Below are 70,783 nucleotides of genomic sequence, written 5' to 3' on the forward strand. Positions count from 1 at the left end.
TGTCAGGTCCTGGACCCTGGGGTGGGAATACTGAAATTGGTGACACACCGGTGTGAAAACCAGAAAGTTCAGGGCAGTTTGCAGGGCACCCAGAGTACTCCTATCCAGGGTGAGATGCAGCACTGTGGGGAGAAGAAGTTCTGAGGGATGTCGCCCTGGTCTGCATGGGAATCAGCACCAAGTAGGACGGAGGCCTGGGAGCAAGATGCGTGTTGGAGTGCAGTGCCAGGAAGCTCCATGCTGCATTTGAGTCTCAGCACCTGGCTTACTCAGTCTGGTCCCCAGAACCTGCCAGGGTCCAGCAGGGCTGAGTCAGCTACCCCAAGCTGCAGCAGGCTTCCTGAGGTGCAGGGATGCCCTCACTTGCCTGGCACTGAGGTACTCTGCAATCAGGGTGTGGCAGCTGGGCCCTGCAGCCTTGGCTTAGTCCTTCTGCTTTGTTAAATTCCATAGAAGGTTAGATGGGAATTTCCAGGCCTAGGATTCTAGGTAGTTCCCAATCTTTCTTCTTCTGGGCTACCAGCTGCTACTGTCAATGTGTGCCTGCCTGGAAGAGGTGTCGGTTGCATTTCTGTTGGTGGTCATGGGCTCCTTGTTCAGCCAAATAGGCTGAACTCCTCGCTAAGCAGGTGCCTAGCACTGGACATGCCTACTGGGTTGTAACTCACACATGCTCCCAGCACAGACCTCTCAATGGGTTTGCAGCAATCTGCTGCTGAGATTCTTGAAGAACAGAAATGTTTTGTTGCAGCCCCACTGCATTCCAAGGGCAGGATCCAAATCCTGGTATGGCCTCTTCCCAAGGCTATGATTCAGTTCTGCCTGCCTCCAGACCAGCTAGGGACTGTGGAGAAAGGATCCCCTTTCTCTCAGACCTTACAACACTCAGGAAGGGAGTCATTTTTGGCTTCCCAGCTTATAAAAGTAGATCATGGGCTTTCCAGCAGCAGCAGCAGAGTCCTCCTCGGCAGTGAGTAACAGGAGATGCTGCACCATTTGCCCTTGACACTTGCCCCTGCAATCAGTGCCTGTATGGAGTGGCAAGGGATGTGGTCAGGGGAACTGATGGCTGCTCCAGCAGACTATAGCCTCTGCCTGTGGCTCATGCATTTGGCTGCCATCTTTTTTTTAAATGCTTTGTCACACTTGCAAAAGGATTCTAAGCAAGGTCAAACTAGCTCTGAGAAACAAGGGTTCCAGCTGTGGAACACTGAAGCTGGAACTGGGCACACACCTGGGAGAAAAACACATTTCCTTTGAACTGAGAGCAGGTCCCAGAGTGAGCCAGCAGAACCTTCCAGGCCAGGAGGGTGTGACAAGGCTACCGTGACAGGACCCCTGGGTGGACAGCACTACCCAGAGGAAAGTGCAGGGGCTTGACCACCTTTTCTTTCTTTTAAAAAATGTGCTTATTTGAAAGCTAGAGTGCTAGGCAGATGCAGAAACGAAGGAAAGGTCTACCTGCCATTGCATTCCCCAAATACTCATGATATGCAGGGAGTGTCCACACTGGGGCCAGGAGGCCAGAACCCCATCTGGATCTTTCTTTCACGTGGGTAGCAAGGACCCAAGCACTAGGGCCATCTTCTGCCATTTTTCTGGGCACAGTAGCAGAGCTCTGGCTTGGAAGTAGAACAGCCAGGACTTGAACTGATGCTATGGAAGTGAGATACTGGTACAGCAGGAGGTGGCATAAGGCACTGTGGAACAACTTCTGGCTTACATTCTACTTTCTACCTGGACCCAGGACAGCTAAATCATTCCCTGTCCCCTTCCAATCCTCAATTTCTTCAGCTGTAAAACAAAGACAAAGCTTTGGGGTTACAGATGTTTAGTGATTAAATGAACTAACAATGTGAAATCGTTTGGGAAGCCACAGAGCACCACTGTAATACCAAAAGTTATTAGCACTAGAGAAAATGTGAATCGGTCTCTTTATGTTAACCTATCTGTATCCCAGGATGTGAGAGTGCTGAGTGCCAAGGGAGCAGGAAATAATCTCTTATGTGAACAGGGAGCCAATCATGGCATTCTGCAGCAAGGCACAGAGCAGGAGCCAAGACTAATATATGCACATGCATCCATGTGCCCATGAGCACATGCACTGGTTCAGATGGGGGGCAGCTGTGAGCACACACGTGAGAACACATGTGTCAAGAAGTGAGCCAGCTGCCTCATGAATTCACACAAAGGGATTTCAGTGCTTTGCCAAGACAGCCTCAATGAGTTGACAAAATAGAAGACTCAAGCCCAGCCATTTTTCTCATTTGAATAACAAATATCACATACAGAGGGACAGGGTAGCAGGTACCTGAATTGCCTTTGCCAGTCACCAGCTTCAAGAGGCTGGTGGGCCTGAGGGAGGCACGCAATGGCTACACTGACACTGAGGCTTTCAGTGGACAAGAACATGTCTAGCCGTTTGGCTAAGAACACTCACACCGTCTGGGTGGCTTCCTTCTGCCTTCCAGCAGCTTGGTATTTGGCTAAACGGTTAGAAGGAAGCTAGGCCAAGTATCTCTTTCCAGACCCACAAGGTGATGGTCATACTAGCTTCAGTTTATTGGTACATAATGTGTCAGATGTTATATATGGATTTTAAAAAAATCATTATTACTCTAATAGCCTAGTGGGAGAAACAATATGTTTATTTCCATTTTAGAGGTGGAAGACCAAGACCCAAACAGGGTCCCTTGGCAACATCACACAGCAGGGAAGGGAGACACAGATAGGAGGCAGGGCCCTGGTACTCCCTGTTGTTAGGCTATCCCTCCATGGACAGGAAAGAGAGGAGGAAAGTCTGAGGCTGGGGCAGCAGAATCTGTAGAGGGTTGAGGAGCCAAGGGCGACTGTGGGTGCTCTGCCTGGCTATGATCCCCACATGTGCCTCTGCATAATCCTGTTCCGTGGGTGTGATCGCACCAATGACCGATCATCAAGAAGAGCTGTCACTCCAGGATTACACCGTGCCATCCAGGAATCGTGCTTGTCACACCATCTCTCCTTGCTGAGTTGATGAAGACATCACATGGACAAGAATATTACATGTGTTGAGGTCCCCTAAAAGCTGGGTAATGACCCCACCATACAGCCAGCAAGTGACAGTGACATTAGCCCTAGCCCCGCTGGGCAGTGGATTCTGCTAATGGCTTCACTGACCTTGGGCAGTTTTTTCCTCAGTCATCCAACCACATAGAAATACAGTCCTGGGGCCAGTGTTGTAGCTTAGTAGGTAAAACTGCTGCCTTTGATGCCAACACTCAATAAGGTTGCCAATTTTTGTCCTAGATGCTCCATTTCTGACCCAGCTCGCTGCTAATGGCCTGGGAAAAGCAGTGGAAGATGGCCCAAGTGTTTGTGAGAGACCCAGATGTGGCTCTTGGCTTTGTCTTGGTCAACCCTTAGTGTTGAGGCCATCAGGGAGTTAGGCCAGCAGGTGGACAATTCTCTCTCTCTCTGTCTGTCTGCCTGTGTGTGTGTGTGGATCCCTGTGTGTGTAACTCTGACTTTCAAATTTAAAACATAAATACAAGAACATACACATCTTTTAAGAATAAATAATACAAGTTTCTGGGCACAGATTTAGGTCCTTGATCCATTTAGAGCTGATTTTTGTGTAAGCTGACAAGTGGGGAGTCTGGTTTCTTACTTCAACAGGCTGCTGTCCGCTTGTGCCAACGGCATTTGTTGAAGAGACCAGAATTTTCCCTTGTATTATTTTCAGTTCTCTTGTTGAAGATTAATTGACTGTACATGTGTGGACTCTCTTCTGAGGTTTCTATTCTGTTCCATCGATCATCTTCTCTGTTTCTGTACCAGTTCTAGACTGTTAGATGACCACGGCTATGTAGCATATCTAGAGGTCTGGAATTGTGATTCCTTCTGCTTGATTTTTATTCTTCAGGATAGGTTTGGCTATTCATGGTCTCTTCTGCTTCCAGATGAACTTTTGTATCACCTTTTCTAAGAAGAATGTCATTGGGATTTTGATTGGGATTGCATTGAATGTGTATATTACTTTTGGTAATATGGACATTTTGATGATGTTGCTCCTGCTAATTCAGTAAATATGATAGGTTTCTCCATCTTTTAGTGTCTTCTATTTCCTTTTTTTTTTTTTTTAGTGTTTCGTAATTTTCATTTTAGAGATCTAATGTCTTTGGTTAGGTTTATTCTGAGGTATTTGACATTCCGCTCCACCATTTTAAAGGGGACAGTACTTACAATTTCTTTCTCAGCCATGGAGTTATTTGTGTATACTAGTGCCATCAATTAATGTTCATTAATTTTATTACCCTGCCAAATTCTCTTATGAGTTTCAGTAGTCTCTTGATTTAATCTTTTAGTTCTCCTATATAGAGAATCATGTCATCTACAGAGATAATTTTAATTCTTCAGTTGCAATTTGAATTCTTTAATTTGTTTTTCTTGTCTAATAGCTCTGGCCAGGGCTTCTACTACTATATTGAATAGCAGTGGTCAAAGTGGATACCCTTGTCTAGTTCCAGATCTTGGTGGACAAGCTTATAATCTTTCCCCATTTAGTATGATGCTGGCATTGGGTGTTTCGTATATTGTTTTGAGTGTTATAGAATGTTCCTTCTATGCCTATCTTGCTTAAGGTTTTAGCATGACTTGGTGTTGGATTGTGTCAAATGCCTTCTCAGCATCTACTGAGATGATGATCATATGGTTTTTATTTTTTAATTTATTGATGTGGTGAATCACATTTATTGATTTTTGAATGTTAAACCATGCCTGCATGCCAGGGATAAATCCCACCTGGTCCAGGTGAATGATCTGTCTGGTGTACCATGGGATCCTGTTGACGAGTATTTTGTTGAGCATCTCTGCGTCCATGTTCATCAGGGATATTGGTCCATAGTTTTCTCTTTCTGTTGTTTCTCTATCTGGCTTTGGTATTATGATGATACAGACTTCATAGATAGAGTTTGAAAGAATTGTCTCCCTTTCTATGAATAGCTTGTGGAAGATTGAGGTAAGTTCTTCTTGAAACATTTGGTAGAATTCTGCAGTGAAGCCATCTGGTCCAGAGCTTTTGTTGGTTGGGAGGGATTTAGTTACTGATTCAATCTCAGTCCTTATTATAGGTATATTTAGATTATTAATTGCCTCATGATTCATTTTTGGTAGGTTGTATATGTCCAAAATTATATCCATTTCTTCTAGGTTTTCTGACTTATTGGTATATATTTCTTGTAATTCTATGTATCTATTTTTATATTTCCTTTTTTGTTTCTGATGCTGTTGATTCACATCTATTTTCCTAGGCAACCAAGTCTTGAACCCATGCAGATATGGGAATCTGGCTCGCAGGCACTGGTTTTTTTTTTGCTCAATGCGATGCAGGGCCAGCTCCAGTACCTGGCTTTCTAAAACAACATGGGCTGAAGCATGGTCTCCTCAGAGTTCTGTTTCAATCCCCTGTGAATTGCCACAGCAGGCAGCCTGCAGAACACAGCTGTACCTGGGTGCTTCTGGGGTTCTGCGGTTGGTGCATGGGAAGAGGCTGCTGCCAACGAGCCGCCCTGCCAGCCGTGGCCATGTGGTGCTGTAGGACTGCTGCTGCATAAATGAAGTGTGGATGGATTGGGCTGGGCGTTGATTAGCTCTGGCATTGGACTGTTCCTGAGCAGTGCTGCAGAATCAATAATAATCCTTTGATCCTGTTAGGACATCTGCAGATTCCTGGGACAACCTCTCTGTGTCCCTCACTTTGAGGGAGAAACTGGAACCTCGGTCAGCTGTTTACGCTGCCTCCCCCTTTCCTTGCTCACAGGGCTGTGGTGCCTTTCTCCCTCCAACTTCGCTCCTACTACAGGTTATTCAGTGAGGCTGCTCCGGGCCTCTCAGCCCTTACGAAGCTCTAAACTCTGGATGGCAGAGGGCAGACATGGAGAGCAGGGGCTTTCTTAACCAGCCTCTACTGGGTTGACTGAGCACATCAACAGATGTTCTGCACTTCACCACAAGCAGCTTGACCAGTGTCCATGCTGGTTTGATGCTGGGACTTCTGTCTGCTTGCCAGGGTCCGTGATGCTTACTGGAGTCAACAGAGGTGTTATGCAGCTCTCTGCTGTGGTGGATCATGCAGACCTCGGAAAGTGTGCCGAGACAAGTGTTGTTTCTTCTCAGGGACCCCCAGCAATGTGAATCTAGAAACAAATTCTCCAAACTGGTGGCAACCATCTGCAGTGTTCAGTGGGGCTCACCCTTAGTTTCCTCGGGTGGTCTTTGTTTTCCAGTCCTGAGAAGTTGGTGGTGTCACGCATAGGCTGTGGTGAGGTCAGTGGCAGCTGGCTGTGCAGCCACTTGCGGAAAGTCAGGAAGCAATGGGAGTGTGCATTTGAAAAAAATGTGGCCACATATTTATCTGCAGTGCAAGCCAGTATTGAGCAGTTGGCTCTGTAAATGTTGTTTAAGATGGAATGTACATGGCACAAGTGTCATTGTGAAAGATTCCTTGCATCTGTAAAGAGTAGGCTTTTCTGATTCACCACCTGACATGTTTCTGGGTCAAAAATCTTGTGTTTCCCTCCAGACAGGAAAGGCATGGATGGGTTCTGAGCTTGTCTATTACAGATATGAGCATACGCAAGCATGGTCACTGAATGCTCTGTGTTCTGCACACACTGCCGGCCTGAGAGTCAACTGTGTAGCCTGAAAGGAAGCCTTGTGTCGTCTCCTGAGTCGCTGTGTTGCCCATAGATCTAACCTAGCGCTGTCCTCAATGAATACTTACTGAGTGGATGAAGTCAGCCCGTCTCTTTAAGTTCTAGAGACACTGATGAGACCTCCATATTCTGAACACTTGCAGGCTCAGGAAAAAAAAAAACTTTCAATAAAAATTTGTCAGTCTTGAATCAATCCACACTTTGCTCTGGCTTCCTTATGCCCAACCACTCTGGGCAGACCAACTGTGTCCCAGCCTTGGGAAATCAGAGCCTTCCCACATGAGTCCCAGACACCTTACGACTTTCAGGCAAATCCCTGTGTATGTGGCCAGCCTCCACGGGCTCACTGGCCCCATCATTGTGAGCTAGTTCCATGGGCGCTGATGTGTGTCACCCTCTTCTTGCCCTGCCTCTGACTTGATGCTCCCCTTAAAATTCATCTGTAATCTCTCAACCAGGCTTTCATGCTTTAAACTGGGGATACAGTATAAAGGGGCAAGCAGCTGGCTACGGAGTTCCTTGCTGGTCTTGCTCCTCCTCCTGTGGTCACTCATACTCAGCCCCCAACACAGTCTTAGTCTCTGACTGCTGGGAGCCCTGACAATGCCCAGAGAAGCCTTCAAATGCTTAGACATGCTGACTATGTTCTCCAACAGTGACCAGTTGGTTGGCCACAGATACTAGAACATGTCTTAGGGTCGACAGTCGTAAGCAAAGCAAAGCATCACATCTGTACACACCGTATCCTGTCTCAGACGCATTCACCCCTTTCCAAGCCCGCTCCACCTCATTCTCTCTGCCTCCTGAATGTGGTCAGGGCCTCTCTCCATGTCTGTGTTGATTCCTCTGCCTGTCCCTCCCAGGGGACTGGAGCCATCTGGAGTCCCTGGTGGTATAGCCTTCTACCCCGACATTTCTGCCCAGCCCTGGACAGAAACTGCAGCAACTAGCATGGGTCACCTTTCACTTCCGTCTCAGCCCCGGACCAGGAGCCCCACAAGGAGGCACTATTTCCCAGGAGCCCACCCTCTGCTGGCCAGGTGATTTTCTCCAAGGCTGTGTGTTCTCTTGCGTTCCACTTAATAACTGCCTGATAATTAACTCCATAACTCTGCTACTATGCTTATAATAGCCTCCATTAAAGTTATGGAGTTTTCAAATTGTAATGGTTTCGAGAGTAATTAATGCACAACTAGGTCTAGTGCTAAGTTTATTTGTAAAACTTTTGTCCTTCATGCCCCCTCCCTCTCCAGAAAGACAGGAGGGGATCAGAACGCCCTCTTGGCCTGCTTGCCCTGAGCCTCCCCCGTTCCCCCTTCTCCCTCCCCAGCCCCTGTTCCTTCTCCAGACCCTGTCCAAGCACTGCAGTGTCACTGCGGAGGCAGCTGTGGTGGAGGAAAGAGACCCACAACCTGCGCTAATCCAAGCCAGAGAAAGCATGAGGGCTGTGTGTCGCCTGCCCCCCTGGGCTTGACCCTGGTTCTGAGGGGCTCCAGTGTCTGGGAGTCTCAGCTTGTGCTCCTGATGACAAGACAGAGTCTGATCGCCTTGATTTCATGCTGGCTCCATAGTCTCTAGTCACCGCCAGCAGGCAGGTTCCCATCTCCTTCAAACAAGGCTCACAACAGCACCTGCTTGCAGCATGGGTGATAATGCTGCCCAGAGCACGTGTACCAGAAATGTCAAGCCTTGTCTTTGGACTTCATTAGAGAGATAGGAAAGCTTATTGTTAACTATGACTCACACAGACATTGGGAAACTGAGCGAGAAGGAAGGAAAGAACCACAACATAAACTGACTGCTTGCAGGGGCAGTCCCCACTGGGCTCAGCTTGCATGGACCAGCTTGATGCCTTCTTTGCTTGGTTGTCTGCACCCTGAAAGTAGAACCTTCGTGCAAACTGAGGGCATTCAGGAAATAGACTTTGAGAATCTCTGATGACAGAAGAGATCTTCCCAAAGGTTGTAGGAGCCCCCGAAAGGTCCGCATGCCCCTTCTCCCCCTCAGAGTCCTTACCATACATGATCCGGCATGGCTTATAAACCAAAGAGGCTCCTGGTTCTGATGAAGCCTGGCAATATGACATGGGCAAGGGCCTCCTGTTACTTCACCTTCTGATGGGAAGTGGAAGAGTAAACTGGTATGTGAGGGATCGCAAGAGACAGCTTGGCTTGGCCATACCGACTCACCAGCTCCTGCAAAAAGGCATTCAAGCATTCAACTTCTGAACAGCTCAGGTGCCTCAGGCATCCCTCTTCCTGTGCTGAACAGTTGCAGTTAAGCCACAATCATGTTGCGGAGGAAGGAGGCAGACCACAGTCAGTCAGCAGCACTCCTCATTCTTCCCCCGCCCAATCGTGGCTGGATACGTCGCCTTGTGCAGCTCTGTCACAAGCCTGAGTGTTGGGGACATGGCTCAGATGGGGCAATGTTGCACCAGGTTGTTCCAGCTGCCACAGAAGACCCAAAGGGCCCCCTGGAGTGGGAGATTTTCTCTATTACTTGTGGGGCCAGTGCAATGGATCTATAGGGAACACAGATCAGAGGTAGTGCCTCTTAGGTGTCCCATTCATGGACCCTGCCTTTGGAATTTAAAAAATTTAATTGACGTATTTGAGAGTCAGAAAAACAGGGGTTGACATTTGCTGTTTCCCAAACCTCTATTGCCATAGGAGGAGAGCTCATGCCAGCTGGGTCATGGTGGCACCATGGCCGCTGAAGAGATGTCACTGCATAGGGCTGGGGACTGGGGGTACTGGGTGCATCAGCATGGCCAGGGCCCCCTTGGCCTAACCCCACACATTCCACAGAATTCAAAAGAAAGCAGGAGAGAGATTGTGACCATTTTCAAGGTGGATGTAAGCTCTCTTACAACCTTGTCACAAGCAGAACAAGTGCCCAGAGGCAAATCCTCATGGAAATGGGAACTCAGAGGAAACCTGAGCAGGGCCATCTGCTCCCAGGGGTACCTTCCCTGGCCCTGCCTCAGCCACACACGGCAGTGCTCACTCCGCCATGACCACCTTCTCCCACTGTGGTGCCCAGGCCAGCGCCTGCTGCTGCTCGTGCACAGGGCAAGCATGTGCCCCAGGAGAGCTTCCCATGGACACCGACAATGGCAGACAGCATTTTAGGCCAGGGTCTCTGTTCTCAAGAGATCTCCTTTCTTTTTTTTCACTCTTATATCCAGGCAGACCCAAACCTTTGGGTGTCATAGTATCTAACATTTACTGTGCAGTTATATATGTCAAAGGCTATGTGGGCATTGCCTCAGTTCTGACGGTTGTAAAGTAGGGGCTGGTCATTCCTGTCTTATATACAAGAAACTTGCAACACAATCACATAGCTTGTGAGTAACAAGGTTTCCAAGAGAGTTGACTCTGAAGCCTAACTCTCCTGGCCCCTTGAGAAGTTCCTAGGCAGGCAGAAGAGGTCCCTGTGGGGGTGGGCACTCCATGCTGTGTGTCCTAGGGCAGGGGTTGGGCCCCCGCTGGCACCCTTCCCTTTGCCTTGATCTCTGGCCATCCTCCTCTGCTCTTTCTTCCAGGTGTCCGTCTCCCAGGGCTCCTGACCCTGCCCCTGGAAAGCCAGCGCTTCTCAGACTCCAGCTGTGCCAGAGTCTGCAAACCTGCTTCCGCAATGGGTGGGTTGTGAGTGCTGGTAAGACCTGCTAGCCAGCCTTCAGCTTCTCTCTTCTCTGTGTGTCTGGCTGGCCAGCCCATGCCTGTTCTTTTCTCCCTTGTTCTGCTGCCGTTGTCCTGTGGCTGGCTCCTCCTGATCTTACCACCACTCAGGTAATGAGGAGCTTTGGGTGCAGCCAGCCTTGGAGATGCCGAAAAGACGGGACATCCTGGCGATCGTCCTCATCGTGCTGCCGTGGACACTGCTCATCACCGTCTGGCACCAGAGCACCCTCGCACCCCTGCTCGCCGCGCACAAGGGTGAGCCTGCCAGCCCGCGGCCTGGCTTCCCAAAACAAGCATAGCCACAGCAAACATGAGTGGGTCCAGCTGGGAGGAGCTGTGGGGACCATCTGGGTGATTTTTGAATCCTTGGTTCTGTGTGGGAATCCAATGAGGGCTATGTTGTTTCAGGATGTACCTATCAGGGCCTGACTCAGCAGGGGTGGCAGAGAGCAGCCACTCAGACAACTGCCTGCAAGGGCTGGCTTGCTACTCCTGCCTCCCAACAAAAGACAATATACCTAACCAGGCCAGCCCGCAAGAGAGGCACTGAGGTGAATCTGGAGGCAGGAATGAGGGGGAAGAGCAGGCAAAGTGGTTTTGGCAGGAAGGGAAGAGAGGCAAAGTAGCAGCACGGTGGGCTTTGAATCAGAGTTGGAGTAATGCCTGACACCTGGCCCAGGGGCCCCTTAGGGCAGGAGAAGGGGATGAGCAGCTTGGATGTGACAGTTCAGCAATGGAGGTGTTGCACTGTGCTCTGTAGATTGATCGGTGGGCACAGTTTCTTAGGAGCTAATGCAGGCTCGATACAGACCCTACCTGGGCCCACAAAGCCCCAAGAGGTAAAAGCATAATAAAATATAAAGCATTTCTAAAAAGAGAACACATTATCAGTTCATGTAATGACACCCATGAGTAATGTTACATCTGATCTCAAGACACCCAAGGAATGGATCCAACATAGAGAAGAAAGGCTTCTAAACTGTATGGTGGGGCCCAGTGCAGTAGCCTAGTGGCTAATGTCCTCCCCCTGCACGCGCTGGGATCCCATATGGGCGCTGGTTCTAATCCTGGCAGCCTTGCTTCCTATCCAGCTCCCTGCTTGTGGCCTGGGAAAGTAGTCAAGGACGGCCCAATGCCTTGGGACCCTGCATAGGAGATCCTGAAGTGGCTCAGGGCTCTTGGCTTCGGATTGGCGCAGCTCCAGCCATTGCGGTCACATGAGGAGTGAATCAATGGACAGAAAATCTTCCTTTCTGTCTCTCCTCCTCTATGTGTATCTGACTTACCAATAAAAATGGAATCTTTTTTTTTTTTAAGATTTTATTATTATTGGAAAGCCGGATATACAGAGAGGAGGAGAGACAGAGAGGAAGATCTTCCATCCAATGATTCACTCCCCAAGTGAGCTGCAACAGCCAGTGCATGCCGATCCGAAGCCAGGAACCAGGAACCTCTTCCAGGTCTCCCATGTGGGTGCAGGGTCCCAAAGCTTTGGGCCCTCCTCGACTGCTTTCCCAGGCCACAAGCAGGGAGCTGGGTGGGAAGTGGAGCTGCCGGGATTAGAACCGGCGCCCATATGGGCTTTTGTAACACTTTTGTAACACTCTTCTGATTGCAGTGTGTACCATCTTATCTGGGGAATGAATTAAAATACAAAGGATCGTCCCATTGAGAGATGAATGAGGGGGGCTGGGGCAAGGCCCTGAGGCCCGACAGCCACTCATGACTTGGCCACAGGCTGCAGCCCACAGCTGGAGACTGCTGCTCCTCCCCCGCCCCACAGTTAGATAACCAGGTCTCCAAGCCCCAACACAAGGAAGGTCGTAGCTCAAGACTGCAGCCTCCCTGCTGCCCAATGCTGGGCTCTTCCTTCCTTTTTTGTTTTTTTTTGTTGTTGTTGTTAAAGATTTATTTTTATTACAAAGTCAGATATACAGAGAGGAGGAGAGACAGAGAGAAAGATCTTCCATCCAATGTTTCACTCCCCAAGTGAGCCGCAATGGGCCGGTGCGCGCCGATCCGAAGCCGGGAACCAGGAACCTTTTCCAGGTCTCCCACGTGGGCGCAGTGTCCCAATGCATTGGGCCGTCCTTGACTGCTTTCCCAGGCCACAAGCAGGGAGCTGGATGGGAAGTGGAGCTGCCGGGATTAGAACCGGCGCCCATATGGGCTCCCGGGGCGTTCAAGGCGAGGACTTTAGCCTCAAGGCCACGCTGCCGGGCCCTGGGCTCTTCCTTCCTAACTAACATGGTTCTCTCTTCTAGTCTCCATCACCCTTTGTGGAGGCTTGTCAGTTTATAATCAGTTACCCTGAACATACACCATTCTGGAAGGGTTAAAACTATTGCAGAAAGCACAGCTGATCACCTTCTAGGGCAGAGGGTTATCAGGCTGCCTGGCTCAGCACTGACATTACTGCTGGAGGACAGGAATGCGGTATCTGTCTTTGGAGCAGGTCGAGAAGGACAGGAAGCAGTTGGATGCAGTGAGGGTGCCAGGAAGCCTTCACCACTCAGGGCTGCAGAAGCTGAGACATCAGTGGACAGAGCGAGTTTAATCCAGTCCGAACACACAGGGCACTTCCCCTGAAACGCAAATGCCGTGCCTGTGTGGGATGATTTTGGTAGCAGAGAGCGTAGGGCAACACCCTCTCTGATCACAGCAAAATGCTATTATCCAGCACATGAGCTAGAAATGGGAGCAGTATGTAGTAGTGCTCTGAGTTGCTGACATGTATTGAATCACTGATCCACACAATAACAGATGCTACGGTTAGCTCCAGTCTACAGTTGTGAAGTCAAGAGACCAGAGGCTACTGATTTCCTCGCGGGCGTGTAGTTAGTAATTACATAAGAGCAAAGTTAGAGCCAAGACACTGAAATTATTCGGTCTTTTCTCCAGTCACTTACAACTGCACGGAGATACTAGAACAGCAAGAGCCACTCCACTGGGGGTTATTGCATAGGCCTGCCGAAGAGGAAATGGCCCACTGAACACAGAGATCACTCTGGGATAGGACTGTGAGGCTACCCGGTAAAGACAGTGCAGCCGGTCAGGAACTTGTCAGTCATCTGGAGCAGGTGGCTTCAGGAAGTCCTGGACCCCTCCCCACAACCTGAGTACCTGGCTGGAAGCCAGGCCTCTCCAGGTGTCAATCAGGGCCTCCAAGTAAAGGCAACTGGCTGCCAGGACAGGCAGAGACAGTGGTGCTGTGAATATCATAAAGGGTCCAAGAGCATCCAGAAAGCACCGAGGAATACGTGAGCATCAAGCCAGTGGAAGAGCTTGCACAGGTTTCTACCCTTTTTGCATATGGCAAAATAGAGGCTTATTCAACATCTGCAGTGGCAGGTTCAGGATTCAAAATTATCTAGATGGGGATGGGCAGAACCCACTGTAATAAAACGCAGTGTTTAAAATGTAAGTTCTGCACCTAGATTCAAAGAGGCTGGCAAAGAAGGGCCCCGTTTGACCAGGGTTGAGGAAGTCAGACTCCGGCTCCTCTCCAGGGCAGCAATGTGGTGCAGCCACCAGGAAGAACCCCCAAGGGATTCCCGGGTTCTGTGGCCTCAGTGTACCGAGCAGGGCGGTGCATATGCGCAATGCTGCGATCAGCTCTGGGCGGATAAGCAGGGTGTAACATCCAGCACATTAGGAAGGGAGGATGCTGTTCAAAGTGAGGAGGAAGAAACTTTTTCTGTCCTCCCTGGAGCCAGAACAATAAAATCCCTTCTGAGTTCCCCAAGGATGGAGGCCTTAACACAGTGCTAACTCCAGGAGGCAGGAACTCAAAGCAGCCTAGTGGAGGGGCGGGGTGGTGGTGGAGGGACTGTGTCCAGTATTTCCTGCCCACATGCCCTGTCTCCGGACTCTGCAGATGAGGGCAGTGACCCCCGGCACGACACAGCCCCGGGCACAGACCCCAGGGAGTACTGCATGTCCGACCGCGACATTGTGGAGGTGGTGCGCACCGAGTATGTTTACACGCGACCCCCGCCGTGGTCCGACACGCTGCCTACCATCCATGTGGTGACACCCACCTACAGCCGCCCGGTGCAGAAGGCTGAGCTGACGCGCATGGCCAACACCTTGCTGCACGTGCCCAACCTGCACTGGCTAGTGGTGGAAGACGCGCCGCGCCGCACTCTGCTAACAGCGCGCCTGCTGCGGGACACTGGTCTCAACTACACGCACCTGCACGTGGAGACGCCCCGCAACTATAAACTCCGGGGTGACGCCCGCGACCCGCGCATCCCGCGGGGCACCATGCAGCGTAACCTGGCCCTGCGCTGGCTGCGCGAGACTTTCCCGCGCAACTCCAGCCAACCAGGTGTGGTGTACTTCGCGGATGATGACAACACCTACAGCCTGGAGCTCTTTGAGGAGGTGCGGGTTCTGGGTACAGGGGCTGGAGTCTGTCGGTGGATGCAGGGTGGGTGCCCCAGGGCTGTGGTATGCAGAAAGCAAGTCCAGGAATGGGTGAAGAGGCAGAAAGCAGAGAAGCAGGGAGAGGCGCGGGAACCCTCATTCAGGTGAAAGCCCCCCTCCACTCCCCATTAAAGAAAGACGGGTAGTGGGTGTCCTATAGGTGCTGTCTTAACTGAAATCACTGGGTGTAGCTCCCACAAACTTCTTTGGTGGCACAGATCGGGTGTATGGGCCATGTGAGTAGAGTCAAGGAATTGATTTAGAATCCCCAGTGGGAAGATGGAGAGGTTTTCTGCAAGGGGAAAATGGGCAAGGGCAGGTCCTGCTACAGCAGGTGGGCATCATGAGGGATGGTGTCTGCAGGCAGGGCCAGACCCCTTGTGGCTGCCAACCGCCCCAGTGCAGGGCTCACTGAGTGAAAGGGGTGTCACTCCTGATTCTGGATCCCCCTTGTAGATGCGCAGCACCAGGAGGGTGTCCGTGTGGCCTGTTGCCTTCGTTGGTGGCCTTCGGTATGAAGCTCCACGGGTGAACGGAGCAGGGAAGGTGGTTGGCTGGAAGACCGTGTTTGACCCCCATCGACCATTTGCAATAGACATGGCTGGATTTGCAGTCAACCTGCGGCTCATTCTTCAGCGGAGCCAGGCCTACTTCAAGCTGCGTGGAGTTAAAGGAGGCTACCAAGAAAGCAGCCTCCTCCGAGAGCTTGTCACCCTCAACGATCTGGAGCCCAAAGCAGCCAACTGCACTAAGGTATGCCCTCAGCTGAACTGACAGCTCTAAGGCAAGTGTTCGCAAGCCTGTCCCCTCCTCCTTATAGATCAGAGGCCTCAAACATCACCTGGCCTTTGGAGACTCCTCCCGGGAAGGGAGTTCACCACCTCTAAGGTGGTCAGAATGAAGGCAAGTAGGGAACTGGGGATAAGAGGTCATCAAGGAACCACCACAAGGGGCTACTGCGCACGCGTACACAAATGCCTTTCTACATGTATACACAAACATGTATACATGCACAGGCACCTGACAAATCCCAAGACTCGGACTCAGCTGGATTGCCTGTTTCCAAAAGGTTTTTGAATATTTCTTTGTCTGAAAGATAGACACAAAGAGACAAAGAAAGGTGTCCCATCCACTGGCTCACTCCCCAAATGCCTGTAACAGAGAGGACATGAGACAGCACCTGCCTTCTCCCACAGTGCACATCAGCAGGAAGCTGGGTACAGCTGGGGCTCCAACCCAGGCACTCTGCTCGGGAATTTATAGGTGCCACTGTACCCAGTGCCCACCTGACAATATTTTGGATACACCACAGGTGCCAACAGCAAGCTTGAGGGGTGGGTAGACATAAAGAACAACTTGCAAAGTCATCATGGCAAGAGGGTAGAACTGAAGGGGGAAGAAGACATATCTGTAGGGTATGGGAGGGAGCAGGTAGCCTAGTGGTTGACAACTTGCCCATTGTTAATTTTGTGCCTCTGGACACACAGATCCTGGTCTGGCACACACGGACAGAGAAGCCTGTCTTGGTGAACGAGGGGAAGAAGGGCTTCACTGACCCCTCGGTGGAGATCTGAGCCTCACACACAGGTAGGAGGGCGGACCTGTGCTGGTGAGGAGCAGGGCAGGGAGGGTGAGCACCAATCCCCTTGAGGGCTTTTCCTCTGGAAGTGGAAATGGGGACAAGAATGGAGGAGGCCTGGCCATTACAAAGTTGACAGGTGCCCATTTCCATCCAGACAGCTGGCTCCCTCTGCCACCCAACACTTCTGAACACCTTCTCCCCACCACCCCCTTCCTTGGCTTCTCATGGTCACTGCTGAGCTGGAAACCCAGGCCACCGCAGCTGAGGCTCTTGCCCATAAGTCTGTCCAGTGCCCTCTGCGCTGCACAGCCCTGGCTATCACAGGGACCACACTCGTTTCTCCCACATCATCATGTGACTCAGTGGCAGCAAAACAGGGAAGCATGGACACCAGGCTGCATCGACTTCCAGACCCATGACATTTCTATGGTGGGCTTGACTTCTCTGTCTCGGTTTCTTCATTGGTAAAAAGGGTCATCAAGTAGTCAGTGGCACAAAGGTCGTATAAATGTGTTGCCATACTTCTTTGCATCAGGAGAGCCCTCCGTGGAGGCCTATCAGACAAGGTGCCCACATTTTAGGGTTTCTAAGATATTCAAAAAAAGCTAAATGACTTTTCCCCAGTGATGCATTGATATGATTGTGTGGGTGACTGGTCAGGTTAGGCCTTTCCAGGGGCCTTCTGTGATGTGGTCCTGCCCACTGACACCAATTCTTAGTCTGGACTCCTTATGCTAGGTCATACCATTGGGAAATGGGCGCTCAGACAGTGGGATGAGTATCTGCCCTTTGGCCAGGAGCCAAGTAGCAGCTTTTGGGTCATCTGGGGCCACCCTGCCCACTGACTTATTTTGCCCTCTGGCTGCCAGTGCCCACTGGTGCCTCCTACCCCAGTACAGAGCCTCATCCCTTCATCCCTGCCCCTCCCTCTTGGTGTCACCCGGGGACCTTCATGACTTTCCCTTCAACAGTCTCTACAGAGGGAGCGGGGGCCATGGAAGGCTCAAGCCAGACTGGCCCTGCCCTCACTCCTTCTTCCTCTCCACTCCACAGGAGCCTCCTTCTCCCCGTTCTTGGCCTTCCACCTGCTCTCCATGGCTGGCAGTCCCCCCATGGCAGACTCCTAAGGAATCATTCTCCTCCTCTTTTCTATTCTGGGGGTTACGGCGCACAGCCTGATGCCAGGACAGAGAATTCAAGCACAGAAATCCCACACCTGCTGTCCTCTCCAGCTACCTGGACCAGCAGCCCCAGAGACAAGGGCCGAGGGTCCAGCAGCCAGCAGGGCTGGCACAAAGCTTGCCAGAAGCTTCCTGCACAGATACTCCAGAGCGATGCAGGTTTGGGAGGGTGGTAAAAGGCCCCCATGGTCTGGGGCCCAGCATGACCATCCAGGACTCCCAGCCAGGGAATTCCGGAGACCAGAGAGCAACCAGTGGGGGCCACCCACATCCCACTCCCTTCCTCCAATCCTCAGAGCTGCTCCCCAGTCACACATACACCTCTGGATCTCCTTTGGTTCATGTTTACAGGCATAGGTTTTCTTGATCCCAACAGATGCCCAGCCCTGCATGGGGGCACCGTGGCCTGCTGGTGAGCTCCTCCTATACCTCAGGCTGTGGTGAGAATGTAGTCCCCTCCTTTGTTGTCCTCCCCTCACTCCTTCTCCTCCAGCAGTAGCAGGGAGTTGGGCCCAGAGCCAGCACAGGTCCACTGATCTGGACTAAGAGCCACATGACCCCACTGTCCACACACTGCCTCTTCCACTGGCCCTGGGGTTCAGCGCTGTTTGACTGAGCTGGGCCCAGGAGGGGATACCATCTTTCTGGAGCTCATGAGAACCACATACCCCAGGGCTGAGGAAGTGTTGGTGAAGTAAAAGTCTCTTCTGGCCTGTGGAGGTGGGACTGGCAATTCTCCACCCCCTTCCTGCACCCAGATTGGAGGGAGGGGGGGCTCTGGGAAAGTAGAGGGATTTAGGGCAAAGGGGCAGGGATTAGCTGGATGTGGAGGAGGAGACCTGGGCATATGCTGCCTTGGGAACCATGTTATGTACACACAGACTGAGAAAGGCACTCTCACTGCTCTGAGCTGGGAGCAGGCAGAGGTGTCTCCTGTCCTGTTGCTGGCCTCTGGAGAAGCTCCTCTGCTCTCCCGGGCAGACAGCAAGGCTTTGGATCCCTGACCCAGCCAGGCCTTTTGGTGAGGTGCTTGCTCATGTCCTGAAGTTGGAAGCACAATTTTCCTTGGAATGGAGGAAAAGGAAAGGGCCTGAGCCTACTAAAGAGTTGTGTATTTATTAACTGCTAACAGCCTCATGCACTCCATTCAAACTCATGTGAAGGCCAAGTGTGAGGTCCACCCAGATGCCCTCCTGAGTAAGAGGCAGTCAAATCCTTAACATTGAGAATGTAGCAAGGCTGCCTCTTTGGAAATGGATTTAACTTCCCACAGTGTTCATGAACCCACCTGAGTCACCTTTAGGACGTGCTTTCTTACACTCTGGGTGTTGCATGGGAATTTGATCCCTTGAAATCAAGGAGGGGGGCAGAGGCGAGAGGCCAAAGCAGGCACCACCAGGCTGGGGGATCCATGTGGACACTCCATTGCTTCCCTCCTAGACACCAGTCCTGAATGTCTAGGTTACGGTGGCTGGTCTGGGGCCACTTAGCCAAATACCCAGGGCTCATTTTCAGGAAGTTGATCATGAACAACAAAATGAGGACTTTTTTTTTTTTCTTTCTGGGGGCAGATGCTAGCTGTGGTTTTTTTCACCTAACACTCTCTTAGCTGCATGTATATTTATTTATAATTATAACCCAGGTAGTCTACAGCCTTCACCTGTGGTGGGAACATCTTTGTGAGGAACCAAGAGTGGGTATTCCCCAATTTGGTTTCCAAACCCAGTCTCCATGGCTGAGGAGCCCTCCAGAGAAGTCAGGCCAGGGGTGGGAGTAAGTTTCAAGAATGGGAACTGGGGCGAGGCTGGAGACCAGTGAGCTGTGCCATCTGGCCCGTTTTAATTTAACTGCATTGGTTTTCGAAATTAAAAGTCAAATATGGTTTTTAACAGTCTTCATCTCTATCCCTGATTCATTTGATTCTCATTTATTCATTCACTCACCATGCAAATGTCTATCAGTACAGGCATGGCCCTAGGGGCTATGACGTAGCAGGGAATAGGTGATACTCTGGCCTCCCTGGAGCTCATTCTCCACCTAGAGAACAGTAAGGAAGTGTTTGCTATTGCGGATGAGATGTTAGAAGGCAACCGTGTGGGGAGACAGTGTGGCTGTGAAGAGGGATTGGTATTGAGAGCGTAAACATCTGAGCAGGGCTGCCATTGGCACAAGGCCCCCAGGGCCATCCTGGGAAGAGAGAACTTTCGCCAGCACATTCAGTGTGTTTATAGACCATTGAGAACCGTGGCTGTGACTGGCAGTGCATGGGGACAAGATGAAGCAAAGCGGCCGATGAGGCTGGCAGCGGAGGAGGAACCTCCAGATGACACTGCTCCCTGAAAAGCTGTTGGCTTCTACTCGGTGACATGGGAAGACTCTGTGGGACTCAGTGCTAAGGACCCACAGGACCAACAGAACTGCCCTGAAAGAGGCAGGCCAGGAAGTGGCTCTCCTGCCTGTTCAAGTATGGGATGATGGTGTGTAGGACATGGTGCAAGCTCTGGGGCAGGGAGAGGTGACAGAATTCTGAATGTACTAAAAGGTAAGTTCAGGAGGAATTACCTCTGATGTGGGATTGAGAGGATCAAAGGTCATGCAAGATCCAGCAGAATGAAAATGTCATTTCTGATATGGGATGAAGTAGTAGGAAGTAGGGGAGGTATGGGAGCCAGAAATCCATTTCAGACAGCTGCAGGAGAGACAGGGCGGAGCTGCCTGGGAACGTGGAACCGGATGGAGATACACATTGGAGGGCATTATTAATGCCAAGGCCTGTCTTGCAAAAGAGGCTTGTGCACAGAGTCAAGAGGAGGCCCAGGGAGCAGGCCCAGACTCTCCCAGCATTCAAGGGTGCTCTGTCCAGAGTGGCTTTGCTAGGGGAGCTGAAGGGTTAACTCAAAGAAGGCTACAGATAAGAAGCCAGAGCAGGAAGACCTTGCTTGAAACAACTAATGCACCACTGCTCAGGGTGCATAAAAGCAGCACTTGACACAATTCTTCACCTATAAAGGATTTTGCCAGCTGTCCTTAAACTTCAGCTCTCTGTAACATTTTTTAACCGGATCAACTCACATTCAGCTTTGCAGAGCATGAACTTACCGAAAGCAAGAGGAACCGCAGGCTCAGTGCCACCCCATGTGCTGTGGTGTTTCCACATCATAGGCTGACATCGCTGGCAAGCTTGAGCAAAACTGAGGACTCGGCCCTTGCCTTGCTCCCAAGCTCCTGTACACAACCTTCACTTTAAGGTTCAGTTTGCTGTCCCAAGTGTGACACTTGGCCCCAGCCCCTAGAACCATCTGCCTTGGACCTGTGTCAGCTCTTGGCCCAGTGGTTGCAAATATCCCCAGTGGAGACTTTATTCTCAGTGACACAAAGGGTAGGTGCCACTGTCTGCCTTGGTTCCCTTGCCCCATTCTGCCCGTTTTCCCATGCCCCTGCATGGGCACTGTGCTGGGGATACGTATGCTGTTTGACTTAGATGGTTCTTGAAGATCATTAGACAGGTGCGCCAGAAGCCAGCAATTCTTTGTGAAGAAAACTCCGGCCAGGGCTAGCTTGTTTGCAGGAGCACTCCTGGCCACTGAGCAGATTCTCACCTGTGTCCCTCCGGGAACATATCCAGTGCAGGTCAGGAGCGGCAGGAAGCCAGGGCATGGGCCCTTCTCCCAGGAGGGCCAGACAGAGCCTGTATCTTTCAGCTGCAGCCAGGCTGTGTGTGTCTAACGCAGAATACCTTCTCTGCTTCAGGGCAGCAGACCAGACTGAGGCGTGCTGTCAAGCAGGCTCCGACTCAACACTATTGCTTTATTGCAATGTGGACAGCAAGCCTGAGACAAACCACTGCCTTTAATCCCCAGAACAAGAACCTCCCCCACTGCAAGCGAAGGCCTTCTCTCTTCCCTGCTGCTGGGTTATGGGGGCAGATGCAAAGCCTGGTGAGGCTTTCGGCTTCCTCGGCCTTCCTGGGGACCACCCACTCGATGCCAGGGAGTGGGGCCTCTGCCCTTTGCCTCCTGATGCCTAGGGAAAGGGTGCAGTGTCTGCTGGGACTCACATTTCCTGCTCTGTGATGTGCGTCCCCCACTGAGCACCACCGGATACACTCTAACCGAACGCGACTAGTTTTTCTTCTCTCCAGCTCAGTCTGTCATTCCTTCAGATGTTGTGACAATGAAAATGCACATGTATCTCAAATGGATTTTCTTCCAGCATGCCACAGGAGGTCCAGGGAAAGTTGTGAAGAAAAGGCAGTCAGCTCCAAAGAGACACATTCACTCCTCCCCTATCCTCTAAAAATGGTGACACACACACTACTGCAGAGCCACAAAGGGGCCATGCGGATGTGGCCAGACCCACCAGAACATGTACTGCTGTGTCCAACATCCCAACCAGCGAGGCTTTGACTTCCCGGGTGGGAGGTGATGCCCAACTAGCTGCAGCATGTTTTCTGAGAGCCCTCATTTCATGGCAAACTGCACACTCCCACCCCTGCAGACATCCGTCGGGTCCTCCCAGAAGAGTCTGGCCTCTGAGCCACCTACCCTACCCTTCTCTTTTGTCCTCTTACATTTAGGGATTTAAACTTGGGCCAGGGAAAGACTTGTGGTCCCTTGGCTCCCTGAGCTTGCTACTGAAGAACACTGCCCCACAGGGCAGGTGCTGATGAGCGGCCCACCCAAGTCTGAATGACCAGGGAAGTGGAACACTCTCCTGCTGCTGCCTTGCAGGGGGTGCCAGGGCTGTGGCTCAGTGAATGTACTGGTTCCTGCCCAGGTGGGGGATATCAGTTGACTGGATCATTGGGCCCGACACCATCTCCTCGAAAATGATGACCTGTGGAAAAGAAGGGACCAGGTAGGAGAGCAGCTGCTGGGGCCACTGGGGCCAACTGAGGCAGTGGACCTGCACCCAGGCTGCAGGCATAGGCAGCAGTGGCAAGAGGCCTGCTGAAAATCTGCTCTATCCCACATCCTTTCCCAAAGGTTCCCAGGGAAACTTGCTGATGCCAAGGGGGCAGGGCTGAGAAGGAGTCAGGGAAAGGGACAGGAAACTGGATGTATGCCCACCTGATTGATTCCTTTTTGCAGCCAGGCACCTGGAAGGTACAGGGTCTTCTGGGGTCCAATGTTCCAGTAGCGCCCAAGATTCTTGCCATTGATGAATACAACGCCCTTCTCCCAGCCCTTCAGTGAAGAATAGCAGACAGACAAAACATGCAGTCTCTCAGCGCCCAAATCCGAAGTGAGCATGTGTTCTGAGGGCGCCTGATTTCTCCCACCTCTAGTTCTAGCTCTAATCCTAAGTCCCTTGGCAAGACAGGCACCTAAAGCCTGGGCATAGGAATGTGGGCCCTCAGAAAAACCACCAGGAGGTCCCCAAGGCCCCTTTAGATAGGGAACCTTAGAGTACAGGTGCTGCAGAGGGAGGGCCTGCTTAGACCCACTGGGAGGAAGACCAAGAACCAAGGCTGGGACGTGGTGGTGGTGGTGGTGTGTGTGTGTGTTACAAACCTCCAGCCTCAGAAAGGTGTCAAAAGGAGCAGAACCAACAAGCAAAGCACCCAAGAAGAACGCAGGGAACACAGGTACTTCTGGGACAGAAGTCCACTTGTCAATGGCAAACCTGAGGACAGCACAAGGGCGGGGAAGGTTCACACTGGGTCCTGCCGGCTCACGCTTTCCACGTTCATGACCTTCACGGCTGCCATCTCTTAAGCCAGGGCGGAGCCTGGCAGCAGAGATAACAAGCAGATGCTTCCTCAACACATGAGATTCCCAAGCTACTGCCCCTCCCGTGCTCCTCACTGTGGCCTTCGGTCTTCTTACTCACCTTCAGGGTCCTGGCAGACGAGGCTTGAACCATCCCAAGAGCCCCCTGATCTTCCTGCATGCTGCCTGTGAGCTTACAAACCGGAATGAGCCAGGGACCCACCTGCTAAACAAGCTCTTTTTCAAATCCAGACTGTAGATTCTGAACTTCTTCAGGGGAGAATCATCCAGATAGAGATTTCCAATTACACCTGTGGGGGGAGGCGAGGAAACCTGAGCAGGAACAGCTGACCCGGAGGTAGCCAAGGCCATGTAAGTGAAGTCCCCGCAGTGTTCCTGTGAGCATCTCTCCTGAAGCGTGTATTGTCTAGGCAGCAACTCACTTGGAACAAGAGCTCTGGGAATCCCAGAGGGTATCGAAATGACTAAGATCATTATTTGTCATGAGTGGAAATGTCCATGAACAGTGTCAGAAATGAAATATCACCGGGCAAGAAAAGACTGACATTTGGGAGTAGGTGGGGTCTAGCTCACTTAGCCAAGAGGTCACAGAGACGCAAGCCTATCACCACTGGCATCTGATTAAACAAGACTAATACCCAGGCATTGTCTCCACATCCTAGGTTAAGCATGGGTTCTTAAGGTCTTTGCAATGGAAGCAGATGACAGTAGCACGGTGTGGACCCGTAACAGAGGAATTATGCACACCTGGGCATTGATTCCTTAGTGCCTTGGGACTGGGCCAGCTCTGTGGGCCCAGGCACAGGCAGGCGACCCTCTCCTCTCCTTCACAGAGCCACTGGGCTTCTTCAAGGGGGTCTGGAGAGGCTGGAGAAGCAGAGACAACCTCCCAAGGCCTGCAGGCTCTCCAGCAGGCTCATGTCATCTCTGGAGGTCAGGTCTGTCACTTATAAACTCTGAACAGGAATCCAGGGATGTGCATTCCCCAGTGAGGGACCAGGCCACCCCTAATGAGGGGCCAGGAAAAGCCAAGCCCTGGGAGCAAGGGTCAGGCAGGCCCTTTCACTTAGCAGGGGAACCCTGGCCAGAGAGAGAGCTCAGAGAAGCTGCCGAGCCGCTGACCGGAATCCTGAAGTCAGGATGCTGCAGCATCAGCAACCCACAGCTTACCTGACAGGTGGGTAGATGACTGCTCAGAATCTGACCAAGAAGAAGCTGTGCCCATTTCCACCATCGCAACCAGAGCAATGAGGTACCAGGAGGCCAGCAGTCTCCCCAACACACTAGTATTTCTGTCTGTGCTCCTGTCTGCAGCTTACCCAGCACCACCCATATTAAGATCATATTTTTTAATGGAAAATTAGATTAAAGCACCAAAAGTTTAGAAGGCCCAGAAAAATGTGTTGATTGAGTGGGTTAATCTGAAAGGGCTAACAAAGCACCTTTTTTTTTTTTTATCATAAACCATGCTTCCTCCACCTCTTCACAGAAGAGACACTGTGAGTTTCTGGAGATGGACCCAGAAAGAAACCTAGAGTTGACACACAGAAAGGCAGGGCTCCTGGGCCCTTTTCGGACTTCCTGGACATCACATTCTTCACTCCTTCCTTATTGCTTCCAGACAGCCCTCGACACAGACGGCAGGCCAGCGCACTGTCCCCGTGAGGTCACCACAAGATGTGTCAGAACACAGGCGCTGTTCAGGACAAAGAGGGTGAAGAGGGCATAATCCCGCAAGGCTTCTTTAGCCCACTCACCTTGGGCGCACATCTAAATCAACCCAGCCTCCATCCTGACACCCCTCCAAGGGGCTTCCACGACACGTCTCCCTCACTAGGCTTCCACAGGGCCTCCAAAATCCAGTAGCTGTTGGGCCTTCATGACCCATCTCTGGCTGCTGCGTCTCTGTTGATGACTCATCTCCGTTCACTCTACTTATGCTTAACTCATGGCACTCCACTGGCCTCCCTGGCCTGCCTATTGATATGTCTGTGTGCACAAGGGTTGTCCTCTCTAGGACCCACCTTTGCGCTGATCATCAATGTTATCCCCGTAGTTGACGCGTCCACGGTTCTCCACCAGGATCCTCAGCATGGTGTAGCCCTGCCAGGAACACAGTGGTTGATGCTGACAGCTGGATGGACCAGCCATGCGGTCCTAGCTGCACCTCGGGGTTTGTTGGTGGCCCCCCGTTCTTCCCTGAGCTCTGAGGTCAGGAATGAGCCCCGAGGTCAGACAGTGAGGAAGCCACGGCAGCCTCTCGGCAGCGGCAGCCTGTGGTAAAAGAGTCTCGCATGTCCCATCTTCCTCTGTGACTCCAGCCAGACTGGTTCAGATGTGGCTGGGGTTAGCCATCATCTAGGTCCCAAGGGGTAACAAACCTGGATCAAGGGGACAATAATCTGCGTCGTTTTATAGTCCATGAATCCTATGGATACTGTGTCCAAGAAGACCTGCCAGATAGAACAGAGCAAGCAGCTCTGGTCAGCACAGGGTGAGTGAGTCCACAGCATTCATGTGCATTTGGGGGCCCAGCAGGGGTACGGCCAGAACACAACACACATCCGCCATCAGAGCATCCTGCACGCTGAGGACAGCTGATCCTGTGAGGTAGACGGTGGACCCTGGTCCCATGCTTACTTGACCCCGGTCTCGCACAAGACCCCTGAGGATGCCGGGCGAGGTGATGGTGGTCTCATACAGAATATACCCAAAAGATTGGCCGTTCCCATCATTCACTGGCATGCTCTCCATGTTGATGGGCTTTTCAGATGTGATGGGCTGCGCACAGAACACAGAGACTGGGATGAGGAGAAAAACAATCCACTTTTTCCATGGTCTTTTGGGGGTGTACCATAGCAAACAGACTCCCCGGGGATCATACTCTAGGGCCTGGGGTAGCAGGGAACTCTAACCTAAGCCTTTAGGGTTGCAAGTTAGCAGACAGGCCTTACCCCGGGGGTGGGGGGCAGCACCTAGAGGGCCATGGAGACAAGAACATTAACCCTTTGTTTTAGTCTGCCTTCCTGTCACACTAACCCCAAGGCCACCAGTCACAAGGTTGAGAGGAGAACAAAGTTCTCAAACTTGCCATGCAGTTGAGCAAGCTCTGATTGCTTTAAGCCACCATCATTTTTGCCTGGCAGCACCCCTCTGACTTGGCCTAGCGCCTCTGTCCCAGAGCCTGCTGAGGCATCCCTTAGGATGCTAGCACAGCTCCAAGTGCTGAGTTAGAGAAGGGACTTGAAGCAGCACCTGGCCTTTCTCTTGTGGCACTTGGAGGTTCCTGGGTCCTGCTCACTTACCTTGGGCTGCCCTGCTTCGCCAGTCCCAACACTCACCTCCAGGTACTGTAGGGCATCCCACAGTGACAGGTAGAAGGAAGGCTTCATTGGCTCATAGGACATCTTGGGAAGAAGGTCAGGTGGAGGAGGCAGAGGGGTACCTGCAACATGCAGATGGCAGAGCCACCCCTAGAGGACCTCATTGTCACTGCCTGCCCCTGCTTCCTACCCAAAGAATTTTGGTGCTGACAGGAATAAGTCTTGTCTAAGGGGAGTGACAGGGACTGACACCTACAGCATGCAAAGTTGGAGCTGGGAAACACAAACTATGGTGAGACAGAGCTCTACAAAGCTCTCCTGCCCTTGCCTAGGATGCCTGTAAACAGATCACCTGGGATTGAGATGGGAGAGGGAGCAGGGGACTCGTCAGATGTTTCAGAGCACAAGTAAGGCCAAAGGTGGTGCGTGGGACTGCAGCTTTCTGGGTACCTAAGACAGAGCCAAAGAAGTCTCGAAGCTTGGAGTATTTGGCCGTGTAGTCTCCGGCCTCCGTCAGCACTGCATCATAGTCTGCAAGACACCGGGATCTGTCACTGCCAGGCTCCGACACAGCGGAATGTGCACAGCAGCAGCAGGAGAGAGGAAAGCGGGCACCAGGCAGCGGCATCCCTATCCCGGCAGCTGCTGAAACAAGCACTTGCTGTGCGCGCCAGTCTACTGATGCGTCAGAGGCAACCAAAGCTACAAATGCAACAGGAGCTGTTCAACATGCAGACATCGCTGGGGTTTCCCACTATAGGGAATATAGGAGATACAAAGGCGGGGCCACACCTTTCCAAGGGCCTGAGTAGTCCCCCCCACTCTCAGGTGAGCCCCCTCACTGTCACTGCCTTATCCTTTCTAGAGGTCTCTGAGCACAGCAGCGGTTCACAGGCCCACAAACCGGCTGCGGTCCCCCAGTGCCTTCGATTCAGACAAAGCGCTACCTTCCCCAGGTACTGCACAGACAAATCCAGTTAGGAGACGGAAGCAGTTTCCAAAGGGACGGCCATGAGAAGCTCCACTAGTGCAAATGCTGGGCTGGGCCAGGTGAGGGAGCACTTGCCATAGCTGGTGACATCAGACTTGTATTCATTAAAATGCATGGCTCCATTGATGAAGCCAAAGTTGGTGCCTCCGTGGAACATGTAGAGGTTGATGGAGGCGCCAGCATCAACGATGGCAGACACCGTCTGCAAAACCTCTGCAGGACAAGGGCAAACAGTGACAATGGAATGAGGCTGAGTCCTAGAAGAACCCCAGACTTTTCCTTCTCTGATCTTTCCCGGGCCCCGGTCAGGGGCGCAGCTTTACTGCTCTGCTCTTCAGGCACAGAGGGTCTAAGCTGCAGTGGAAGTGACTCCAACTGAGGCTCCAAGCATAGACCTCTGTTCAGATCCGAGTCAACTCCATTAACTGCAACATGGACAACTTGCCCTACATTGGTCCTGACAGCCCAGCCAGCACGCAGCCTGATAGCAGATGGCAACGATGTGGAAGCCACGACCACAGACTGTTCCCCCAAAAGATGTGAACAGAGAGCATCACAGGAGATAGGTGACTAACAACTACACTCAAGCCGCACAGCGCCCCATCAGACTGGCATGGGTTAAAAATCACTGTAATAGTATTGTGGAACTGGGAGACACAAACTCTTATTTCACAGCAATGAGTAGAAAATCTACATCTTTCTGGAGAAGAGTTTGAAACACAAACACAGGAAATCTGCAACAAACGTGCTGTGTTGAATTGGTCAGAGGAGGATGATACGCCAGTGGTGTACAAGGTGCTCACTAATGGGGGCGTATATTTGGCATTCAATGAAGTTCAGTGAATAGGCTCACTAGGCATTGCCAACAGGTTCACTGGGAATAGGCTGGCTCACACACTGTGATTGAGCCATCAGCATAATCTTTCACATTCTCCAAGATGGTGATGTGAATCCATATTGGTAAGTATAGAAAGCTGTTGCTATGGGTCACAAACTAGGCAGAAGGAGGTGGTGGAGCAGCAGAGTGTCCGCGTGTCTGTCTTAGAAGCAACTCTACACTTCCGGCAGGTGAACAGGCAAGCCTGAACTATACACCTCAACATGCTTCCTCTAAGCTCTGAGGAAACATCTTCTCCATACTTCATTTGTTCTTGATACTTTTATCACTTACCACATTTTTTTCCTGTATTTTCTAGACACAAGCAATAGGAATTCATTACTCAACCACAAGACCTCTCCAGATCAATGTGAAAAAGTCTTACTGTTCAAATGTAAAGTCAAGTGGGCCTGAAATATGAGTAACTGATTATTACCTTTGAATAACCCCAGCACCTTTGCATACACAGCAGTTTCCTAAAATGCATTCTGAGGCTGGCACAATAGCTCAACTGGCTAATCCTCCATCTCTGAGTGCACATCCAATATGAGCACCACTTAGTGTCCTGTCTGTTCTACTTCCCATCCAGCTCCCTGCTTGCGGTCTGGGAAAGCAGTAAAAAATGGCTCAAAGCCTTGGGACCCTGCATCTTATAAAGGAGACCAGGAAGAAGCTCCTGGCTCCTGGTTTTGGACTGACTCAGCTCCAACCATTGCAGCCATATGGCAAATGAGCCAGTAAAAAAAAATCTGCTTTTTTGTTTCTCCTTCTCTCTGAAACTTTGCCTTTCCAAGGACTCGGGCAACTGCAAATTGATCTACCATATGTTCCAGCCAGACCACTCTACTGGGACAAAGGAAGTGAAATCCGCACATGGTAAAGTAACATAATTAAAGCAGCATAATCCACAATAATGAAGATATGGAAACAACCCAGATGCCCATTGAAAGAGGAACGGGTAAAGAAACTGTTGTACCTCTTCTCAATGGAATACTACTCAACCACTAATAGGAATGAAATTCTACCATTTGCACCAAAATGGTCCCAACTAGAGACTGTTATGCTCAGTGAAATATGCCAGTCACTAAAGGACAAATATGTTCTCTCTGATATAAGGCAACATTCTTTCACAATACAAAATAAATAGATATACAAATAAACATGTATACACATATATTTTTATAGATGAAGCTTATAATGGAGACTAACATACCAGGAAGTGAAGATACTTGCAGTAGACATCTATAATCCTGAATAAAAGGACTGCCGGTGGCGCAGTAAAATAAACCTTGACAATATGATACGAGATTTTCCACAACTGCCTATGCCTACAATGCCATGATACACCTAAACAGCCAAAAGTTGAACTTGTGACTGTTACTACAGGACTATACTACCGTAATAGTATGGGGGAAGTGGTGGCAAAGAAAGATAGGGAGGAGGAAAAGGGGAGGAAAAAAGGGGGATCCCTGTAACTACAACATTGCATCAGAAAAAATAAAAACAATAAAAGAATTTTTAAAAGAAAAAACAAGAAACTTTGCCTTTCCAATAAAAATAAAGACAGTATGCATTCTTACTTTTCAGGTCAACACACATGCTGGATGTTGCCATGGCATCACTCACCGGAAGAATCCAAGATATTGTGCGGGCCTCCCCACGAATCAAACCACCCTGTCCAGTACTCCATCACCAGTGTGGGCTGCATTCTCTGGGCACCACAAAGTAAAAGTTAGGTCAAAAGAGAAACAGGGAAGCCCATCCCACAGGGGAGCCCAGGGCGCTGTCCTCCTGACTCCTTTCTGGCTTCACACTGTTTGTCAAAGACCAGAGGGAACAGAACCCACACAAGGGCCAAATGTGCCTGCCCTGTAATGTCCACATGGGCAAGTGGACAGTGGACGAAGTTACTCAGGTTGATGCAGTGACCCCCGATGGCTTTCTATGGTCGTAGGGCCACATGCAGAATAGCAAGAAAACATCAACATGCATTCAGATGAAGTCTTTATCAGAATCTACCACGTGCTACACTGTCCTACACTGGTTTGATTTCTGGATCTCGCCAAGCTCTGCCCATCTTCTGGGAGGAGGATGCTTTGTCCACACAATGCCCTAAGCAAGAGGCACACCATGGCCCAGCAGCGTGGCCTAGCGACTAAAGTCCTCGCCTTGCACGCCCCGGGAGCCCACATGGGCGCCGGTTCTAATCCCGGCAGCTCCACTTCCCATCCAGCTCCCTGCTTGTGGCCTGGGAAAGCAGTTGAGGACGGCCCAAAGCTTTGGGACCCTGCACCCGCGTGGGAGATCCGGAAGAGGTTCCTGGTTCCCGGCTTCGGATCGGCGCGCACCGGCCCGTTGCGGCTCACTTGGGGAGTGAAACATCGGATGGAAGATCTTCCTCTCTGTCTCTCCTCCTCTCTGTATATCTGGCTTTCCAATAATAATAAAATCTTTATAAAAAAAAAAGAGGCACACCAGGGATGGGAGCTACTTGGTAACTTCTTCCTCCCAGCATGAAGAGTCAAGGGCTGCAGAGCAGGTCCAGCTTGGTTTAGACAGTAGCTTGTAAAACTGAACCAGAAAAGCAAGGCTTCACAGCCCAGCCATTCAGTGCTGTGTTGCAGCTCCAGTCTGGATCAGTTCCCTGGCTGGGACGCTCCACAAGTGGTTAGGATTATTTCAGAATATGGATGCCAACCCACAATTGACCTAAAGATGCAGAACTCATTCTCAGGCTTGCAGAATCCCCTGAGGATGTGGAGGGAGGCCCAGTGACTACCACGCTAGGATTTCAGGCTCTGTGGCAGGGAGCCACCATGCACATTGAGTGACAGTAGATCAAGGGTCCTCCCTGTCTGTGACAGCCTGACCTTTCAAGGACATCGCTTGGAGAACAGAATCTGATTCAGGCTGAGCAAGATAACACGTGACCCATTGAAGGGAAGGTACAGTCATACCCAGACAGAAACAAAGCAGGCACACTGTCCACCTCCCATGAAGGGGGCATACTCGTCCTGTATTATGCCTCAGTCAACTTAATGATTCTAAGCTATCTTAGCACTCTGGGAGTACCAGGGTCAAGGTCAGTGGGTGACCACTGGTGGCCAGGTCACTGTTCCACAGTCTGTGGCTAACAGCTGGAATTCTGCAATCAGTCGGTACTGCAGTCTTCATCCACCAGTGTGTGGATTCTTCATCCATCTCATCCCTACTTCTGGGCAGTAAAGCAGTAGTGATAGTGGCTGGCTCACACACTGTCTTCCACCTGATGCTGAGTGCACAGAGCCCGGCAGAGGTGAAGCTCACAGCAATCACTTGTACTGATCACGCTCATCACCAGAGGTGCGGCAGACATGGAAAACCAGAAAAGTGCCACTGGGAATCGCGACATCAAGCACACTGTGGGTCCATCCCTCAAGGAAGTCTTTACAAAGAGGAGTGTCCTCATCTCCCCGAGAGACATCTTTATCCACAGAAAAGCCCCGTGGCAGATACTGGCCTGTGAGTGGGCAGGCATGGCAACCTCATAGGCAGGAGCACAGAACCAGGTGGATCAGCCACAGCACATGATGCCTCTGCTCCAGGGTGACACCAACACCACCCCGGGGTGCTGCTCCAGGTCTAGGGATCAACGTGGACACAGGAAGGTCCTGCACCGCGCGGGAGCTGCAGCTCAGCCCCGCACATTCCTGTCTCCTTAGGAGACACCGAACGCCTTGAGAGAGCAGTCGGAACAAGACTGAGTTGGGAGGAACAGTGAGATCTAGACCAAAGTTCACTCACTGTCTGACCTTGAAGGGACCAGGCTTCCTAGCATGCTGAGACATCAGAGGATCCTGCTGGGTGAAAACCTGAACAGGGCAGAGAGGCGTTCCTCCTCTGCCTCAGGCCCTGAGAGCCTACAGGGTGAATGGAACCCACAAAAAGGAGGCAGGCATTTAAAAAGGCTCCTCAAGAGACCGCACATTTCACTCATCCTGTTTCGGTCCTCACAACAACACCTGGGCTGCTTTCCTGGCAGGGGTGTGGTGCACAGGCCAGGGAGTCCCGAGCAACAGGGGGCACTCATCCCTACCCAGGCGCTGAGAGCTGCAGCTGCCCAGGCAGGACGTACCTTCACACTTTGGAGCAAGGTGGTGAGCGACTGCAGCTCTGCGTGTGACTGCAGGTTGATGGTGGCCAACACTGGGGAAAAAGAGAAACAAACAGCAGATTGCCCCAAATTAGGAAAATGATGCAAAATCATTCTCAGTTCTTACTTCAGTACTGCAAGCATTGTTGCTGACTTTATTACACCCTCCTGTTTTATTTCTTCTTGAGGGGTTAGTTTTTCTTTTCTGGGCTATAATGTATTCAAAGTATACAAAGATATTTTAGATGGCTTTCCACGTGTTCAAGAGAGATGTGTTGCTTTGACTCATGGTTGAGGCCTCCTCAGGATCGTCTAGCTGCAGGCTGGACTGGGAGGCTCCCTGCCCATTGGTGACTGACTGTCATAACTGGCCTCACATGTGAGGGCTGTAACCTGGGCTCCAGTGGGCATAGCAATGCATGGCAGGCACTAGGCTGGCCTGGCCAACCAGTGCAGTATGAGGCTGTCCCATATGTCCAGTATGAGCCGCTGATGACCAGTGACAAAATACCCGATGTCAGCTGAGGCCCAGGGATGACTGTCTCTTGCCTCGAGGTTACACAGTGGCTAGCAGAAAGGGGCTGCAAACCCTTTGTCTTACCACTCTCCTCCAGAAACCAACTGGTTGACACCTCACACCTAGACCCCTCCCTCCTCACCTGAAATTAAGAGACTGCTTGAAGACACAAGGCCTGTCTGAAGCTGCACAGAAACCCTGAAGTCAGTATAGGATACACTTGGCTAACTAAACACAGGCACCTGTTTCCCCTCCTGGTACTCAGCACAATGCAAAGACAGGGATGGACAGGTAGATGCCAAGAGGAGCAGGGGCAGAGAGGAGACATTAGTAAAGAAGAGTAAGGTAACTGCAAAACACTAAATGTCCTCAAAGAAAAGAAGCAGCCATGGCCAACTTTGCCTCCAGGCTGAGGCCTCCCTCATCCCACTGCAAAGCCAGAGCATCATGCAGAGGAGGACACTGTCCCCAGCCTCACTGCTTTGTTCTCCATCAGCAACCATGCTCATCCACTCAGCGGCGAGCACATGTCCCAAGGAAGCTGGACTTGAGCAACTGCAGGCCTGCAGGACTTCAAGGTGAGGTGGCAGGGAAGGCTGAGGCAGGGGAGGCCGCAGCAGGCCTTTGTAAGTGGGAAACCTGCCTGATCCTGCTACTGCTTCTCAAAACATCACAGCACTGAGGCCCAAGGCTTCTCCAGAAACAGCAGTGTTCAGGCAGGTCTCAGTTTCCATCCTTTAAGCACCACCATAGCCCACTCACCCACTGAGAAGTGATCCTGTCCACAGACAAGCCTAAGCTGGCAGCCCTGGGTGGCACTCAGTCCCGTTTCATGAAGCTGCTCAGGGAAGACCTGGCAATTGAGAACATCTCATCTGAAGAAAGACTGGGCACAACCAGTGACAGACAGAACAGCAAGGGACATAAAAAAAGGAATAAATAAGCTGCTTTGATCCAGCTACAAAACATGTTAGGAGAAATAAAACAGATCCCAGGAAAATGGGACCCAAGGGCACTGGGATAGAAACGCTGAGAGTCAGGCAGAAAGAACAGAAGCGCACAGAGAAAACAAACAGTCAAAAATAGGAATAAATCAGAGACCCCGAGAATCAACAAAAAGAACAACAGCATGAAAAAACAACAACAAAGGGAGGGAAGACGGCTCAGCATCGTCAGATAAACACGCCGGGAGACACAATGCCAATTCCAGCAACAGACAGTGAAGAACACCATTGTGAAACGACCACAAGGCGGACTGCCTGCAGAGGGCGAGCTGGAACCAGGTCAGGGCACTCCACCGGCAACGTCGGGTGCTGGGCAGCGGGGGAGTCAGGCTTCCAAACTGTAGGAACCCCACTCAGCCCTAGACGCAAAGATGGCTCTGGTGATAAAAGCGACATCTTAAGAGACACGAAAAGAGTGTTTCTAAATGGCCAGGGCAGACCTGACACTGAAAAGTACCAGTGACACCAGCTGGGAAGATCTCTGGGAAAACACTGATTTGTAAGACAGAAGGGGAGGTCGGGAGGAAGAACCAAGAGAAGGATGGAGATGAAAAGAAGAACAAGAGAGCTACCATCGGAGGCTAGGGTTCACAAAGGTGTGCAGGAGCAGACCCTTGGCTGGTGGGGCCTGCTTTGCACTAATATGCAGCACAAGTGTGGGGGAGTGGGTAAATATAAAAAACAGTCCTCGAAACACACAAAAAGAAGCAGGTTTTACAAGTACAGTGTTCTATGGGCTTATTATCAAGAAATGAGAAAGAAGAAAAAGTGAAAGAGCTCAACGTGATTATTTCAGGGGAATGAAATAAAAATGAGACCCTGGGAAAATATCACTCTGTTGTTTTAAAAGAGTAAACATATGACTCCAGGCAGCAGGGGGCAGCATGGAGGGCACTGAGAAAGCAGCCCTCCCAGAGACGCCTGGCCTCCTTGCAAGGCATTCAGTAAGCACCGAGTGGCTCACAGAGCGCCAAAAATGGGCAGTGTCATGGGAGATCCAAGGGCAGAGCCCCCGAGGGCCGGAACCCAGTCATGGGGCCACAGTGCCACCACGTGGAAATATGAGGAATCACTGATGGTCCTCACAGATGAGAGGCAGGTGGAAGTCCTTGACTCCCCCTCAAAAGAGTCTTTCCCCCTACACGGAACAGACAGCCTGAGTGCCCATCACATTCCAGGCATGGAGGTAGCAAGCTGGAGATGACAGCCCCTGCCTTCCAGCAGCTCAGCCTGGTAGCTACAGCAGAGGCCAGCACAGCTGTGCCTGGGGAGCCCACGTGAAGGGCCTTCGATTCTTTCAGCACACCAACCACATATGGGCAAGACAGGTACAACCCTTGTTCTCATGAAGCTGCTTACTGTGGTGAATAAACCCACAACCTCCTCAAAGCTGAGGAGGACCAGGTGAGCCCTGGGGGAGCTGTGCTCTCAAACAGGTACAACAGTTCGTGGAAAGGGGAGGCTTTCAAAACACTCCTAACACTGCAGCAAATGAGAAGCGATGTGGTGCTTAAACATATTTGCATCCAGATGTGTGTAAAGAAGTAACTAAACATAAGACAGATGTGCCCGAGGGGAGAGAAAGGGCTGAAAATTACTAGATGGCTTGCGCCAGAAATGGTGGGAAAACTGAGCTGCAATTTCCTGACGAAAGAAACCCTTAAAGCAGGGCAAGTCATCTAAAGGACCCCGGGTTGTGCTGATCAGCCAGCAGGGAAGGGCGGCCAGCTGCAGAGCTCCCTAGAGTGTATCATCTCTGATAGGGACTTTGCAACTCTCTGTAGCCAGAGCCCTGAACATGGAGCCACCCACATGGGTAGCAGGCAGAGCTTGCACACCCCCCTCGAACGTACCTCCAGGAATCATGCCCTTGCTCAGGCCGTCCTTGTTGTCTGAAGTCAGCAACAGCTCCACAATGCCACGGTCCTCCAAGGCCTGTGCAGCAAGAACACAAATCAAAGAGTGAGTTGCCTCCTCTGAGCTTCTGCAGGGGTGTGCAGCTGGCAGTGCAGAAGGCCACATCCAGGAGGCACATATACTGTTCCAGAGATCAGAGGCTAATCCACTCCCTCTGGGCCTGCTAGTGCAGCAAAGCTCCAGTGGGACTGCACCCCAGTCACAGCAAGGGATGGGATATCAAACTATTGGCTGCTTTCCTGCTCTGAGGCTTGCCCCATCCTGTGTGCCAACTGCCTGTAGGGCTTGTGGGAAGGTCCCAACACCTACAGCTTTCCCTTCACACAGGACGAGCAAAGATGGACTTGGTCAACAGCCAGGACCAGAGGAGCCTGGCTGAATCCCATGAGAGCAGCAAGCGCTGAGTCGATGCTGGAAGAAACAGCTGAGAAGCAGCCAAGGGTTTCCGTTAATGTGTTGAGGGTGGAGACTTCCGCCCAGTGGGTGGTCTTCGGGCTGCTGAGCACTTGTCTGAAAAGCTGGTTGTTCCAGGGTGGTTGGGATGCTTGAGCTGAGTCAAGCCTCACTTTTTTTCTCTTGCCTGGCTCCTGCCTCCACACTCCAGCCAATGGGGACCTCAGATCTCTCTGCCTGTGAACCTCTAATCTGCAAGCCAAAAGAAGCCTTCTTCCCTCCCTAACAGGCTCCTCTCTGGCATTTTTGAATGTTCGTTAAAGTAATGAAAGGGTGCAGACACAGCCTGAGCAAGGCTGAACATGATGCGGCAGCCTCCAGGGCTCAAGGGAGCTTCCCACGATCTGACTTCAAGATGACTTTTAAGCTAAACTGTTCTAGAAACAAAGAAGGTAGAGAGAATCTTGTGGATGACTAGGAGGGGGGGCGCTATCACTCCCAGGGACAACAGATGCCGAACAGTCAAGACTTGTGTCAAAATTCCACCTTACCTCACCTAATATTTCACACACACCTAGGTTCCTGTGGCAAATATACACACCGTTCACAGGCTATAGTGTTCTGGCTCCACCTCTGAGGGCTAATTGGTAGTTCCTGGATGCCAAGCACAGCCAAGGTCTTGGGGTCTGCCATTCTCCCAGAGGCATCCATGTCTCTAAGAGGATGACCAAACAGCCTTGGGAAAAGGAGGGGGCTCATTCATCTGGAAAAGTTGCATCAGGCTCAGGAGGGATCCTCCCCAGAGCCCCCAGGATAAGAGTATTATTGCTGCTCCATGGCTGTGTCCTCCAGTGCCACATGCAAGACCTTGGGCCACTGAGCAGGCAAGGACCCTGCGGAAATCCATGCTGCTGTGCAGCTCAGGAAGCGAGTGAACGACTTGGAGAAGCCCAAGGCAGAAGGTGTTCTCAAGGGACCCAGAGCAGCAGCAGCTCTTGTCCCTGTGCCTGGGTGGGCTCTTTCCAGCTAACTCAAACAGGAAACTGGAGGTGTGCCCTTGGCTGTCCGGACTGAATGAGGCCTTGAGAGCTGGAGGAGTGCCGCCCTCCTCAGACAGCCTGCTCTCCTCCTGAGAGAGTTCTGCAGGCGAGCAGCACAGGGAGAGAGCCAAGAAGCCACAAGCTGGAGGGGTCTCTAGGCTACAGGGATGGGACTAATTCCCAAGCGGAAATTGAATCTGCTTGTCATCATGGAAGAAAGGCCCCCAGGGCACCAAAGTCCAAAGCCAAAGTCATTCAGTCCAGTGGATCAATTCTCTAGCTCTGCGTGTCTGCCTGACTCTAGATACATTACATAAAATAGAGCTCTTCTTTTATTGACAACTTACAGTGTGCACAGGAGCTTCAGTCACAATTCAAACAGGCATGCTTTAGTACCAGTTATATATACACATACATATACATTTGTTCAAAGTCCTCAGAAATCGGCTCTGAATATACGCTTGTTCCTGTAAGTGTTACCCTGGTCCTGGCCTTCCCTGATCTCCTTGCAATGGGTCAGCAATTCTCCACTCTCCACGCACTGGGATCAGATGCGTGAGAACTGCCACACAGACGCTTGTTGAATTCATAGGCCACACGGCCGGGAAGTGATGGCTGAAAACAAACTCCCGAGGGATTCTCATTTAACTGAAAAGGCTTATGGCCGGACACAGGGATTTTGAAAACTCCCCAGATAAAGCTCATCTACATCAGATGCCAGCAGCCTCTCCAGCATATGTTCCCAATCACCACCACTCAGTCAAGTCCATTTCTGCAGTGGAGGCCCCTGCCACATGAGGTGCATACCGCAATCCCCAGATAGATTCAAATAATAGGTGAATGATATCCCTGTTGAAAAAAAAAAAAACACCAGCAATAACTTGGAAAAATGTACTGAGTGTTGGGAGACATGGTACCAGTCAGGGGAAAATATCAGCCCCACAGGGCCTAGTCCGCAAAACATTCCTGGGGAAACATGAAAGAATGTACTGAAGCGACACTTACCTTCTTGATGTAAGGCATGTAGGCAGGGTCTTTGTTATAGGAGCCATACTCATTCTCCACTTGCACAGCAATGATGGGTCCCCCATGTTTGTACTGGGAGGAAGAGATGAGTCATCAAAAATGGAGTTTCCGGTGGGAACGATACTATCTAAATTCACAAAAGGTACAACAAATTGCCTAGAAAAGCATCTCATTGGAAAGTGAAAGGACACTGAGGTTTGGTGTGTCCTTAAGAGTTGTGAGAGTCAAGCAGTAGAGTAGGAACAATCAGACTTTCACTCTATCTTGGGAGCATTTCCACGAGCTCTGGACACTGAAGCTCTAAGCGCAGCAGCAACTACCACAATCAAGAGCAAGCTGCGTGCTGGACGTCAGGACGCTCGGTAATAGTTCTCTTTACCCACGATCTGTTTCCTCCTCAGTGACATGATGTGGTAGGAAGCATCCCAGTTCCCACTTCCCCCTCTCAGGATGGAAGACACAAGATGCAATTTGTTTCCCTTGTTTTGACCTGACTGTAAGATGCCTGAGGGACCAGCCTCTACCTTGTCTCACTTGGAGCTCAGACAGGGAACATCAGATTCATGTGAACTTCTCAAGCTGGAAGGTGAAGAAGGCAATGACAGTTGCTGTAACCGGGAGTCTAGAGACCTCGGCAAGCCTGGTGTTAGGACTTAGGGGTAGAAGAACGTAACAGAAATATGGCCCCAAGAAGCTGATGGCAAACAAAGACGTGTAAAAATAAGCAGGGCTGAGGTGGGGAAGACACACTCACAAACTCTCTCCTCTCTCTCTCTCTCTTTCACACACACACACACGCGCGCAGATTGGACAAAATCCCAGGCAGGAGCTCAGATTCTAGCTTGATCTCCAGGCTACCAATCAAAGTCAAGCGCATCTCTGTCTGCAAAGACTGGGATACGTGATGATTTTTGCTTTTGAATGTTTTCAAATACAATGTTTACAAAATGTTTACACAAACCCAAAGCATAAAAGACAGAGAAACCTAGCTCATTCAAAGGAACAAATTAAATCTCCAGAAACAATCTCTAAAGAAACACACATATACACCATATACTATAAGAAGATCTTGTAACAACTTGCATCAATACGATCAAGGAGCCAATGGAAAAAAAAAATAAAGAAGTAAGATAATCCAGTAAAATGACAAATCAGCAGTATGAAAGTATCAATAAAGAGACAGAAATGACCAAAAGAATCAAATGTAAAATCCAGAGCTGACAAAAACAGTATCTGCCCCTGCGCAACATCACAGAGCAGACCAATATATTCATTTTGGGAACCACAGCAGGAAAAGGGGAGGACAAAAATACATTATTTGAAGAATTCTCAAAGTTGAGGAAATAAAAGCTCAATAATCTCCAAGCAGGATAACCCAGTCAGTCCCACAGGACAAATGATCCTTGAGACCACTGAATGTCAAAACCTAAGAAAGAAATCCTGAGTAAAGCTGTTAGGGTACCTCAGCAGGTGCCTGCAGACCAGGCCACAGTGGGAAGAGGCATTTAAAATGCAAGATGGAAAAACCATTAACTCACAAGGCTATGTACAGCAAAGCTATCTCTCAAAAGTGAGAGAGAAATTAAGAGACTCTCAAAGAAAATCTAAGCTTATTACTCAGTTGTACCTGTTATACTTGCCCTATAAAAACATTTCTCAAGTTATAATGAAAAGGCACTTGAAATCATGTGAAAATATAAAGTTCTCTAGTAAAGATAAATGCAGGGAAAATACATATAGAATAATATTATTTTAATTTTAGTCTGTAATTCTAATTTTTATTTTCTACCAGGTTTAAAAGACAAATGCATAAAAATAATTATGAATCCATAATAATGAGTATATTCTACATAAATATGCAATTTGTAACATTAATTATATAAAGCCAAATCCTAAGAGTAGTAGTTATGTATGTGGTTAAAGCTTTATGTGTCAATTTTATGTAGACTGTCTTAACTTTACGCAATCTCATGATATTTACACGTAGATACATACAGCATAAATATAATGAGAAGAAAATACGTGCAAAAATAGTATAACAATTATGGTGAGTGTTTAGCGTAGCAGTTAATGCTCAGTTTGAGGAAGGGAAGGAAAGAGGAAGGAAATATCATTATATTATTAAAATTGTATTTAAAAATTATATTGAGGGCCCAGCGTGGTGGCCCAGTGGCTAAATCCTTGCCTTACATGCACCAGGATACCTTATGGACACTGGCTGGTACATGTCCTGGCTGCTCCACTTTCCATCCAGCTCCCTGCTTGTGACATGGCAAAGCAGTAGAAGACAGCCCAAAGCCTTGGGACCCTGCATTCGTGTGGGAGACCTGGCAGAAGCTCCTGGCTCCTGGCTTCTGCTTGGCTCAGCTCTGGCTGTTCAGGCCACTCAGGGAATGAACCAGCAGATAGATCTTTCTGTCTGTCTCTCTTTCTCTGTGTAAACCTGCCTTTCCAATAAAAATAAATAAATCTTAAAAAAAAAGAATTACATTGAATCTGTTTAAAAAAAACTAACTAGGAAAAAATGCAAAGACAAAAACAAAACATCCTGGGTTTGATTCCTAACTCTGGCTCCTGACTAGCTTCCTACTAATGCAGCTCCTGGAAGACAGCCTTACCAGCTCAAGATGGGATTCTGACCAACTCCCCTGCCCCTGAATTCAGCTCTAACCCAGCCCCTACCATTTCAGACATTAGGGGATTGAGACAGAAGATGAGAATTCTCTTCTTTCTCTCTGCCTCTCAATAAATTAATCAATACATAAGTATCATGGTAAAATTCAATTTGGCACAAAGGAAGGTGGTAATGGAACAGATGAGGCCCTAAATAAAGGACAAAATAAGAGACACTGAACCAGCAACAGTGTTTAGCAGTAATTACTTTAAAGGGTTTAAATGTCTCAAAAAAAAAAAAAAAAAGAAAAAAAAATCAATAAACCAAAGCTATCCACGTTCATGGACCAGAAGACTTAATATTGCTAAAATATCAATACTATCCAAAATGATCCACAAATTCAGTGCAATCCCTAGCAGAAGTCTCAACAATGCTTGGAATAACACAGAAAATGCCACCTTTAAAGCTCACAGAAAATCTCAAGAGACATGGAGGAAACAAGGTGGAGAAGAAGAAGGCAGGCAGGGATTTCAAACCATCCTGATTTCAGAACTCACCGCAGTGAGACAGTAACCAAACAGTGTGGGGCTGGCGTAAAATGACACCTGCTCAAAGGATCTTCGACAAGGATGTGAGGCTAATCAATGGGAGAAAGTGCAGTCTGTTCCACAAACGGTGGAAAAACTGGATATTCACATACAGGGTGTGAAGCTAGCCCTCTACCTTACACCATAGGCAAGAATTAACTCAAAATAAAGATCTAAACACAACAGCTAGAAGAATTTAATTCTTAGGAGAAACCACAGCAAAAATGCTTCGCTACATTGGATTTGGAAGTTATTTCTTGAATAAGGTATCATGACTAAGGCAACAAAAGAAAAATACAGATATGCTGGGCTAATCCAACTTAAAAGGACATAAAGGGACACTAACAGAGTATAAAGTAAAGCTACATATGGATTAAAATGTTTTTAAATCAAATAACTCATATCTAAACAAATAATTGATATAAATAAGTTTTACAACTCAACAACAGAATACATGGATTCAGCAACAGGCCAATAGGGTTGCTGTTGGGGCACAGTGGGTAAAGTTGCCACTTGTGACACTGGTATCCCATATGGGCATCAGTTCATGTCGTGGCTGCTGCACTTCGAATCAAGCCACTTGCTGATGGTCTTGGAAAAGAAGCAGGAGATAGGCCAAGCGTTTGGGCTACTCCCATACACATGGGAGATCGGGATGAATTTTCTGGCTCCCAGCTTCCAGGTGGCTATTGTAGGCATCTCAGGAGAAAATGGGTAGAAGGTGTCTGTTTCTCCCTTTCTCTGTTACTCTAACTTAAAAAAAAAAAAAGTAAATAAATCTTTAAAACTGCAAAGAACTTCAGCAAGTGTTGCTCCAAAGATGCACAAATGCCTGATAAGCAACATGAAAAGCTGGTCAATATCATTAGTCCTTATGGAAATGTATGTCACAACCACAATGAGATATTACATAACACACAGTAGGATGGCTTTTACCAAATAATAAGAAAATAACAAGTTTTGGCCAGGAAGTGGAGGACTTGAAATGCTTAGGGATTAAGCGTGGAAATTCAAAACGGCTTGACTCCTGAATTCCTGTGGAAAATACCATGGCAGGTCCTCAGAAAATTAAACATGGAATTGTTATTTGATGCAGAAATTTCATTCCTAGATATATACCCCCCAAAAAGTGGAAGTAGGAACTTGAAAACATACTTGTGCATCATGTTTATAACAGCCATACGGTCACCCAGAAATGACAAGAACTGGGTGCCCCTCACTCTGTGAATGGATAAACCACAGACGCTATACACACACCATGGAGTACTCGCCAGCCTTCACAAGGAAGGAACCCTGACAGATTGCAGCCATCAGCAAAGAGGAAGGCGACTTTCAGAAGCTATGGAGGAGGAAAACCAGGACTTTACAGGTGCAGGATTTCAGCTAGGAAAGATGAGGAGTTGTGGCAATGAATAGACTGCATGCACTTTTATTCTTTGTGTTCCCCCAAGTTCATATGTTGAAACCCTGATTCTCTCTGAAAGGTGATTGGTTTATGAGCAAGAACCCTCTCAAATGGAACAAGTGCCCTAATAAAAGAGACCCCCCAAGAGCTTTCTCACTTTCTGCCACATGAGCATACAAGACCACTGTCTGAAATGTGAAAGAGGGCCTCCCCCCACACCAAGCATGCTGCCACCCAGACCTCCAGACTGTGGGGCTGTGACAAGTAACCTCTTCCTGTTAATAAGACATCCAGGCTATGATACCTTGTAACAGATTCCTGGGTTAAGACAGTGGTAATCCCTGCCCAAGTTTTAAATTGCACCCTGTTTAAATTACATGATGAAATCTCATGCCAACCTATGTCATCCTGCCTGGGACAGGAATCATCCCTACGTTCAGCTTATCTACAGGCATGATACCCACTGGATCCAGCAGTATTTATGGTTTTGAACTTATCTCCTGAGGCCTCAGAACTGTACACTTCAATGGTCTGGCCTAGCACTTTAGACACCAGTTGAGACATTGACATCCAGTGCTAGAGTGCCTGCAGTCCCAGCCATGCCCTCAATTTCAGCTTCTTGCTAAGGTTCACGCTGGACGATGTCAGATGACGGCTCGAGTAGTTGGGTCCTCACCCCTCAAATGGAGATTTGGATCGGGTTCCTGGCTCTAGGCTTCAGCCTAGCTCATCACTGCAGGCATCTGCAGAGTGAATCAGGGGATGGAGTCTTTCTGTCTCTTTGTCTCTCAAATAAAAACCAGTTTGAAAAGAGAAGTGCTCAAATGGTTAATAAGATACATTTTATAATGCATATTTTCCATCAAAAAAATGAAATGTATAAAATAATTATGTTACACCAGGAAACAAACACGTCTTTTTGTTTCTACATTTAAGGAAGTCATTTCTACATCTAAGGATACCTCCAAGCTTGTTTTCCCACAATGGCCTCCCAGCCTAACCTATTAGGGTCACCTGCTGGGGCATCCAACAGCCCAATCTCCTTGCAAAGACAGGCTAATAACTGAGACCATCCAGGCCTGCTGAGGTCTCAGCCACACCTTCAGGTGGGTGACACCAGCATTGCCCACCCATTTCCTAACTGATTAAAAGACCACCAACGGGGAACATCTTCCCTGTAGGTCCTCCGCCCAGTAATGAGGGTCAGGGAATGCTTAAAATCTCAAGACCCTTCCTCAAACCTTTGGTGTCTCTCTCTCTCCCATCCTCCCAGCTTTCTCTCTGGAGATGCTTTCCCCTTCCCTCCCTTCCCTGCTCACCTGGTCCCTTCGCAAATAAACTTTTCTGTTTGCAACAGATTCCCGGCTTTTTATTTCTATACTAAGCTGAGGAAAGAACCCACCGGGCATTTCTGGTTAAGAACTTCCCAGATTCTTCCCAGCTTCTTCATGATTAGGGCTGCTGGATTTAAAATCTATTAGAATTGATTCATAATATTTTTACACAAAGAGTGAGTTTTCAAATCTAAGTGTGGAGCACACATTTAGAATACATTTATGCAAAAATATTCATCCTTGCCTATAATATTCAAGTTTAACTTGGTATCGTATCTTACCTGGTGGCTCCCTGATTTGTGTGTTCTGTAAATATTACAAACCACTGGCCCAAGAGTAAAATTTCCTAGATGTACTAACTTCTCAATGCTACTCTTCACAGTTTTATGTTAGTGGTGAGGTTAGTTCTTCCCATTTCTACTTTTGTTTGTCTTACTTCCAATTATTACATGGAATGCTTAGATTGTTACTTAAAGAGCTAATTCCAGCACATAGGCTTCCAATAGTAACTGTAACATACTGGAAGCCATTAACTGGGATTTTTAATTACATAGAGTCAGGCTGTTGCACAAACCAGGGCCAATCCACATGTACTGGCCAAGCAGAACTGTGCCGTTGTGTGTTCACGATGCCCACAGTGGCTGTTTACTAGTAAGACATCCAGGCCTTGCAGCCCCAGCACTCACTGCATGGAGCAGTCTGTTCTTTCACCTGTCTCCTTTCAGCACTGCCTGAAAGAACAGTGAACTGTATAGATCTCTCTCCCTCCCTGCTCCCTCCCCCTTTTTTTAAAGCAGAGTTACAGAGAAAGGGCGAGATTTTCTATCAGATGTTCCCTTCTCAAGTGGCTTGTGCTTGTCTGAAGCTGGGAGCCAGGAGCTTCTTCTGGGTCTCAAATGTGGGTGCAGGTGCCCAAGCAGTTGCGCCATCCTTTGCTGCTTTCCCAGGCACATTAGCGGGGAGCTGGATCAGAAGTGGAACAACCGGGACTCCAACTGGTACCCATATGGAATGCTGGCTTCACCCACTATGCCAGCAGTGCTGGCCACAATGCACAGATCTTTCAGGATACAAAGACTTCCAGCCCTTCCAATTACAAATCCTAGGCAGTGGGTAGGAGCGTATTCCTCTGATGAGAAGAACTGCAGGACCTTGGTTCCAAGGACCAACCCAAGATTACAAATAAGAAGACAGGCAAAGATCAAGGTAAAGTCTGTTTGCTTTACCTGGAGTGGCACCACTCTAGACATCAGGTGATCAAAGTAAAGGTCCACTGCTTCGGTGAAGCCCTTGTAAGTGGTTCTCAGCTGCATGCCAGAGTCTTGGAGTAGCCAGCTTGAAGTCAACAGTGCAGGGAAAGAGTGTTAGTGTTGTGTGGCTCAGCTGGGTTGGCTGCTTGTGCATAAGGAAGCAACTTCAGGGAAGCTTAGAGACCAGAAAGGAGGGGTATTGGTTCCCAGCCACTGCCTACTTCCAGTATATGGGAGACCAAGCAAACGGACTCAGACATCAGCACACCATGCAACAGTGCCTGCTCGCCTGCACTCCCTAGGGCTTCCTGACCCACTGACCCTGCCCTGCTGAGAATCCAGTCCCAGGTCTGTATGCACTGGCAGCTGTTGCTTTCAGGCTGAGGGAGAAGCTTGTCACAGGACTCATAGTGCAGCTCTCCATTTGACTCACAATACTCTTACAAATGGCTGGAACCAAAAGGGTAAGGAATCCCAGGGCTGGAGAGCAGGGAACACTGGGAAACAGCACGTCCTCCAGCCCTGTTGGCCACCAAGAGGCTGACAGGTCCAGGAACCATACTGGCCTGCAGCCGCCCTGTCTTAAACCCTGTTTGGCCAGTGTGGTTCCTGGCCAGTGTAGCCTGGAACCTAACTCCTCTGTAGCCTGGCTCCTGCAATTGCAAGGTTCAAGTCAAGATAGGCCCCACTTGAAGGTCTGAGAAAAAACACCAACTTCCTAACATTTCTGAAGGTTCTTTTGTCTAGATTTCGAAATACGCATTGGCATCAGGCATTCATGTTGATAGAAAAGTGGAGGGGAAGACAGTAGTGGCACTGGCCTCCATGCTCCAACTCACACTCACAAGAATGTTCCAGTCCCTCAGAGCTGCATCGCTCGGCGCTCCCTGCTCTTTCTAGGTTAAGACCCTAAAACCCTGGCGTGCCCGCTGCAGCTGAGCCTGAGCCTCTGCAAAGTGCTGATGGTGGCACACAGATCTAATCTGCAGGAACATCCCGGGCTGCTCAGCTGTTTTTGCAGCCTTGCCCAGGGCACCGTGCCAGGCTCAACAGCTCAGTGATGGTGCAGTCGTCCTGGGAGCTGGGGAAGATGGAGACAGAGGCGGTAGCCCTAAGGGAAGGGCAGGTCATTGGAAACCAGAGAGGAAGCAAGACTTGCTGCCTGCAACTGTGTGGAAAGCTGGCCCCTCCAGGACATGGCAGGCAAACAGGGCAGGGTGCCTGGACTTAGCACCAGAACACTGTATGGCTGGGGAGAAAGCCATCCCTCATCCCAATAACCAAGCTATTCACTATGTCAACAGCAGAAAGTTCTCCTGACCCAGCAGAGAACTCACACGAGGAAACGCATTAGAGCTTAAGGTTTGGAGACAAAACCCTAACAGCCACTTCTCTTACACTTAATCCAAATGAATGGACTTTGCATATGACACTCAGAAACACCCCATGACAAACAGGACAGATTTAGTTCTTCCCATTTTGCGTGAAGGGGAATAAAGGCACTGCCCAGGCTTGCAGCTCCGCAGCTGGGCCCTAAGGATGACACGGTGCTGGCAGATCCACCCTCCCCCAGCAACATCAAGTCACACACAGGGGATTGTGCCAGGGCAACAACTATGACCTCATTCAAAATAACCCCCAGGGATGCCAAGTGTTCAAAGTGTTCCAATACAGAAGCTTTGGTATATACGAGAAATTCTACTTTAAGACCAAAACTACAGCTACGTCTGTGACAGGTTTGCACCTCACAGACCCTTCAAGCTGCATGGGAGACCCTCAGGGTCCTGCTTACCTGGGCAAGCCCCCAAGGTCAATCTCACTGCAGATGTAAGGGCCTGGACGCAGAATCACCCACAGCCCGATCTCTGCCGCCATCAGCACAAAGGCCCTGGGAAGGTAAAACTGCCTCAGCACCGGGCCTGAGTCAGAGCAGAGGCCATGCGTGAGGGAGCCTGTATAGACTGCACTGCGCAGAAGGTTCCTGCATCTTCCCTGTCCTTCATCTACCGAAAAACTTAGGGTGATGGTGAGGCTCAGCCCCACTCCAGCTGAACAGGGCATCCTAGGCTAGCTCAGAGGCTGGCAGTCCTGGCAGCTGGGGTCTCACTTGCTCCCAGCCTCAGCAACACCTGCATAGCCTCACTGTGGCTCTGAAAAAAGGTACCCAAAAAAAAGCAAGGGGGGTCACAAAAGTGAGCTCAAGACCAACTGCCCTGCTACTCTACCTTAGGTGAACAGGCTTCATTGTAGCAGAGTCCTAGCTAGGGTCATCAGCTGCTCTAGGCTGTAGTGCAGAGCGACCTGAGGGGTGGTAGGCCTGGCATATCTGGGAAGCAGCTCACTGCTGGGCAGCATCCCACCCTGGTGCTGAGAACAAGGCTCTCACACACACCAGCACACAGCTAGGCAGCATCCCACCCTGGTATTGAGAGCAAGGCTCTCACACAGACCAGCACACAGCTAGGTAGCATCCCACCCTGGACTCTCAGCACGGAGGCAGCACACTGCTGGGATCCTAATCCACCCATGTAACCACCTATCAGATTCCTCCTCTAGCCCCAGGAACATCAGCCCCACATACTCCAGATCCAGGTTCCCAGAGAAGTCAAATTTGCCTCTTTCTGGCTCGTGGAGGTTCCAGGGAACATAGCTGTAATAATTAAAAAAAAAAAAAGACATGAATGATGATAAACAGACCGTCCTTCCTCCTACTCCACTTCTCAGACGATTTCTTTTATCCACAAATCCATCATGTTCCTCAGGAACTTCAGGATTGTGGCAAAGAACAACACTGGAGACCTTAAAGAATCCAGGGGACCCACTGTAGGAAGTCTAAGCCTCATTTGCATAGGGGAAGCATGAGAGAGGAGTCACCAAGATTTAGGGAAACACAGATAGGCCGATGAAACGGGCAATCTCTGTGACAGGGTCAGCTTGCTACCCACACCCTCACATCCTTCATCAGATGGAAGAAGCAATTACATGGGAAACAGAGCAGTGACCAGCCCCATTATACGGAAGCATTCAGAATTACAAACCCAGCTGTTGAATGGAGATTTTATGTCAAACGCAATGACGGGATATGTACTCAGCGGTGCTTCCGGGAGGCAGGAGGTACAATTCCTGCGTGACATGGAGATGACAGCTGCTCCTCTGCAGTTCCCGGTCCATCTGGGCATCCCCAACCACCCAGGGTGTTCATGGGTTCCAAGTTCATACAAATACAATAGTACCTGATTCTGTGGGGGTACATTGTGTTCCCTGAGACATCCCTAGGACCCCCTAGGAGGTTCAATAACGCCACCCAACTCAGCACCTTCCAGTTCCATTAGGGACCAAAGGCACAATTCACAGCACTCAAGGAAACCCATTTAACTTGATTCATCATCACCTATTTTTGATTGAAAAACAGATGTTCCAAACTGATATCTCATTTTATTTTGTAGATTTAAAGCAAGCACCTATTGGTATGTAAAAAAAATCTTACCAAGATTATTCCACTTGGGAGTGTTTTTGAAATGGATATCCCACTTAGGCATTTACTGTGTACCTATCATTTGCCAATCATTGTGCTAGGAGCACTGAATTCTGAAAACCACTCCAAAAGAGGGAGCTCAAAGTGGAGAGTGAACAACTTCTCAGGTAGCTGGCATGGAGAAGACTACAGCCATGTGGTATCCACAGTGTGGTGGGACATAACCTGTTTAAATATATATTTCCATTCATCAAATAACCATCTACATTCACACTTAACTTCTCTCTATGATAGGGCTTCAAAAATGTATAGAAGTTCGAATTAAAAGCTACGCTTATTTCAATGCAAAGAAATTTTGAGGACACAGTGTGATGTCTCAACTGGATAATCCTTTGCCTCCAGGTGTCAGTATCTGATATGGCACCAGTTCAGGCCTCAGATGCTCCATTTCCCTTCCAGCTCCCTGCTATGGCCTAGGAAAGCATTAGAGGATGGTCCAAAGGCTTGGAAGCCTGCACCCATCTGGAAGACCTGGAAGATCTTGGCTCCTGGTTTCAGATCAGCTCAGCTCTGGCCATTGCAGCCATTTGGAGAATGGACCAGCAGATGGAAAATCTTTGTCTCTCCTTTTCTCTGTAAATCTGCCTTTCCAATAAAAGTAAATAAATCTCCTTTAAAAAAAAAAGCAAAGAAATTTCATGCACAGATTTTCTATGCAATTTCCATGGAGGTTTCAAAAACTTCTCATATTCTTTCATACATTTTATTTTATCTATGTGAAAGGCAGAGTGGGAGAGAGTGACCAAGAGAGAATCACCCCTCCACTGGTTCATTCCTCAAATGGCTACAACAGCTGGGGCTGGTCCAGGCTTAAGCCAAGAGCAAGGAACTCCATTGCAGTCTTTCACATGGATGGTGGGGGCTCAAGCACCTGAGCACTAGAATCATTCTTTCTGTTTAACCAGATGCATTAGTTAAGAGCTGGATCAGAGGTGGAACAGGCAGGCTTTGAACCAGGGCTCAGCTCTAAGATGCATTGCAGGCAGCAGCTTAATCTGCCACCACAAGGACAGCACCACCTCATATTCTTTAATGTTTCCCTGCTACTTTAGTTCCCCTAGGGCTTTTCTCCATTTTACATCTTCTCACATCCATCAGCTAGGATGGCACTCTTACACTTCAATCCCAAGCAGCCACCTGGTAACCAGGCTTGCTGGAGGCAAGGGCACACACTCACGTGGTGAGAGTATTCAGGCCACAGGCCTTCATCTTGAGCAAGCGATCCCTCCAGTACTCCCTGGGCACCCGGAAATAGTGTATAGAGCCCCCGAAAATCCAGAAGGTCGAGTCTTCCAACATGAAGTTCTGGACTCCGGCAGTGAGTCCTAACTGGCGATGTCGAAGCCACAGTGGGATCAGAGTTCTCCAGTCCAACCTGGAAGGAGAAAAGGCCTTTCTGGAAACTGGACCCTTTGCAGCAGCAATCACAGGCCCTCAGCATCTTTCTGTTCCAGCCAGAGTAGTTAGACTAAGCCCCTACCTCGAAAAGCTCAAAGAAGTCCTCCTTCTTCAATTCTCACTAGGCTGGGCTTCTCTGTAAGGGAACTGCTGATGACGAAGTTAGGAACAAGACACACACAGCACTCGACATGAAGACTTGGGGACTCGAAGGGGAGAGGGTGAGGCAGGATCAGGGTACGTCGGAAGGGGGATGCTCTAGTCTGGGGACTCGGGACCAGGTGCAGCTTGCAGGAACTGCCTAGGCTGTCAATCAAACATTAAACATAAAACTACTTCTGACAATACCTGCGAGTCCCCTCCCGGTCACAGCTGACGGACTCACGGCGTAGGTATCTGCAAAGAGGCAACTGTATTAACCAGCGTCTGTTCATCAACCACGCACACAAGTCCTGATTGGGCTCTGAAGATGAAGGCCAGCACAGAGACAATCCAGCCCAACACACAGTCTGCTTAGCGATGCCTTGGGGAAAGTCCTGGTGAGAAAACGCACCTGCTTGCATCTCTCGGACTGGTCAAGAGGAACACTTGAGGATTCAATGCTTCTAGAACTCCACCTTCTTTCCTTACCTCATCCAGAAGGCTGAAGAGGGTCAGTGAGAGCTTTCAGCAGTAGTGTGAGCAGGTTTGGGGGCCCTGATGGCCAAAGGCAGGGGAGCAAGAGGTGCAAAGACACTGCTGGCTCTCTGGGAACTTTGTTTAGGTCTACTCTGCGCTCCCCTGCTTCTCGCCATGCTTGGTCTCGAAGCTCATACTGAGGCTGTGGCCTCTGCAGCTCTGCTGTGGCCCAGTTGAAACAGTCTTAGATGAGTAAGCTAGAAGCAAAGAGCAATTGCTGCTCTACCTTAAGAGAAAGGTTCCGCATTCCAATGAATGACTTGCAAATGACACTTCAGGACACAGGTTTTCCAAAGTATTGTTCTGTGGGGCAGGGAATCAGAATCAGCATCTGGAAGAGGACAGTCTAGGACAGACTCCTGGCCCATCCTTGGCCGTGCTATCACCTTGGGTCAGGGACATTTGGGCCCCAGAGGGATCGGTTGCTTCCTCTGCAAAATGGGACAGATGTCTGTCCCAACTGCGCAGAGAGGCTGCTGTAAGGCTCAGAAAGACATTAGGCACCTCCAGATGCGTGAGGAAGCAGTCTCATCCCTACACAAAATAAACTTCCCTCATCACTTATTTGCTTATCAGGATCTGCATTTTAACTAGAGGCAGAAAGTTCCAGAGACACCCATCTTGGTCTGTCTCTTCCCCATGGATACATGAACATATGGCCTCTCTTTGTTACTGTCTTTATCCCACTAGTTCCCAGATTTTGTTTTGTAAACTCTCATGGATGAGTACTTGGCCAGAGGGAAGTGCCTCAATAGATTTTGTGTTCCAACATGGCATAATCCTAATACGCCCAGCCCCCTTTCAATTTAGAATATGAGGACACTTCATCAAGTTCATGGAAAATGTAATTACAACGTAAATTTGTGGTCGGTTTTCACCCTCACAGTTGGTCTCCCATGTCATACATTAGAGTGCACAGATTCGATTTCTGCCCCTGGCACCTGCTTCGGGCTTCCTGCCCACGCAGCTCCTGAACACCACACCAGAAGCTGAAGTCACACCCATGCTACCCAACTGGTAACCCCTCATAAAGCATTTTATGTGCTAGGCTTTGTGCCGAGCCATTTCAGCATAATTTCTAAAATTCAGTAGAGGCAGTCTGCACACAGGGTTTCTATCAGATCATGCAGCCCCTCAAGAGTGGGTTAGCCACAGCAGGCCTCAGGCCAAATTTAGCATGCTGCTTGTCTGGGTGACCTGTAAGCTGAGAACAGTTCATGGTAGTCACTTGTTAAGTAGTTGAAACAAATGAAATAATAAGATTAGGAGAGACCAAATACTCTATGAACGCCACATTTAAGTGTTTATAAATAGCAGCATTGGCACACAGTCACACTCCTGTGTCTATATTGTCATCACAGATCTATGCAGTCATTTGCAACATCTACTGTCCAGCACATTGCAGTAAACCTGCTCACCTCTACCCTAGCAGGCAAAACCCTGGATATTCAAATGAAGTCACAGGATCCCTCCGAGGCACTGCCCTTAGCTACCTCCTTTCCGTGGGCTAAGAGCTCCTGACCTTTCTGGCTTTGTCTGAATTTTCCCACACCTCAGACACAGGGCAATTTCTGTCTCCCCTGACTTTGACCACACCCACTCCAGAGAACATATTCTGCCCACCTGCCCAGTCCTCATCAGGCTTACCTGCTCCCAGCTGCTGAGGCTCCGGGGCCTATGTGCCTGCAGGACTGGCCCCTAGTCAGGATGAGCATAGAGATTCTTTTCTTAAAAACATTGGCATTGTGACAGTCTAGAGTTTGTTTCTCTCTCTCTCTCTCTCTCTCTCTCTCTCTCTCTCTCTCTCTCTCTCTCTTTCTGTGTGTGTGTGTTTCTGTATGTGTTTGTGACTACCTCTCCCTCCCTGATTTTAAAGACAGGGATGCAATAACTTAGCAATTATTTACATATTGTTCTTTGGTTAGATCTTCAACAGCATAATATCCAATTCTTCAGCAAGGAACACAGCATTAATGCTACGCATAGGTGTGGGTATGAAGGCCTCCTGGCCACACTCTGCAAAGAACAGAGATGTTGGCAGAGTGGGTAGGTGCTGTTTGGGATTCTTACTTCAAGAAAGTTCCTATTAGTGACAAACCCTCTTAATTCTGCAGCACCTTAATGAGGAATCATCAGGAGACCTCTCGCTGATCTCGCAGTGGGTTCTGCAGAATCCGAGTGTCTTCCTCAGCAATTTGGAAATGCAGAAACTAGGCCTTGCCTAAGACTCATTAAATCGGAACCTGTTATTTTAACCCTATCTTGGATTTAAAGCTTGAGAAGCACTAAGCTGCAGCTTTTCCTCTGATACAGGTGTGTGCAATCTCTCTGTGCTGAGAGCTTTTTTGTGAGTGTCGTTTTACCCCATGATTTTCCAGATTCGATGGGAAGTATCTTCTGGCCTTCAGCCTGGAGGATCAGTTGCCTGCATGCTGTATTGGAGAGCCCATCAAACACCTGCCTCCAACCTCCCACTAATGCAGACGCTGGGAGGCAGCAATGACAGTCCAGGTAGTCGGCCCCTGCCATCCATATGGGACACTTGGGTTGAATTGCTAAAAACCAGGCTTCAGTCTGACCCAGGCCCAGTGGGGCAAGCACGACAGGCTTCTGGAGAGTGAACTAGCTGATGAGGCACTCCCTTCCTCCCGCTCTCTGCGCTTCTAACATAAAAAAATGAAAATAAAAGAATAATTCCTTCCAAATGCTTATCATGAAGCATGAAATAAATATCACAAAGAAAAAATGCCAGCTGTTACCAAATTCTAAATTCTTTAGAGAATTAAATGCCTTTCTTTCAAGAAATATTCTGGAGGGTACTAGACAAATTATCAACACATTAATGAAAGGGATGAATTCACTGGGAAAACGATGATAAATATTGGTTTTCTCCAAGGAATTCACTATGAGGAGATGATACAAGTCGGAGCTTCATAAATGACAGTGTGCTGCACGAATGCTTATTAACACTAATAATGATCATTAATACTAATGCTTACTGCACTACATACAAATAATTTCCCATAACTTCCTGAGTAACGAGTTCAGTAATCAAAGTAGGCAATGTGTTTGATTCAAAGTTCAGAGAGACGCAGGTTTGTAATGAGCAGGAAAGTAAACCCCCAGGAATCCCATTATGTCTCTGTTGCAGAGACAGTGTTATGAGCTTATGGAGCCTGACATGCACCCTTCTATGATCTCAGGCTAGCCAAGAATAGGGACACACTGGATTCCCGGGGTAGGGATCTGCACTAACAGTCATTTGATTGACAGAACATAAGTCCTTGCTGGCCCTCAGTGTTGGCTAGAAGAAGGCTCACAAATTAAATTTCCCAGGTATGCTCTGAGCCCTCTAGGACCTAAGCAAAGATGAATTAGCTGAATACTGGTCCAGAGCACCATACTAAAAGCTGAGCAAGAAGACATTCACCTTTTCATTCACCCAAACGGCCAACCCAGAGACCATGATTTCAACAGCAGGCTTGTCAAATTGCCCAAAAGATGCAATCAAATGGATTACATTCCTCAAATGGATTAAAATAAAAATTTCTAATGGCTTCCAAGAGGTCTAACTTCCTTGGACATCACGTTCCCCTAAATTGCTTGGAGTTATTTCTGTCCTGCCAGTCTTTTCAGCAAGAGAATTTGAGGGCCTAAGGAATATATTTACCCTTGAGCCACGGCCAATACCTTTAGCCCAATGCTTGGTTCCCAGAAAGTTCAACCCCACAGAAGTGAAACTGATTCCTTGTATTTGGCCTAGCTACCTAGATATGAAACCTCATCTTTGCCAAGTGATTTGGGCTCATGTTCCGCTGAGAGAAGCATTAAGCACCCTTCCTGGGTTGGAGCCATCCACCCCCTAAACAAATACAAGCATTTTTTTCCACAGGCCCCAAGCCTAAAGGTCTCAGAGCATTACAATGGTCTGCTCCCAGGTAAGCCAGGGATTGGCAGGGCATTCAGGCTCCCCCAAACAGGCCAGGAAGCTGTCCACCTGATCCAGGTAAGCACTGGTAATTCCAAGCTGAACACTTGCTAAATACTCTTGGAAATATGTAATAGCAGGTGAGTTTAGCAGACCAAAAGGGAGATAACACTAATTCCTCATTAGCACTCAACCACACAACAATAAAAGTACCTTCACGTGATGTTACACCACGCTGTAAGTTTGGGAAAATTTTGCACTGGTAGAATCACGAATAGAACACATACTGTCTCAACTTGAAAGAAGTAAAAACTCCATTAAATGACTCAGTAGAACTCTGTTCTCAATGATAAGCTTCTGACCTTGGAAGAACTTAGAGTCTAAATGAATTGGTCTCATAAAGAAAGAACTAATCCATCACACAGCATTTATCTAGAAAAATAGATAAAAGATGACATTATTCTTACAAGACACAAGAAATATATTTTACCACTGACACACAAACACACACTTTCCTCCTCCAGACCAAACAGCTGAGCTCAGGGACATTTTAACAGATTCATCAGAAACAGCACATGCATCTTTGGAAAGGTCTGTCCAGATCAAAAATAAATATTTCTTTCGTTTTTAAAGAATTCGTTTTTTGGGCCCAGCGGCATGGCCTAGTGGCCGGGGTCCCATATGGGAACCAGGATCTCATATGGACGCTGGTTCTAATCCCGGCAGCTCCACTTTCCATCCAGCTCCCTGCTTGTGGCTTGGGAAAGCAGTTGAGGATGGCCCAAAGCCTTGGGACCTTGCACCTGCGTGGGAGACCCGGAGGAGGTTCCTGGTTCCCGGCTTCGGGTAGGTGCAGCACGGGCCGTTGCAGCTCACTTGGGCAGTGAATCAACAGACGCAAGGTCTTCCTCTCTGTCTCTCCTCCTCTCTCTATATCTGACTTTGTAATAAAAATAAAAATGAATAAATCATTAAAAAAAGAATTATTTTTTTATGTTCAAGGCATTGCACATCGGCATGCAGCCGGGATAGAAATGGAGCAGCCGGAAGTGGGATGCCGACACTGCAGTCTCAGCTTAGCTCACTGTGCTGCAACAGTGGTCCCTAAAATGCATATTTCTTATGGGCAGCACTTTACTTATAGGAATGCAAGGGTACCTCACAAAGTTCATGGAATAAAGAAAATTAAAAGATAAGTTTAGGTGGTGAGTGTTTCGCCTGTGGGGTAAGAAGCCAGTTAAAATGTCACCTTCCAACCCACAGTAACTGGGGTTCTATGCCCAGCTCCAGTTCCTAACCTCAGCTTGCTGTTAGGCAGTAGTGATGACTCAAATAATTGGGTCCCTAAAACCCACATGGGAGCTCTGCGCTGACTCCCCAGCTCCTGGCTTTGATTTGGCGCAAGTCTAGTTATCATTTTAGATATTAGCAAGCTGATGAACACCTGCTCTGTCTCTTTTTGTCCATGTCTGCCTCTCAAACAAACACATATAAATTCAGATTTAATAATTAGAGTTTATTTTGGTGCAAACAATTTTCCTCATAATACACATTTTCTATGGAGTTTTTGAAATCATGGATTTCAGATTTTTTTTGCATCAAAAAGAACTCATCTCTCAATACCAGCTTCAAAAAACTTTTGAAGTACTCTCACAGATCCAAAATATATTCACTGTAATTTTGTTTACAGTAGCTAAAAGAATTGCCAACAATCAATGCTATCAAGAGAGGTCTGTATAAATAAATGATGTGTCTAATGGATAACTGGGAAACTATGTATGGCGATCTTGTTGGTATGTACAGCGCTTCTAAAAGGAGCCCTTACCCGCAGGGGCCTCTGGGTGGGAGGAGATGGTGCTTAAGGGCTAAGGTTGGGGTCCTTTTCACTGAATTCTTCTTTATTTTTGGAATATTTCATATATGCTTATTTCACCTACTCAGAACATAAATCTGAAAAGAAAACCATCCTTTTTTTTTAAAAAAGGCCACTTCCCACACCAAGTCCTTCGCTAGCATCAGAGCCCAGAAACAGTGAGACTAAGCGTCTCTTAAGTCGACAGATGTCTGGGTAGTTACCGCTAGTCTCAACACCACCTGTCCTTTCTATGCAGGAGTCCTGCGTGAGGACTGCTGCTTTTCAGCCTGGTCCCTATCTCGCAGGCTGACAGCTTAAATGGAAGCTGAAACCAACTGGAGAGAAAGCAGCCAACATCCCTCACCGAACGAATTCTATCTCTGCACTAGATTAAGGGACAGGAGTGTGGAGCGGCATCCGTACTCCAGAGTTCTTTTCAAGTACCAGTTGTTCAGAAAACATTCTCTTTCAGGCTCCAGTGCTCCTGAGTACTTCCATGGAGGAGGATCTGTGGTGACATAATGAAACCGCGTCAAGCCTTTAACAACTAAGTGCTGTGGTTTCACTTGCTGCTTCCCTGACTCAAGGTTGGGAGACCACTTTGAATAACCTTCTGAGAGTTATGCTACTAAGGCTACTAAGACTCTTTCCCTGCAATCTTCCAGCTACGTCAATCCCTTAAGTCACAACTGTACCAATAATGGCAAAGTCCCAAGACAACTCTGGTCTCCCAAGCCTGTTGACTAGCTTGGTCCGTTGTAAGGACCCAGTGCCAGCTGTCTTCCTAGGAGAGGATGGCTCAGACATCCCACCTGTTACTATGAGCCATTTCAGGCAGTTCTGCTTTACCACCTGTCTCAAACATCTGATCAAAGAGAGCATTGAAAGAGTTTAAACATTTCAGAGGATGCGGCTTCCAGCAAAGTAGAACAGGCCAAGCCCCAAAATCAATGACCTCACAGAAGCTCCGGAAGAGCAAAATAATCTGCCCATATAGGCTTGCAGGACAAGACTACTCATTACTGAGATGAAAGCCACGGCCTACACTGCTGAATTATCCACCTCTCATGGGCTGTCCTGCCCTGCTTCCCTACAAGAAGAGCTCAGCACTTGCAATCCAGGAAGTGAGGTGCAGGAACAGTGAGGGAGACAGAGCTCAAAGCAAACATGAACTTGTCTTTCAGGAATATGACGTTGCTGCCCACAAGCTTTGCTCTCTCCCAAAGCTGACCAGCTAAAAGTTCAGACACGAGAGATGCAAGCTGATTGGGTTTTAATGTAACCCATAGATTAAAATATAATTTATTAGTGATTAAAGAAAAAGAGTCATTATGGGAACCATGGTGGCTTGGGCCTGGGGAGCAAGGATCTGCTAAGACCTAGGGATGACAAAGGAATGCACAAGAGAAGCTTGACACTCTCCCCGTCAATCTGGTCCTCTGATTTCCTAGGCACGATATCGTCACAAAGCTGCTGTTGCGCAAACAAATCCAAGGAGCAGTCGCCAGGAAAGAAAGCTAAGGCCACACCAGCTATGTTCTGGGGTGCAGGAAAACAGCTCAGCACGACAGCTTGGCTCCACAAAGCTGGGAGCCGAGAAGTCAGATTGCATGTGACCTATATTTCATTTGACACTTTCACCACTCCCCAAGCAACAACCAGGATAGGCCCCTGCGTTCCACACAGTTAATGACCCAGTCAAGGCTGGGTTTAGCCAATAGGTGAAGAGACAGAGTGTATTTTCCCGCCTTTCCCCCTCCCCAGAGATGTGGAAACACCGCCTCACCAGTGGTATACAGCCCCAGCGGGGCAGAAAGCAGTCACAAGGGTGATGCAATCAAAAAGAGACCAGAACGATAGAAAAAGAGCCTGAGACATAGTCCTGAACTCGGGGCAGAGTTTTCTGGCTTCTGTCTTGCACTTTCAAGAAAAAAGGAGTAGCACGGAAACAACGGCTTTCCTAAGCATTTAAACTATCTCCATAATCCTGACTCACACCCATCTTCTCCTCTGTCGTCACTGGCAGCCACTGCACCAACCGCAGGCTGACTCCTGTGGCCCTTACCTGGGTGGAAACATGGGTCACTCCTCTGAGAGAAGCCAAGGCTCTTTACAGCTAAGCTAGCTGCCAGACCCTCAGCTCTGCTGGCAGACAACAAACCCTTAGCTTCTGTTACTTTTCCTGGAGTTACGAGCGAGTCTCCCTGGCCCAGCTGCATGCCCCTTGCAGTGACCTGTGCGACGCCACTGAGTAGCACCGGTCTAACAGCAGCCTGTCCTCTCTCGGGAGCCCAGGCCCCTTGCTGCCCTGCAGTATCCAGGCTGCTGCTGCTGCTTGCATCAGCCTGGCCCCAGACAGACAACTGAGTGTCCCAGGAGAACCAAGACCGATCTTCAAAGCACAAGGAGTTAGAGATCACAGAACAGGGTGGGAAACATCTTGGGAGCAAGTTTTCTGGAACCTAGAGTGAAAAGAAGTCCATCCTTTTCTCCCAAATCTGCGTTATGATATCCCCACCATGGCGCAAGCAAAGGACACATGAGGAACAGCCCAGGAGAAGTTGGGAGAAGTCAGGTAGGGGACAGAGGGAGGAAGCAAGAGCACAGCTGAGGAGCAGGTGCCTGAGAACAACTACAAGGGCTCAGCGGTGCTCAGTGCCAGCCCAGGACACCATGTGGTCTCTTTCTCCAACAATGTCAGAGGTTTTGAATATGGAAATCGTCAGGCACTGGCCAGACAGATGATCCAGGCTGGATGTTCCTATAGAGGAACATCAGAGAAATTCAGGGCAGAACACACAGGAAACTGCATAGCCAGCGGAGCATTTTGTCAAAGAGGAGGCACGTGCAGATGTGGTGAGCCCTTGGGAAGCAGAGGGGCCCTCTTGTGGGTCCCCACGGGGCACCTTTCCGGTTGCCATGCAGGACAGGCCAAATCTACCAGAGCCCTGAGGGCACATGCCGGCCTCCCACCGGGCTCTGAGGAAAGGACCTGGAAGAAGAGGGGAAAGGGATGGGCTAAGTGGTGCTGGGAACATCGGGGAGAGACGGAAGGGCTGGAGCAGACCACCCAGCAGTGCCCAGCAGAAAAGAGCAGCATTGGGCAACTGAAGCACCCATGCCTGGAGCTCCAGACAGCAGAGGGATTCCAGAAGACAGGAGTCCCGTGAAGGAGCAAGCTGGGCCATTTGCAGTCACAGGAGGCGAGAACCCAAGGTGAGAAGGGCTGGGGTACAAGGAGTCCCCCAGAAGCCCGCCCTGGCTCTCTCTCACCTGCGCAGCACCAGGAAGCTCAGGACAACCAGCAGCAGAAATCCAACTTTGCGGCCTGGCTTCCGCCGCAGGCTCCACGCGAACATGATGCGTTGGGGCGCCCGGAGACTGGGTCGCCGGCTGCAGCCAGCTCCCCGCCGCCCGGAGCCCAGGTGCGGGGGCGGGACCGCGCGGCCATGGCCGTGGCAACCGAGCCGAGCGCAGGCCCGCCGGGCTCATTGGCTGGGACTCAGCCCCGCCCTGGCGCGGGGCGTACACTTTGCCAGCCCGTCTTCCTCTAGTCTATGTGAGGTGAGCGCCTCTGGCACTTTCGGAAGTGCGGGCAGGGACAGAACCTCTGGGCACATGGTCATGGGCGGTGGGGTAAGAGCACCTGGCTCCCCCCGCAGCACCTTAGGAAACCTGATTTGAGAGCGCTTGCAAAACAGAGGCCACCGGCAAAATTCTTAACATTTTTAAAAGAAAAATGCCTGATGTCACAGTTCATGATGTGAAGCGCCAGGACACTGCAGATTTCCGTAGACATATTTACAGCTTAGTAAGTTTGCTGTTTGAAAAGCTTTGGGAGTAAAGGGGCTAGACAGTCAAGCACTTTTAGTTAAGTAACGAAAGTTGAACAGCGGCAAGGCGAAAAAGAAAAGGAAGCTAAAAAAAAGTTTTCTGGGGTGGACGAAAGATCTTTCTCTCTGTCTCTCCCCCTAGCTGTATATCTGGCTAGGGGGAGAGACAGAGAAAAAATATATATATATATATATATATTTTTTTTTTTTTTAAAAAAAAAGAAAGCTTGTAGGGTTGGAGTAGGGAAGTCCAGCAGTTCTTATCACAGACCATGTAGGAGAAGGCAGAAACAGCAGCTTCCACGGAACACCCTTTTCACAATTACTGCTTTTTCTCCATTTTTTTTAACCTTTGAGTTTGATTGGTATAGAATCTAACCTGTAAGACACATGGAGAAAAATGTCGAAGTTGAATCACTTGACCTAAAGAAGACTGTGTCCCAGACATCCACGCTGCAGTCTGTCCTTTGCTTCTTGTCTTCTTGCCAAGCAGTAGCAGACTATCTTAAACAACAGGTAGTTCTCAGCTTGCTTAAACGATGCCAGCATCTCCAACTTTTCCCAAATATTAATTTAAAAAAACTCTGTAACGGGCCCGTGAAAGCCCTTACCTGTTTGAGGCAGCCCTATCCCTAGTCTTCACTCGTGTGAGAAAAAGCCACCGTTAACCTGTTGGGGAGTGTAGAGCAGCGGACAAGCCCTGCTCATAGACTCAGCACAGGGTTATCCGGACTCGCTACCATCACAGTGCTAAGAATGCATAGCCTGGGATGGGTTTTGCTGAGCACATGTGACTTCTGGTAGTGGAATACTAGCAAGTTTCTCTTTCATTGTCTCCTTTCCAAAATGTTTAGTGATCATTAAGTAGATGACAAAATGTGAAAATCCCTGGGAACTAAAGCCATGGCTACAAACTGCATGAGTGCAGCATCAACAAACAGCCCTGCACAGTGCCTGGATGAGTACAGGACCTGTGGTACTCAGAAACCACAGCCCTTTCAGGCCATCTTGCTGGGGACAAGGGCTCAGAAACTACAAGAGATTGTTCTAAAAATAATAGAATCCTTGTTGCTACCCTTTGTCCACTGCTCAAAACCAGAGCCCCAAGAGACCCAGAGAGCCTGCTCCCTTCTTGAGAATTCTTGTGTTCCACAATGTCCATGGGAGATGGAAAAGCACACTAACAGCTCACAGGAGGATAAAAGCAGCATCATTTGGAACCCGTATAGTGACACAGCACAAGTAAAATAATCGCGTCGACTGGTTTTGGAGGACTACCCTATTGTAATAATATAGGGGAAAAACTGTAGGGCTGGGGGAGGGAAGCCCCTGAGCCTTTGGATCTGTATCATAAAAAAAATCAAGAGTATAAGTTAAAAAAATCACATCAAACCGACATTATTTGCTGTTTTGCTGCCTTATTTTAAACAGCTTACAGTTTTACAGATATTCTTTTATCCACATAACTAACTTTTCTGAGATTGTTTTATGCGTTCTCTAAGTGAAATGCAAGTATCACTTTGAGAACTGTCTCTTATACTCCTGGGAGCAGAATGGGAAGTTTGGCCTCAGTGACAGCACAGCCACCTGCCTGCCGACTTGAGATGCAGCAACTTCTCTGCTCCTCTTTCCTGACAGATACCCACCTGTGGACAGCCTTCCTTGTCAACAGGTGCCAGTTCATTTGGTCAACAAGAACAAAATCTCATTACAGTGTCAAGTGAAGCAAATGATTTAAGACCATGAAGGAATTTCAACCCTAGACAAAAAACAAAACAGAAACACCCAAGATGCAGATTTTTCGTCTTGGAATAGGAGAAGGAAAGGTGGAGGTTGGTGTGGTGGGTGCAGCTGCTTTAGCCCCTACTTGGGACATTTCCCAACACTCTTGATAGGGTCTTAGGGAGGTAGTTCAGGGTCATGAGTTTGGAAGCCACACATCCGCCACCTGTGTAATACTTTTTGCCCATCTTGCATCAAAGGAGGCACACCCTCATTACCTGGGACCTGAGGGGGCGGGGCGTAGTCCTGTAACCACTCTCCTCTCAAGCCCCCCTACAAGCTAGCTCTCCCTTTCTTTCCTGTGCCAACACATAGCCTTTCATACACCTGCTTGCTGTCTTGCTTCCTGCAGACAAGACTGCCAGGACAAAAAGGTAGCAGTCTCTCTCCCTTACCCTTTCACTGATGGCTCACTCTCCCTGAACATGGCCCACGTATGTCTGTATTTCTCACCCTCTGAATAAACTTGATCACCTGCTTAAGCCATATCAGTGCCTGTGTTTCAAATGCTTCTTAATTAAGAGATGAGAACCTAGGAAATAAACGTTCAGCACAAACCTGGACCACGACACTTTCCTTGATATTAAGTTTCCTGAGGGAGAGCAAATGATCTCTCAAGTTCTCAAACCCCTCCATGTGGAAGGTCCAAATGCAGTTCTGGGCTCCTAGCTCTGGACTGACCAGCCTTTTAGGGGAGTGAAGTAGTGAACAGAAGATCTCTTTCTATCCTGTCTCTCTGCTTTTCAAGTGGATGCTACATATCATATATATATATATATATATATATATATATATGTGTGTGTGTGTGTGTGTGTATGTATGTGTTATATGTCACATCTATATGTGATACATACACATGTACATGATACATATGTATCTAAGTCAAAACAAATCTCTAAATCCCAACAAGATGTACTAGTGCTACTGGGAGCAGGAAGCACACTGATCTCCGTCTTTGGCCTTGGTAGTCTGGAAACATCACTTTCCAGCCTTAGCCTTTGGAAAACCAAAAGTACAAAGACCCAATTCATTTAAAATTGCTGATAAGCTTTTAGTGCCAATGCACTATATGCAGAACACCATTTTAGGACATTGTGATACACCAATGGACAATCAGGCCAAAACCACTTCCCTTTGAAATGGCTCCTAGTGGGGGAAGAAAGAGAGGAAAGAATTAACATGATCAATCAATAAAATGTACAGCTTGTTCAAAGGTAATCACTCTGCAGAAAAAGTTAAAAGGAGATACAGGAATGTGGGCTGAGTGTGGCAGCAGTGTGGTTCCTGGTTGAGGTCTCAGTGGGAAGATGTTAGTTTGAAGATTTAAGAGGGTGGGAGTTTGCTGTGCATGCTTTCATCTGGAGAAATGATTACCCAAGCAGACAGGACAGCTAGTGCGAAAGCATTAAGGCAGGAACATGACTGGCACAGCTGGAAAGGCAAGGAGCTCAGTGTTTGAGGATCAGCATAGTGAGTGGTGGTGAGAAAGCAGATGAGCTCAGAGATGCCAGTTCTGCTCATGGAGAGCCCACAAGAAGAGATTTGGGCACCATGTGAAATAGGAGCCCTTTCAGGGTTTGCCCCCATGGTCGATTAGAGGGCTCGTCTGGCTGCTGTGTTGAGAACCCCCAAGAGTAGAACGATGGAGATGAATTAATTCAGAGCTTATTGCAGTAATCCCATGAAACACGATGTGTTTTCTCAGACTAGGAGGATAGCAACAAAGGGTGAGAAATGTTGGGTTTCTGGAAATGTAGGGAGACTTCACAAGGCTGTGGTTAAATACACATGGTCTCGTAGTTCCATCTTTTTATAAAGTTTTTGAAGTATGCTCCTATTTGAAATGAAGACACAAGAGGATGCAGGGATTCCTGCTTGGTGCACTGGAAGAAATATGACTCGGGAATGACTCTAAAACATAAGATTCAAGAAATGAAAGAAGAGCAGTAGTTATTAGCTGAGATGGGGAAGGCTGGGGGGGAATAAGGCTCCGGAGGACTGTTAAGGACGTGACTTCTTAAGCTTGGAATGTCTGTGAGATATGCAAATGCAGACATTACACAGGCAGTTGAAAACAGAAATCTTTTTTTTTTTTTTTTTTATAATCCATTTTATTGTATTGTTGTTGACAATCTTTACATAGTTAACTATAGTTGAAGGAAAATCAAGAAAGAGAAGAAAATAAAAAAAAGGTTCAGGGGGATAGGGAGGTGGGCAATGCTATTATGTCCATATTGTTTCCATCATGTGTCTGAGGTAAAAGGGGGATATTGAGGGAGAAGCCCCACCTGGTTTCCCGCCCACCCCAAGTCCCGGATGTGGGGCATGCTCTGAGATATGTGCTCAAGTGGAGTTAATAGTTCTCCAGTTATGAGTCACTGCCAGTTTCGCTCGATGAGGTGGTCCACTGATTGATATGGTCCATCATGAAGTCTCCATTTGTCCCATATTTCGCTGCCAACATGTAGCTGAGATGAATGATTGTCCTATTCTGTCTTCTGTCTTTTCTTGGTTAGAATTCTGAGTCCAGCAGTTCAAGTGGGGAGATCTCCAAAGATACTTTGAGGTATTCCCAGACCAGATTCTTGTATGTTCTAGCAAGCACAGGGCCCGGCACAGTCCATCACCCTGATCAGCTGGTGGTTGCAATTGCTGTGTTGGTTCTGTTTTCAGTCCCGAGTTGCACTGGAACCAATGGGTGTTGCAGTCCAGTCTGGTTCGGCCCTTACATCAACCAGTGGGAGCTGTAGCCTAGTTGGGGCGACCCACAATAACCCCCACCAGACCGCCCCCTACCCTGGTTTGCCAGTATGTGTAGCAGAAGACCAATCTGTCCCCCATCCCATTTGGCTCTGGTACTTGTCAATGGGTATTAAAACAGAAATCTTACATTCAGGAAATAGGTCTAGAGAGGAGACACACATTAGGAGTTGACAGAGTTAAGGCAATATACTACATGGACACCAAACACCTAAATACTTGAATGATTTCTTCCCAGGACCTGCAATAGCAGAAAGCTATAATCAGGAAAGGAGTAAGAACTCAAACCCAAACATTTAGATATGGGATATGAGTGACCCAATGGCCTCCCATTAACCAGGCCTAATGTCCATACCTCAGAAAGTGTATGTATTTATTTTAAAAAATTATTTATTTGAAATGAAAAGTTACAGAGAGCGAGAGAGATCTTCCATCTGCCGATTCTGTCCTCAAATGGCCACAAAGGCAGGAGCAGGGCCAGCCAAAGCTAGGAGCCTGGAACTCCGTTCATGTTGCCTGCTTGGGGGACAGGAGCCCATGTACATGGGCCATCCTCCACTGCTCCCCCAGGCAATTATCAGTGATCTGGATCAGAAGTGGAGAAGGCGGCATTCAAACCAGCACCCATAATGTGGAATGCTGGCACTGCAGCTGGTGGCTTAACCTACTATGCCTGAATGTGAGCCCTCCTCATAAATTCTAAATTCTGTGCCATTCTGAGTAGTATGATAGAGTCTCACACGGTCCCTGTCCTGCCTGAACATGATTCATCCCTTTGTCCAGAGCAAGTATGATAACTTATTTGAGGGAAGGAAAGAGATCACATTCACCCAGCTTTAAATTATGTATTTTTAACTGGTATTTAAGTTGAATATTTGTTGTTAATCACATCCTGTGCCTAATTTATAAGTTAAATTTTACCATATATAAACTCTATGTCACAGATTATTTATATATCATCATATACTTTATCACATATTATTTATGTTAATTACACATAACCTATCACAAGCATTATTATTTATGTATTATTATATGTAATCTTTATCACACATCATTTATGTGTGATATACAAATATATATTTATTACATATTATTTGTATATTATTATACATAAACCATCATAAGCATTATTAATTAGATATTAACCATATGTAAATTTTATCATATATATATGTGTATGTATCTGAGGCGTGTGCAGATATTCCTAAGAAACATTTTTTTTCTGTCAAAAATTCAGGGTTATGTATACTTGGGACATTCTAGTTTAGCTAACAGCAAGGGACACACCTGTTTGATGTAATAATTCAGATCTGGATATCATCACCATGGCCAAATCGGATACCGTTCCGGTTTTCACTGGAGGAATCGTATGCTTTGGGCATGAAGCTTCCTTCTTTTGGCAATGGTATGTTTTGAATAGTGGGAAAGAAACTGCTATTGCAGTGGTTTTTGAAAAATACTTCAGTTCTTTATTTTAATTCCTACTAAAAATGTTCATGGTTGGAACTATGTTAAGGCTAGACACATTTGGGGGTGTGGATTGGGGAACTAAAAGATTTGTCTTTCCTCTTTCTGGGACCAAAAGAGGAGCTGTTCAAACTGGAAAATATTATCATTTATACAAAATGTAAGAAACAGTTTTAGGGCAATATTTCTCCTTTGGTATACATTGTTATTATTGTTAATCATACCTACAGCTTTGATAAAAACTTATCTGGGAATGCTGTGATAGGCGCTACAAGAATAAAAGCATGAATACCATTTTTAAAACATATTTTTTTAACAAATACACTCACTGCAGTTTTAGAAGACCAGCAGGCCACACGTTCAGAAGTGGACAGTAAGGGTCATCTGTTGGCACTCTCATTCCGGTCCTGCGGGATTTTCTTCCGTTTACTTTTGTCTGCACATTGGTGGTATTTATTTATTTATTTTTAAAATTCATTTATTAATTACATTGTATTATGCGACACAGTTTTATAGGTACTGGGATTCCCCCCACCCCCTCCCCAAACCCTCCCTCCCAAGGTGGATTCCTCCACCTTGTTGCATAACCACAGTCCAGGTTCAGCTGAGATTCCTTCATTGCAAGCATATACCAAGCATAGAGTCCAGCATCTTATTGTCCAGTTAAGTTCAACGGCTTCTTAGGGAGACCTTCTCTGGTCTGAAGGTAGAGCCAGCAGAGTATCATCCAGATCAATTAAAACCTCCAACATACCATCAGCAACAATTTATAACGTTATGGAAGTAATTGACATAGTATTGAGGAACCAATATGTTAAAAATACATGCGAGTTCTTAACCACATCTTGTGTCTACTTCATTGACATTTCAATTTTAGTTTATGTACAGCGGGTTCTACACATCTCTGAGATCCTTGCTCAAGTGGTTCCGATAGTTCGCCAGTCATAAGTCCCTGCCAATCTCACCATTCCAGGTACGATGAGGCTGGTGCAGAGTCCACTGATTGACATTGCAACCACTGGGTTGGTTCTATTCTCAGCCCCGACCTCCACCGGAACCAATGAGTGTTGCAGTCCATCCTGGCTCTGCCCATCACACACTGGGCCCTCACCCAAACCAGTGGGAGGTGTGCTGGTTGGGTGCTGTGGTCCCATCCGGCACAGGCAGCCTCGCCTTGGCATTTTGTGTTGTGTACTGCTTTTGTCGCAACCGAACCTGGCCCGACCCACACTCAGCTCCGGCGCTCAGACTTGCCAGTGGATGACGCAAACTGACTCAGCCTGGTAAGCCCTCAACCCGAGCCAGATGTATGCCAGTGGGACACTTTCCACAACCTCTTCTGGGTTGTTTACTTCCATGCTTCTTGCGCTTATTTGTAGGGCCAGTGTCCTGTCAGAGGAGCTGCTTAGATTCCTCCATCAGACCCCCTCCTGGTGTCAGGTTTCACGCATACCAGCGGGTCCATGGGCCAGCACTGCTCATTTCACCTCTTGCCCCAGCAGGAGCAGCGGCCTTTCTTAACTGGTCTTCAACCCATTCTGGTTCCTGCTGTTGGAAGTTTCAGCCCAGCAATGGCTCGTCCATACCCACATATAGCTCACATATGGCTCAGTTGGGGTTGAAACCCAGCCTAGTCCATCCCACATCTACCCTGGTCCTCCAGAACACCAGACTGTGCTGCAGTCTGACCCAGCTCAGTGCGTCAAGCCCCAGTCCACACTTGTCCAAGGGAGATTACAACTATGTCCCGACCAGAATGCAGCCCCATTCCAGCCCCTTAGTGGGAAACTCCACACAGCCCGGGCCTCCCCATAACTCCCCATCCAGGCCTGTGCCCAGCCAGTGTTAAACGTGCCAGTGGTTGCTCTGGGTCAGCTCAGCACATCCCATAGCCTGTTGCGATTCCTGCCTTGTCACCACCAGCCCTCCTAAGCCATCCAGTGGGGTCAGAATTCCCACGGGGTTTGGCCCACACATCCCCGACACATTCTACCCCCGGATATAGTTCTCGAATGCCAGTCAATGTCATGGTCCTGCCTACTGTGACCACTCTGCTGATCTCTCATCATGTTAGGCAATGGGGACATCCTGCTGGACAAGCCCGGAATCTTGGCTCTTGAATGAACTGGTGTTCAATAGTCTACATTATAAAATGATTACAGGTTCTTCAGAGGAAGATTTACTGCCATTGAGAATCTTTAGGACTGATTCATGTCCCTAGAGCACTGTGGATTCAGCATGGAGCTACCCAAGCAGCATATCAAAGAACCAAAATTCCAGAACTCCCCGGCAGGGTGGCCAGCAGGCGGAGCCTGGCTCCAAATGGCGCACTGGCCACCCGGGAGCCACTCACCACGTGTACGTATGTAGTAGCAGGCTTGTGTGTTCCAGGATTGAGACATGCCCATCCCAAGGCCCCCTGGCAGCCGCGTGGCTGCCGGAGGTCTAACTCCCCAGGCTTAACTCCCCAGGCCCAGGCCCTGCCCCTCCTGGCTCCTCCCCCAGCTCAAGCCGCATGGCGAGCAGTAGGAACGCCCAGGCCCACTTCACAGACCCCCGAAACTCACCCTCAAGGAGGGCAGTCGCCGGGGCTCCGGCAGGCCCGGGAGCCGCTCACCACGTGTATGTATGTGGTAGCAGGCATGTGTGTTCCAGGCTTGAGACGTGCCCATCCCAAGGCCCCCCAGTGTGGTATTTATTTTTGATCCTTACCTCGATGGCTTCTCCTGAGGGGTCTACCCTGGGACCCCAATAGAAGACAAGAGGGCAGGGCCACCAAGAGCTGTCCTCTGCTCTCTGAAATGCCTGGTGCACCAGGACCCAGCGAGAAGGGCTTGTGGTCTCGGTGTAGGTGACAGGCAGGAGACCCCAAATTCTGCCTTTGTAGGGGATGACAGGAGGCCACTGGACCTTGACTTCCAAGAACCTGGGCCAGAAGGGGTACAGACCCAGGACAAACCCCAGCAGTTGGTGTGGGCCTGGGGATGCTCCCCTGAGGTAAAATGCGTGCATGTGCACATGTATGTGTCTACTTCTGTGAAGGTGTGAATGTGGTTGTATGTGCATATAGGGTGATGGTGGTAAACTGGAACCTGGCAATACCTGGCAGAACCATGGGAAGAATAGGGTCACCCGGGGGCTAATTGGCTACTGCCTAGGGAACTCATTCATGTCCTTGGCCTTGGGAGAGAACCTCGCACAGTCAACACCTTTGATGTGGCATCACATGTATCAGAGTTCCCCAAGTGGCAGACCCTATCCAGGAATGACAGCTGCCCACTGAGACAAAACACTAAGCATTGAGCAATTCAGTGGCCAATTCAGGGATCTGACCTGGATTCCTCACACCCAACCACATCAGTTTCTGCAAGGCACTCACATTCTCTCACGCACATGGTGAGGATGACACACACAGTCACTGGCACATGCACACACACACAGGAACATATGCACATGGTCAACATCAGACACACACAATTGCACATGGACATGAGCAACATACACAGAATCATGCACATATACATGGTCAAGGACACATGGATTCACCCGCACATGGTCAGGGGCACATGCACATTTGAGTGCAATCAGAGCAGAGCCCCTAGAAAACTTCCTGGAGGTCACCGTAGGTTATTGCAGGAGGCCCTGTTTGCTACCTGTCGCCCCAATACATGTGCCAATCTGAGACAACTGTTTGGTGGAGGATTGGCTCAGAGATGGACATTAGGGGTGAAGGGTGGCTGATAACCGAGTTTCTGGGTCCTCCTACACCCCTGGGGCTGCCCACAGCAGTGGTATGGCACCAAGCTTCAGACCAGAAGGAGAGGTGGGGC

At 48.9% G+C, this 70,783-nt stretch overlaps 2 protein-coding genes across 8 annotated transcripts; one reads left to right on the forward strand and one right to left on the reverse strand.

Moving 5' to 3' along the window:
* Positions 1 to 10,312: 10,312 nt before the first annotated feature.
* Positions 10,313 to 18,327, forward strand: B3GAT1 (beta-1,3-glucuronyltransferase 1). The gene is made up of 5 exons (XM_058662574.1): positions 10,313 to 10,636; positions 14,259 to 14,767; positions 15,266 to 15,562; positions 16,297 to 16,396; positions 17,445 to 18,327. Exons 1-4 carry the CDS (start codon positions 10,525 to 10,527, stop codon positions 16,381 to 16,383), a joined length of 1,005 nt encoding a protein of 334 aa, XP_058518557.1. The 5' UTR covers positions 10,313 to 10,524; the 3' UTR covers positions 16,384 to 16,396; positions 17,445 to 18,327.
* Positions 18,328 to 21,802: 3,475 nt separating this feature from the next.
* Positions 21,803 to 60,483, reverse strand: GLB1L2 (galactosidase beta 1 like 2). 7 transcript variants are annotated; one of them, XM_058664088.1, is made up of 20 exons: positions 60,382 to 60,467; positions 50,996 to 51,043; positions 50,427 to 50,624; positions 48,296 to 48,364; positions 47,507 to 47,602; positions 45,691 to 45,799; positions 38,504 to 38,596; positions 36,002 to 36,083; positions 32,610 to 32,680; positions 30,122 to 30,206; positions 27,694 to 27,831; positions 27,078 to 27,158; positions 26,646 to 26,749; positions 25,945 to 26,085; positions 25,686 to 25,757; positions 25,329 to 25,407; positions 23,507 to 23,594; positions 23,086 to 23,197; positions 22,642 to 22,758; positions 21,803 to 22,408 (listed from the first exon to the last, which is right to left on the reverse strand). In XM_058664088.1, exons 1-20 carry the CDS (start codon positions 60,465 to 60,467, stop codon positions 22,322 to 22,324), a joined length of 1,956 nt encoding a protein of 651 aa, XP_058520071.1. In that variant the 3' UTR covers positions 21,803 to 22,321. The 7 variants fall into 7 exon arrangements, with proteins under 7 accessions (XP_058520071.1, XP_058520064.1, XP_058520065.1 ...); XM_058664081.1 differs by lacking the exon at positions 50,996 to 51,043 and having other exon boundaries at positions 60,382 to 60,483; XM_058664082.1 differs by lacking the exons at positions 27,078 to 27,158; positions 50,996 to 51,043 and having other exon boundaries at positions 60,382 to 60,483.
* Positions 60,484 to 70,783: the final 10,300 nt, after the last annotated feature.

Source organism: Ochotona princeps, chromosome 4, assembly GCF_030435755.1.
Source record: "Ochotona princeps isolate mOchPri1 chromosome 4, mOchPri1.hap1, whole genome shotgun sequence".
Classification (NCBI taxonomy): Eukaryota; Metazoa; Chordata; class Mammalia; order Lagomorpha; family Ochotonidae; genus Ochotona; species Ochotona princeps.

Excerpts from the sequence above, each read along its gene's own strand:
- GLB1L2 (XM_058664088.1), bottom strand. The coding sequence starts at position 60,467 with ATGTTCGCGTGGAGCCTGCGGCGGAAGCCAGGCCGCAAAGTTGGATTT. Across the intron at positions 32,681-36,001 it reads CAAGGGCATGATTCCTGGAG|TGTTGGCCACCATCAACCTG; the intron begins GTACGTTCGAGG and ends CTTTTTCCCCAG. Across the intron at positions 27,832-30,121 it reads CAATATCTTGGATTCTTCCG|AGGTTTTGCAGACGGTGTCT; the intron begins GTGAGTGATGCC and ends CTTGTCCTGCAG.
- B3GAT1 (XM_058662574.1), top strand. The coding sequence starts at position 10,525 with ATGCCGAAAAGACGGGACATCCTGGCGATCGTCCTCATCGTGCTGCCG. Across the intron at positions 10,637-14,258 it reads CCTGCTCGCCGCGCACAAGG|ATGAGGGCAGTGACCCCCGG; the intron begins GTGAGCCTGCCA and ends CGGACTCTGCAG. Across the intron at positions 15,563-16,296 it reads AAGCAGCCAACTGCACTAAG|ATCCTGGTCTGGCACACACG; the intron begins GTATGCCCTCAG and ends CTGGACACACAG.